The sequence below is a fragment of the Henckelia pumila genome, chromosome 4 (assembly GCF_033568475.1).
Source record: "Henckelia pumila isolate YLH828 chromosome 4, ASM3356847v2, whole genome shotgun sequence".
Lineage (NCBI taxonomy): Eukaryota > Viridiplantae > Streptophyta > Magnoliopsida > Lamiales > Gesneriaceae > Henckelia > Henckelia pumila.
In genome coordinates, this window is record NC_133123.1 from 33,173,482 (window position 1) to 33,245,570 (window position 72,089).

Here is a 72,089-nt window from a genome sequence, read left to right on the forward strand (position 1 = left end):
AATATCAAAAATATAATTTTGACATAATGCTTGCCATCTTAATAACCTAACTTTCTCAGGTTTAGATTCAATCTTATTTCTTAGGAAAGCTTTTACCTGGGTGTTATCAACCTTGAGTGTGAATTTTTTAGCAAGTAAAAATAATGACCATTTTTCGAAAGCCCTTTTAACTGCATAAAATTCCTTCTCGTTGATATGCCATCTGATGGCCTCTGATTCTGAAAAAAGACCGTTACAGTATCTGCATGGTATTTCTCCATCTGGGGTGATCTTGGTTAGGATTGCTGCCCACCATTCGTTACTGGCATCCGTGAATAACACCAGATCATCTTCATCTACGAGTATAGCCATTTTTGGGAGATTCTTACATATCTCCTTTAATTGGTTTACCCCTTTAGTATGGTCATCGGTCCATATAAACTTAGCATCTTTTTTTAACATAGGATTGAACACCTTTCTGTACATTGCTAGGTTGTTAATGAACATCCCTGCAAAATTAACTACTACAAGAAAACTCTGGAGTTGTTTTACGTCTTTGAGTTTATCTGGAAAATTCTTTACCTTTTCCACAATATGAGGTTGTAGAATTATTCCGGATTCATCAATCTCAATACCAAGGAATTCAATTTTCCTTGTTGCTATGACTGCTTTCTTTTCAGATAAGACCAATCCCTCTTGTTTGCAAATTTTAGAGAAAATCTCTAAATGTTTAACGTGTTCGTCTATGTTTTTTGATGCTAAAAGAATACCATCAATATAAACAAACATAAATTTGAAATAATCCTTAAAAAGGTTATCCATCTTTCTTTGAAATATCTGGGGTGCATTAGCCAATCCCATAGGCATAATGTAACGCCCCAAAATTATCTTAATGGACTTTATTTGGGATAATCAGAGATTTTAGAAGTCGAAGGCCGATTCGATTTTGATCAGGGACTAGAATGCAATTTTTGGAATTTTCAGGGACTAAAATGCAAATTTGGACTTAGATAGATATTTATAAGCTTGTTGACTATTCTTTCTCCTTCCTCTTCACCCTCTCAACCGTGTTCTTCCATTGAAGGCGAGAGAAAAGCTTCCAAGCTTTTGTGATTTCCATTTTTGATCGATCCGTCCGATAGAATTGATTTCTGACTGGATATCTACGATCACAGCGACGAGTGCTCCGTTTGGAAGTAAGTCTTTCTTATTTCTGAGAAGTTTGAATTTTTGGACGTTGTTAGAATTGATTTATATTCGGAGAGGATGATTTTGAGATAGCTGTGATAGTATATCTAAGACGGTTCGAAGAAATAACGACGATCGGATTTGATATGAATTTTCTAGTTATTTTCAAAAATTATGGTTTTTGTGATGTGTTGGAATTGATGTTTGAGGATTGAAATGAGTTTATTGGATTGATATCTTGCTGTCTGCGTTTCCGGTTTGATCAGTTTTTAGCCGTTATGCCGTCAGTTTGAATTTTGGAATCATTTTGATGTTTTGATCGTATCGAGTTTGAGTGAGCTTTTGATGTCGATATTGATCCTTTTTGACTTCTTCGGATAGATTGAAGTGAAGTCAGCAGAGTTGCGAGGTAGCAGCTTTGGACAGTTTGGAAGATTGAAGTCGGTACAGTATCGAGTTTCTTATTTATCGATTGAAGAAGTTGTTTGAGCTTTGAATGAGTTTGTTAGGATATTGATGATTATCCTTGTTATTGATTTTCAGATTGAAGTACCTTCGAAGCGAATAAGGTAAAAGACGACTTAGACTTGAATGGAACGATTAACTCGAATTAGACTTTATTCGAATGTTCCGAAGAAATCACATACTTTCATGATTGAATGATTATTTGAAATCATAATTGAATGTTTATTTGAAAGCATGATTGAATGATTATATGAATTGATGATTGAAATGATATTAGAATGCATGAGATGACATATGCATTCATATTGAGCCTCGATTCACTTCAATTTGATTAGACGATCTAGATATTGTAGTTGAGTGACTTGGTTGGAGATTTTATACCTTGTCAAATGACTCTCTATAATGCTCTGGAGTCTAGAAGATTAAAATATGCCTCGTCCACCTCGAGAGGGTAGTTCGGTGTGATTGTTGGATATTTTAACCTCGGGATCCCAAACCGAAGAAAGAAAGAAAGAAGAATTCCATTTGATTATCTGAGTCTGATAATCCAGAAGTTTTAAAGACATGCATATCATTTTAATTCAGTACTTGAACGAATTACTTGAATTGATCTTGATGTGATAGATAATTGGAAGTTCATACATGTCTTGATGTGATTTATATCTGAAGTTGATATATAAGATGGATTTGTTGTGTATCATGAATGATATGTTTGATTGATATGCATGATAGTCTCTTTTACTGGGAATATCAATTCTCACCGGATTATACGGCTGTTGTCTTTGTTTGTATGTGTACTTGGAAACAGGTGGGGCAGGACCGAGTCAGAGGCAGCATGACTAGGTGAACGAGAATGAAGATTAGAAGTGAGACTTCGAAATAGAATTGGAAATGCATGCCAATCTAGTTTATGTTTTGAAATCATGTTAGAATTCGAATGGGTTGTATTTGATTTTGAGTATTGAATATTAGAACTGATTTCGATTGATGATTATTGATTATCGAAGATAGTTTATTGATTGCATGTTACTAGATTCGGAATCGAGCAGGATAGAATTATGAAGTATGATTTGATTATGGATTAATGCATGAAGTTGAGCTATGCATGTTGAATGATTTATGGATTGGAGTTTGAAGCATTGCCCTGTTTCTGTTAATTTTTCTGTTGCCCAGGGTGCGCTCGATCCTATGAAATGTTGGGATCGAGCGCAGCCCCTGTAAAATTGGAGACAGTGACTTTGTTCAATTGGTACGCTCGTTCCTGGCTTTTTGCTGGATCGAGCGCGACACTTATTTTGATCTCGGCAGAGAGTTCAGGGATATGGTGCGCTCAATCCTGGATTTTTATAGGATCGAGCGCAGTACTGTTCACAAGAAAAATAATTTTTTTTTAAAAAAAATTCATTTGATGTCTTATCTTTTGGACTTTGTATAGTTCTCGATAGGATTAGCTCTTGATTAGATGATTAGAATCGGGGTCTTACATTAAGTGGTATCAGAGAGATAAGATCTTGGACTGAATTTAGAAGTGAGCGGGGTAGATTGAGTCCGCTTGAACTTAATTTCTCACATGTGATTGATTAATTCTATGATTGAAGAATATGCGAGCATGCTTTATGATTGAGAATTATTTGAATTACTTGGATATGTGATTTAAATTTTAAAGCATGAATTAATTGAGATACGAACTGTTTTGGGTTACTGGTTGCATTGAATACTCTTGAGATCGAATGAGTATGTCGAGCTGAGGTTGTTGGACACCAGATAGATGTAATTGAGATGTTGTGTCCTAATCCTCTTGAATCAGATTTTATATTCGGAAAGTTTTGAACAAGATTCTATTAGCAGCAAACCCGATTGTACAGAATTGTTCTGTGACTGAACTAATGGATGTCACTCCGACACTGATGGAATCATTACAGATGAGATTTTAGTCATTTAGCCCTTCAACTCTGAGGAGTTCTGAGAATGAGTTTGGGAGTGAAAGCTGATTAGAAGAGATCGATCAGTTGTTTGATTCCCTAGACTTCACCGACGAACGACGGATTCAGTTAGTTGGTTACCAACTGCAGGTATTGCGAAAAGTTTGTGGATATCGAAGAAGAAAGCCTTAGAGAAACAAGGTTTGATCGTTTCGTAGAATTTGTTTAAATCCGAATTTCTGCGACAGGCTGTGGTATTTGCTCTTATAGAAGATTCACAGACTCTAACTGCTCCTGACGATGATGAAGCAGGTAACTGTTCGATTTTGGTCTTTCGACTCTTATACTTTTAGATATTGATGCAACTTTTATTCTTGTGGAGAATTTAGATTGATGCTTCCTCTACTTTTGAGTATCTGAATTAGTTGCGGTGAATTTTGTTCGAATTTCTGAACTTTGTTTCGATGAGAGTTGATTGTACTGAACAGTACTATACTTCGGTTATCAGATTTTGATTATATTATCGATGTAGTGTATTAACCGAGTACAGGGCAACCGAGGTTGATTTCAGATTGTTGCCAGATTCGGATCCGAGATGATAAACGAGTGGATTTTTCCTCCGGTAAGAATTCCTGAGTTAAGAATTCCTTTCTTCTTAATTGTCGATTACCGTTTGTTACAGAAAGGTACGGAGGAATGTTTGAGGTATGCAGATGATGTCTTCAATCAGCCGTGTTGATTGATTCAACAGAGTTGTTGAGTTTACTGATGTTGTTCTAGTTGAGATTCCAGATTTGCCTCCGAGTCGAGAGGATGAGTTCAACATTAATTTTTAGATCAGACATCATCGACTGATAATCTGAAGGGAAGAGGTTTCTGAGATTTAATTCGGAATGAGGTACGACCGATTTGAATTTTTAATCGTACAGATTGAATTGGAATTGCTTCTGCAATGTTTATGAGTCCTTTGAACCGAATCTTTCAGAGATTTATAGATGAGTTCTTGAGTATTCTTATCGATGAATCTCTTATCCTTCGAAGAGCCGTATTGATCTTTCAGATTCTTTAAGAATTGTTCGCAGATTTTCATGTCGATCAATTATGCTATTCTTTTGACGTCTGAATCTTGTGAGACCGAGTTGTATTTTCCTCGATATTTTATCTAGGAAGATGGAATTTTATTGAATACCTCAAGACTAGAGCTGTTATGAATTGATCTGGATTGATGTCCTTATCTGAATTTGAAGATTTTTGGATTTAGCGAATTCTATCGCGAATCCTTTGAAGAATTCTTATTGTTGAGAAGACGATTACTCAGCAGATTATGTTCTTCTGTTTAGTTTGTATCTTTTAGACCAGTTCTTATTGAATTCAAGGAGAGATTGAACAGCACCTCAGTATTATTGTTTTCTTTGGTATTGATGACCTTTCGGTGCTTTGCACTCCTTCTTATTGAGAGTCGAGACTTAGTCTTGTTCAGAAGAACTACGTTTTATCTTGAGTATCAAAGAAGTTGAAGACGCTCGAGATACAATGTTAGTTTCCGATATGAGCCTCACAGAGATCTTATTGCTCGGAAGATTTAGCATCATTTTATTTGCTTGGAAGATTTCAATAATCTGTTCTGATCTAGGAAGATAGAAGTTTTGATTGTCGCAGTCTGAACTGATTTTGTTTTGGGAGAGAGAGTTTTAGAGAATGATTTATCTGACTGCGAATTTTTATTGTTATTTGGAGAACTGATGGTAAACGCTAAGATCTTAAGTTGTATGATCTGATCTTATTTTATCTACTTCAGTTGTTCTCTTTGACAGATGATTGTTGCACTTCTGATAGAGTCTGGAACAGATGGAATGTTTATCTTGACTCCTTCATTCGACTTCGAATCAGAGTTGATTGAGAAGATTGAGAACGTTTTGGAATCTGATTCGACCTTTCAGAATCCGATGAAGATAGAGTGATCTGAATATAATCCGAGTTTCAGTTTTTTTTTTATTGATGCCTTATTAGCGAATAACTTTTGTTGTGCCAGATGTTTTGGTTTGAGACAGAGTATCAAGAGATTTGCACTTTGAAGTTTATTCAGAGTTCTTCCAGATGATCGGAAGATGTTTGATAAATTGAGGAATCAGATCGAATAGAGGATGATGAAGAATGAAGTTCGAAGTATGGCTTCTGATATTATGAACTGTCAACAGTCAGAGAGAGAACGATCCAATTTTATGTTGTACAGTCTATTCTGATTCAGTATGGAATTGGGATCACAATTCGATGATTTTCGTAGCAAGGCTACTTTGTGAGTCCGAGATGAGATGTTATCTGAGTATTGTTGAACGAGTAATGGAATCCCCCGTTAAGAATTCTCGATTCTAAGAATTCTTGATTTATTCTGTAGAATGACTGTTATTACAGAATAGTATGAACGAACTCTCGAAGCTTTACAGTTGTTGTATTGAATTGTAACCTGAACTGGTTAATGTTCCCGTGGTTATTGAATGATTAAAGTTGTTTGGAATGAACTTCTAGATTGGTCCCGATTGTCAGAACGAGTTCGACACTGATTGGGGATCCGAATTTTATCTTCAGGAAGATCGTGAAGTGATCTTTCTCAGAATAGTTTCCAGATTGAGGTATGGCCAGTTTGAACTTTTGACAGGCCGTTTGATTTAACGAATACTCATGTATTGTTGAAGAATTTTCTGTTGACCGAATCTTCCAGAAGTATCAGTTGAAATTAGGAATTCTTATTGATGAATTTCTTGCTTTCTGGTGATGAGAACTGTACTGATCGTACAGAGCTTTCAAGAATCTTTTCAGAATGGTACACCGATCATTTGTAGACTAATCTCGACGTTTGAAATTCTGATTGAACCGAATGAATTTCTTTGATATGTTTATCTGATGATGGAATTTCTGATTATTCGTTCTTCTGTATTCTGAGTTTTAGTACTGACAATCTTGCAGTACTTGGTTTTCTTCTTATTGAGATTTCTGTTTTGAATCTTTTTAGCAAAAGGAGTGAATGCAGCAATTGATGTTTTGAACCGAAGAATTTGTTCTTATTTTATCTACTGTCTGATTTTGGTTGACCGATAGACAGGATCCGTTACAGTTTTCTGTACAAAATGATTTTGATGAAGAAGAGAGAATTGATATCTTGTCAGAGGTTGTCAGATGTCTTGAATTGCCGAAGTCTATCGGTCTAGACAGAGATCCATGATGTAATTGTTCTTTCGGCATAGACTTAGAAGATACTTTTTATTGTTGATTCAACTATTTTCGATTTGATACCCTCAGAACGACGTACAGCCAGATCAGTTGAATCAAACTTTAGAGGAATTGCCATGAGTTGTAGTGCCATGAGTTGTAGTACTCGACTTAGCACTAGTTGGCAGAATTCTTGATTCTTGTGGAAACTTCGTACAACGATAGCGATCAGATGATTATTGAAAGCACTTTCTAGAAGTTGTACGAGGAGAGATGAAGATCTCCTTCCTTTTGTTATGTAAATTTTGTATCACATGTATTAGAATGAAAGAAGATTTGAATTGTGACTGAAATTAGAAGGATTTTCTGACGAGGATGAGATGACTTTTGATAGACGGACGGAGTGTTGATGAATTATTCGACTAGAGTTTCTGACTTCTCTGATTGATTGAGATGTCGAGCTGTTGAGACGAATGATTCAGAGTTTGATTGGAAGAAGATTCTGGACTTAGTTCCGAGTTGTAAATTCTTATTGCAGTCCTTTGATTCAAGCCTCGACCTTGTCATGTTTGATTTCGAGGACGAAATCGATTCTTAGAGGGAGAGAATTGTAACGCCCCAAAATTATCTTAATGGACTTTATTTGGGATAATCAGAGATTTTAGAAGTCGAGGGCCGATTCGATTTTGATCAGGGACTAAAATGCAATTTTTGGAATTTTCAGGGACTAAAACGCAAATTTGGACTTAGATAGATATTTATAAGCTTGTTGACTATTCTTTCTCCTTCCTCTTCACCCTCTCAACCGTGTTCTTCCATTGAAGGCGAGAGAAAATCTTCCAAGCTTTTGTGATTTCCATTTTTGATCGATCCGTTCGATAGAATTGATTTCTGACTGGATATCTACGATCACAGCGACGAGTGCTCCATTTGTAAGTAAATCTTTCTTATTTCTGAGAAGTTTTAATTTTTGAATGTTGTTAGAATTGATTTTTATTCGGAGAGGATGATTTTGAGATAGCTGTGATAGTATATCTAAGACGGTTCGAAGAAATAACGACGATCGGATTTGATATGAATTTTCTAGTTATTTTCGAAAATTATGGTTTTTGTGATGTGTTGGAATTGATGTTCGAGGATTGAAATGAGTTTATTGGATTGATATCTTGCTGTCTGCGTTTCCGGTTTGATCAGTTTTTAGCCGTTATGCCGTCAGTTTGAATTTTGGAATCATTTCGATGTTTTGATCGTATCGAGTTTGAGTGAGCTTTTGATGTCGATATTGATCCTTTTTGACTTCTTCGGATAGATTGAAGTGAAGTCAGCAGAGTTGCGAGGTAGCAGCTTTGGACAGTTTGGAAGATTGAAGTCGGTACAGTATCGAGTTTCTTATTTATCGATTGAAGAAGTTGTTTGAGCTTTGAATGAGTTTGTTAGGATATTGATGATTATACTTGTTATTGATTTTCAGATTAAAGTACCTTCGAAGCGAATAAGGTAAAAGACGACTTAGACTTGAATGGAACGATTAACTCGAATTAGACTTTATTCGAGTGTTCCGAAGAAATCACATACTTGCATGATTGAATGCTTATTTGAAATCATAATTGGATGTTTAATATTAGAATGCATGAGATGACATATGCATTCATATTGAGCCTCGATTCATTTTAATTTGATTAGATGATCTAGAGATTGTAGTTGAGTGACTTGGTTGGAGATTTTATACCTTGTCAAACGACTCTCTATAATGCTCTGGAGTCTAGAGGATTAAAATATGTCTCGTCTACCTCGAGAGGGGAGTTCGGTGTGATTGTTGGATATTTTAACCTCGGGATCCCAAATCGAAGAAAGAAAGAAAGAAGAATTCCATTTGATTATCTGAGTCTGATAATCCAGAAGTTTTAAAGACATGCATATCATTTTAATTCAGTACTTGAATGAGTTACTTGAATTGATCTTGATGTGATAGATAATTGGAAGTTCATACATGTCTTGACGTGATTTATATCTGAAGTTGATATATAAGATGGATTTGTTGTGTATCATGAATGATATGTTTGATTGATATGCATGATAGTCTCTTTTACTGGGAATATCAATTCTCACCAGATTATCCGGCTGTTGTCTTTGTTTGTATGTGTACTTGGCAACAGGTGGGGCAGGACCGAGTCAGAGGCAGCATGACTAGGTGAACGAGAATGAAGATTAGAAGTGAGACTTCGAAATAGAATTGGAAATGCATGCCAATCTAGTTTATGTTTTGAAATCATGTTAGAATTTGAATGGGTTGTATTTGATTTTGAGTATTGAATATTAGAACCGATTTCGATTGATGATTATTGATTATCGAAGATAGTTTATTGATTGCATGTTACTAGATTCAGAATCGAGCAGGATAGAATTATGAAGTATGATTTGATTATGGATTAATGCATGAAGTTGAGCTATGCATGTTGAATGATTTATGGATTGGAGTTTGAAGCATTGCCCTGTTTCTGTTAATTTTTCTGTTGCCCAGGGTGCGCTCGATCCTATGAAATGCTGGGATCGAGCGCAGCCCCTGTAAAATTGGAGACAGTGACTTTGTTCAATTGGTACGCTCGTTCCTGGCTTTTTGCCGGATCGAGCGCGGCACTTATTTTGATCTCGGCAGAGAGTTCAGGAATATGGTGCGCTCGATCCTGGATTTTTATAGGATCGAGCGCAGTACTGTTCACAAGAAAAATAATTTTTTTTAAAAAAATTCATTTGATGTCATATCTTTTGGACTTTGTATAGTTCTCGATAGGATTAGCTTTTGATTAGATGATTAGAATCGGGGTCTTACACATAACTTCCCAAATATAGTGTCCTTGTGGAGTAGAGAATGCTATGAATTTCTTACTACCTTTTTCCATTCTTATCTGGTAGAATCCAGATTTACAATCAAATTTTGAGAACACTCTAGCATTTCATACACAGCTAATTAGATGTTTTCTACTGGGTATGAAGTACCCATCAAACTCCAGGATTTTATTAATACCTTGGTAATTAATAACTAACCTGGGTTTTCCTATTTTTATTTCATCATGATTTCTGACCAGAAATCCTGGGCTGCTATATGGTGAAACTCCTTCTTTGATTAGACCAAGGTCCAAATGTTCCTTGATAATCATTCTCATATCCCTTTGATCTGTTAAGTTCATCGGGATAGGCTTATATCTAACGAATTCATACTCTTTGCCTTCCTTTAGAGTAAGACTGGCTTTGAGTTGATTTCTATCCCACCATGCCAAAGGATGTTCGCTATAACTTTCTTTGAGCCTCTTTTTGACATCTTCAAGGGATACCTTATTTTCTAACTCTATATCTCTATGATGTAGAGTTACCTTGAGAAGCTCCATATCCTCTGTTTGGAGTTCTTGTTCTGTTGTTATTTTCAACATGGTTTCTCCAAACCTTCTTGGATCTTTCATTTTTGGGTGAAAAAGTTGTCATTTATCACCACGCTGGCTGCAAAATATTATCGGCAATTGTCGATAAAAAGCAACCTTGAGTCTTTGAACGATAATTTTATGATCACAAATTGTAGTGAACATAAGCCTTCTTGACTCATTATCTTGTGTGTACTTCTTAAACATTTGTAAGAAGTTATTTCCCAACAGGATATCAGCTCCTGTATCATGAAAATAGATTGGTGGTGTCTTTACCTTGTACCAAGGTGTCTGACCTGCTCCTCCCATAAGGATCTTTGCTTGTTTTATTCCTTTAAAAAAAATTAAAATTCTTCTAGAGAAATCTCGTTCGGCAATTTTTGGTAATTCTTCTTCATATTCTTCAGGGAAGACTCCTCTTTTTGCTGTACAAATTCCTGCTCCCGAATCAATATAAGCTGCAAAGTATTCAGCCTTATATTGTTCATACAACATCCTTATCGGAATGTATATGGAGAATGGACTTGTTGTCATTTTTTAAAGGGATTACTAAATGGCCCTGCCATTTTTAATAGCATGTGTTGTAACTCAGTAATTCGATTAAGACCTATTCGCCTTTAGTCTTCCTAAGGCTTCAGAAGGTAGAGTATGGTTACTCCTTTCTACCTCTTCAATGCGTTCTAGTAAATCATGTTCATGACTTACTAATTTCAACAATTGCTTCTTCCTCTGTTTGTAAACAGAGTTTTCAAATCTGATTAAGGGATTGTCCCTTATCCAATTTTCTTTATTTTCCATTTCGGAGAATTCTTATTGAATCCTCCAAGTCTTTTATTTTGCCATGAACTCTATTCCTTTTTCAAGGTGTTTCCATGGTTTATGGTCCTCCAGAAACTCTAGGCCAAGAATGAGCTGATCCACTTCTTTTCCCGGAATTCCACAGATTTGAACTTCCAATTCTCCAATATTTATCAATCCTTGGTAAGTTCTTTTTTCCTGTTGTTCCAAATAGTAAATCAAGTTACAAGGGAACTGGTTCCGATGACTTGTAATTTTGAATACTATTTTTACTTCTTTCCATCCTTCTGGAGGTCTAAGTTTTCCTATTATAGAAAACTCTTTTTCTTCTGGTGGAATTTCTTGAATAGGAGATTTGTCCCATCTCCTACTTGTCATTTGGTTTCCTTGGAAAGATGACATTCGAGGTTCTATTTTAAGGTCTCTGTATAGAACCGGTCTGTCTTGAATTTAAATGTCTGTTTCCTGAATTAAAGGAAACTCGATTCTTTCTGGGTATATCGCATGAGCAACTTTCCCAAAGATCTCTGGAATTTCAATGAACTCATTTCTAATAAATAATTCAGAATGGTGAGTATTAGAAAGAGCATATGAAATTTGATATGTAATAGAATATGGCCTATTACCTTCCTTCATTAGTATTTTTTTCCTTGAAGTTTTGATGCAACGTCAAGGCTCGACTAAAGTCCCTGTCAGCTAAATTGTAGGCTATTCTTGGATAAATAACTCCTACAATTTTTTCTGCACAAAGATTTCCTGAGATAGTACTCAGGACAACATCTTGAATATTCCTCATTCTTTTATCGCATACTACGATATCTATAGGTGAATCTATTCCTTCTTTAAAAGTTGCCTTAATCATTATTTGGATTGCTGCAATATGAATCCAAGACATCGTCCTTGCTACCTCACTTTTCAACTTTTGCAATTCCTCTCTTATTTCTTCAAAAGGAATTAACTGCATCTCTATTTGATTACTTGTTAACTCCATGGGAATTGCCATTTTCCTTCTGGATACTTTGTAAATCAAATTATGTTTTCTTTGTCTAAGCCCTAGGTTGCCTAAGACTCTTTCTACTTGTCCCGCCGAAAATCCCTGGTACTTTTGTAACGTTGGATTTTCTCTCATAATCCTTTGGATCATATTATGAGATATCGTGGTTTGGCTAAAGAATTCAGCCAAACTTTCATGTGTTTCCTGCCGAAACACTTCTTCTTTATTCTGATTCTGATTCTGATTCATCCTCAGAGTCTTCTTGACTAAACAATATCTCTTCTTCGTATATGCTTTCATCTGAGGGGATATCCTCAAATTGATATACTTGGACTAGATCTTGAAAGAAGACCGCATCATCCATATCTGGTGTTGCTTCAAAGAGTTTAACTCCTTTTTTCTCGTTTTCTAGACAATTTGTAGATATATGTCCTCTTGCTTCATATGTCCAGCAGTTGCAATCCTTGAAACTCTCACTTGCTCTTGTATGAGTTCTTCTGAAAGTTCTTCTTGATGGTGTTTGTAACGCCCCGTTTTTATCTTAATTGAATTTATTTGAGTTAATCAGAGATTACAGAGTTCTCGAGCCGGTTTGATTTTGATCAGGGTCCTTTTTGCAAAAATTGGATTTTTCAGGGACTAAAACGCAATTATTGGTTTTTATAGATATTTATAAGGATTTTGGACCCACTCTCTTCTCCATCATCTTCCTCTTCACGCCTCCCTCCTCCATTGTTGAAGAAATCGATTCTTCAAGCTTCCAGATTTCATCCCGAGCTCGATCCGGCCGTTGGAATTTATTTCTGAAGGCAGATTATCGATCACTGCAGTGAGAGCTCTGTTATATTGTAAGTTCTTCTACGATCGGATACATTCTAGTTTTTGGATGTTGTTAGAATCGTTCGAGATTCGAGTATGTTGTTCTAGACAGAGTTCTGATCGTTTGTTATCTGTCAGTTTTGAAATAGAGCGACGTTCGGATTTGTTATGATTTTTGAAAGCCATTTTCGAAAATCTTGGTTTTGAGATTTGTTGGGTTTGTCTTGTTGTTGTTGTATTAGCATTGAATTGAGTTGTTATCAGTATTGAACTGCTGTCTGCGTTGCCGGTTTGTTCAGTTATAGCCGTTATGCCGTCGGTTTGAGTTTTTGGAGATTTTGAACCGTTTTTGAGTTTGAACTTGGCTTGTAAGTTGATCGTGGTTATTGATCAATCATCTCTTGTATCTGAACAGATTCGTTTGGAGTTGTCAAGCCCAGAGTTAGCAGCTGTTTGATCGTTTCAGAGAATTGGACGAAGAACGGTATAAAGAGTTTTCCTTGAACCGTGTTTTGTTGTTGTTAGATTGTGTAGTTGTTTATACAATCTCTTTTGTAGCTTATCCAGAGTTGGAACTACTGCATTGAAAGGTAAAAGCAGTCATCGTAGTGGGATAGCATACTCGGGACTGTGGTTCTCGAGTTTTCCCTTTTGAAATCTCATACTTGCATCTACACTTGTACTAGCATGAGGAACTTGTGTATTGTTTGATTGTATTGGTTTTTGTTAAAAGGATTATGTTTTATGTTTCTGTTATGCATTCATCTTGAGCCAATCTTGTTTCATCGGGCAGAACCGCCCTTTTTGTTTAGACATTTGGGAACTATGATTGAGTGGCCCAGGTCGTAGTCGTTTCGTCTGGTTCTAGCATACTCATTATAGTTGCTCAAAGTCTAAAGGAGTGAGATACAAGGCACCACCTCGATTGGGAGAGTCGGTGAGTTGTTACATGATCTTATCCTCGGGATCCCAAAGGCACAACAGCAATCCCTCGTTATCAGATTTGATATCCCTGTTTAAAGACATGCATTTCATTACGATGTTATTGATTTCGTTATTGTATTGAAAGCATGTTTGTTACTTTTATTACTTGTTATGTTGCTTTTACTGGGAATGTCGTTCTCACCGGTTATCCGGCTGTTGCTTTGTTTTGTATGTGTACTTGGCAACAGGTGGGGCAGGAACAAGTCAGAAGAGGCATGGTTAGCTTCGAGGGCAAGTAGTAGAAGTGAGACTCGGTTTAGAAGTCGAATTAGCATGTTTATCTAGTTTAAGATTGAAGCATGTTAGAACTCGAACTTGATATGTTTTGTTATTCGAATTAGTTTGTATTCGGATTGTAATCTAAAATCGAAGTATGTTTTTGTTGTATCGTTTTAGACTTCTGGTTGTTTTTAGGCCTTCTGAAAGCATGACTTGTTATGGAATGTTTCCCTACACCCTGTTATTGCATATGTATTTGAAGGCATGTCGGACCAAGCGCGGAATCCTTTCTTTATTTTCTGCAGCCTGAGCATTTTCTCCCCAGGCCTTCCGCGCGCGGGCGAGGCCTCCGTTGGGCCTCTGAATTGTTTGCCCGCGCGCGCGCGAGCTTGGTACCTCGCGCGGGCGCGAGCCTTTGGTTGGTCTCGGTTGTTGAAGCCCGCGCACGCGCGAGCTTGGTTCCTCGCGCGGGCGCGCGGCGTTTAAAAAAAAAAAAAAAACTTTGAATTGTTTTACTCTTGGATTCTTGTTCGCTTACTTGTTGTTTAATCCGAGATTAGTGGTTTAGAATCGAGGTCTCACATTAAGTGGTATCAAAGCGTTAAGATTCTTGGTCGAACTAGAGTGAGCGGGGTAGATCGAGTCTGTGTGCAATGACTCCTCGCATGTGTTTGAATTATTTAATTGTGTACTTAATTCCATGCGAGCATGCTTTATTGTTTGAGCATTATTTGAATTACATGGTTGTGTGATTTAAATTAATAAAGCATGATCTACTTGAGATATAACTGTTTCTGTTCTCGACTGGTATTCGGTATTCCAAGCGGTTGTAAGGGCACTGATGGTAGCGATTGAGATATCTCGTGTGCTAACCTTTGATAATCAGATGGGTCCTCGTCGAGTGATAAACAGAAACACACCACCAGTTATCCCTGCGACTGAGCAAGCTAGCACTGAGGTTGATCAGTTGGATGCTTCAGCGACTCCTATGAAAATCTTGCTGAAGAGGTTTCAGTCGTTCAATCCGCCATTGTTGATGGGTTCAGAAAATCCAGTTGACTGTGAGAGTTGGTTGGATGATATGGATCAGTTGTTTGATTCCATTGACTACACAGATGACCGCCGAATCAGGTTAGTAATTCATCAGCTGCGTGGTGGTGCTAAGAGCTGTTGGATCATGACAAAGAAAGCAATTGAGAGTAGAGGTACAGAGGTTACTTGGACTCTTTTTAAATCTGAGTTTTATAAGCGGTTTTTCCCTATCTCGTATCGTAAGGATAAGGGAGCAGAGTTTGCAAATCTGAGGCAAGGGAATCTGAACATTGAAGAGTACGTGGCTAAGTTCGATAGTCTGTTGCGTTTTGCACCGCTAATTTCCGAAGATGAAGAAGCTAAGGCAGATCAGTTCATCAACGGGTTGAACCCCGATGTCTTCACGTTGGTTAACACCAACAGGCCTAGCAACTTTGCGGATGCCATGAATTACGCAAAGGGAGCAGAAGCAGGCTTGTGGAGGCAAAGAGGTAATCAGGGGGCACCTCAGCAGCAGAGGCAGTATCAGAACCAACCATCTCAGTACCAGAATCAGCCACCTCAACATCAGAACCAGCAGCAGAGGTATGAAGGTGGAAACAGTGGGGGAAACAGAAAGGATCAGTACAAGGCAAGAGGTAAACAGTTCAAGAGACAGGGGAACAGTTCGTCCAGTTCCAGTGGTTCGAAGCAATTCGGTTCAGGACCGAGTTCTGGGTCATCATCCTTGTACTGCAGCAAGTGTGGAGGAAGACACTCACCGGATCAGTGTGTGGGAGTCTTCGGCAATTGTAACACATGTCAGTAACCGGGACACTTCTCTAAAGTGTGCCATCAACGTAATAGAGATAGAGCTCAGAGTGGGAGTTCGTCTAGACCTGCAGCTCAGACGGAGAGGCAGTCGTCTGCAGTACACTCTTTCCAACCCCAGCAACAGCAGAACAGACAAGAAGGTAGCTCTAGTGCAAATCAGCCTCCGAGACAGCAAGCACGAGTCTTTGCATTGACAGAGGATCAGGCTCAGGCAGCACCTGACGATGTCATAGCAGGTAACTGTTCGATTTTCGGTCATTCTGCTCATGTCTTGATAGATACAGGTGCTTCCCATTCCTTTATCTCTGAGAAATATGTGTTATTGCATGCTTTGCCAACTGAACTGTTGCCTACTGTAGTAGCTGTTACTTCACCTTTGGGTGGAGGAATTGTTTCTGTCCGACTAGTCAGGAACTGTGAACTTTGTTTTGAGGGAAATTTGTTAGAATTCGACTGTATTGTACTTGGGCTGTCAGATTTTGATTGTATTGTCGGGATAGATGCTTTAACCAAGTACAGGGCGACAGTTGATTGTTTTCTGAAGGTTGTCAGGTTCAGACCTGAAATGGCAGACGAGTGGAAATTCTTTGGTAAGGGTTCTCGATCTAGAATTCTTTTGATTTCAGTGTTATCTATGACTCGTTTGTTACAGAGAGGTGCAGAAGGATTTTTGGTTTATGCGATTGATGTACTGAAATCTAGCCCAGCTTTGGTTGACTTACCAGTGGTTAGAGATTTTGCTGATGTGTTTCCGGAAGATGTTCCTGGATTGCCACCCATTCGAGAAGTCGAATTCAGCATTGACTTAGTGCCAGGTACTCAACCTATTTCAAAAGCTCCTTATCGTATGGCACTTGTTGAATTGAGAGAGTTGAAGGAGCAGCTTGAGGATTTGATTGCCAAGGGATACATCAGACCTAGTGTATCGCCTTGGGGTGCTCCTGTTCTATTCGTTCGGAAGAAGGATGGTTCTATGCGGCTCTGTATCGACTACCGCCAATTGAATCAGGCTACAGTTAAGAACAGATATCCTTTACCCCGAATAGATGACTTGTTTGATCAACTGCAGGGTTCTTCTGTCTACTCTAAGATTGATCTGAGGTCAGGCTACCATCAGCTGAGAGTGCGAGAGGAAGATGTTCCTAAGACCGCATTCAGAACGAGGTATGGTCACTTTGAGTTTATAGTCATGCCGTTCGGTTTGACTAACGCTCCAGCTGTTTTTATGGGTTTGATTAACCGTATCTTTCAGCGTTATTTAGATGAGTTCGTCATTATTTTCATCGATGATATTCTTATCTACTCGAAGAACCGTACTGACCATGCAGAGCACTTGAGAATCGTCTTGCAGATTTTGCGAGTTGAGCAGTTGTTTGCCAAGCTATCGAAATGCGAATTCTGGTTAGATCGAGTTGTCTTTCTCGGTCATATTATTTCTGAAGATGGGATTTCTGTCGATCCCAGCAAAATCGAAGCGGTTATGAATTGGCCTAGACCGATATCAGTACCTGAGATCCGAAGCTTCATGGGTTTAGCTGGTTATTACCGTCGTTTCATCGAGGGTTTCTCGTCTATTTCCAAGCCTATTACCCAGCTGACTCAGAAGAATGCGCCTTTTGTCTGGACTCCAGATTGTGAGGCTAGCTTTGTTGATCTAAAGAGGAGACTGACCAGTGCTCCAATTCTTACTATTCCGAAGGGTACTGGAGGGTTCACAGTCTATTGTGATGCTTCTAACCGAGGCTTGGGTTGTGTTCTTATGCAGCATAAGCATGTGGTGGCGTATGCATCAAGGCAGCTGAAACCGCATGAGACTCGTTATCCGGTCCATGATCTTGAACTAGCTGCGATCGTCTTTGCTCTGAAGATCTGGCGTCACTATCTTTATGGTGAGTCTTTCGAGATCTTTTCTGACCATAAGAGTCTTAAGTACTTGTTTTCTCAAGCAGAGCTGAATATGAGACAGAGGAGATGGTTAGATCTGTTGAAGGATTTTGACTGTGAAATCAAGTACTATCCGGGGAAGTCTAATGCAGTTGCAGATGCCTTGAGCCGAAAGCTTTGTTCTTTATCTCTTTCTACTATGGGTGTTTCCCAGTTGATCGATGATTGTTGCACTTCTGGTTTAGAGTTTGAAACAGATAGGAAGACTATCAGAGTGTTTGCTATTCAAGCCGAGCCAGAGATGTTTGTTGCAATCAGAGAAGCACAGAAGTCTGAGCTGAGCATCCAGATTTCAGTAGAGAAAGTCAGATCGGGCCATCAGTCTGAATTCCAGGTTAGAGATGATGTTTTGTTCGTGAATAATCGTATTGTTGTGCCTGATATTTCGGAGTTGAGACAGCGTATTCTCCGAGAGGCTCATTGCAGTCGGTTTAGCGTTCATCCTGGGAGGTCGTAAGATGTACAACGATCTGAAGAGTCAGTTCTGGTGGAAGAGAATGAAGGACGATGTTGCGAGATTTGTATCTCGGTGTTTGAATTGTCAGCAAGTGAAAGCAGAGCGGAAGCGACCAGGTGGTCTTTTGCACAGCCTATCTGTTCCTGAATGGAAATGGGATCACATTTCTATGGATTTTGTCACGAAGCTACCACGATCCGTTCGAGGATGCGATGCTATTTGGGTAGTGATCGACCGATTGACGAAGTCTGCGTGTTTTATTCCGTACAGGATGACGTATCGTCATGATCAGATGGCTGAGTTGTATGTTAGCAATGTTGTGATATTGCATGGTGTGCCGAAGTCGATCGTTTCAGACAGAGATCCTAGATTCACTTCTCACTTCTGGCACAGTCTTCAGGGGGCACTTGGTACTCGATTGCATCTGAGTACAGCTTATCATCCTCAGACAGATGGACAGTCAGAGCGGACTATCCAGACGTTGGAGGATATGCTGCGAGCGGTAGTGCTAGACTTTGGCACTATTTGGCAGGATTCTTTGCCTCTTGTCGAGTTTTCTTACAACAACAGCTTCCAAGCGAGTATCGGTATGGCGCCTTTTGAGGCTTTGTATGGTAGAAAGTTCCGATCTCCGTTGTTTTGGGATGAATTGTCCGAGTCACCAGATTTGGGACCGGAGATGCTTAGAGATATGGCAGAGCAGGTTAAGATCATTCAGACCAGAATGAAGTCAGCTCAAGATAGACAGGCGAAGTATGCGAATGTCAGACGTCGACCTCTGAGTTTTGAGAAGGGAGACCGTGTATTCCTTAAGATTTCTCCGTTCAGAGGCACCGTCAGATTCGGTAAGAGAGGAAAGTTATCTCCGAGATTCATCGGTCCGTACGAAATTCTCGAGAAAATAGGCGATCTTGCCTACAGACTTGCACTTCCTCCGTCTTTATCTGGTATTCACGACGTTTTTCACGTCTCTATGCTGCGAAAGTATCAACCAGATATTTCTCATATCCTTCAGCCTGACAAAGCCGAGTTAGACGAGACCCTGAGCTATTTTGAGCGACTGATTCAGATCCTTGATCGGAAAGAAAAGCAACTCAGAACCAAGTTGATTCCATTGGTGAAAGTGCAGTGGAGCCGTCACGGCGTCGAGGAAGCGACTTGGGAGACAGAATCTGACATGAGACAGCGATTTCCGGAGTTATTCGGATGACGTGAGTTCTTCTTACTGTCTTTAGTTCTTTATTCTATCTTATGAGTTATGGTTCTTGTGGATTCGAGGACGAAATCTCTTCTTAGTGGGGGAGAATTGTAACGCCCCGTTTTTATCTTAATTGAATTTATTTGAGTTAATCAGAGATTACAGAGTTCTCGAGCCGGTTTGATTTTGATCAGGGTCCTTTTTGCAAAAATTGGATTTTTCAGGGACTAAAACGCAATTATTGGTTTTTATAGATATTTATAGGGATTTTGGACCCACTCTCTTCTCCATCATCTTCCTCTTCACGCCTCCCTCCTCCATTGTTGAAGAAATCGATTCTTCAAGCTTCCAGATTTCATCCCGAGCTCGATCCGGCCGTTGGAATTTATTTCTGAAGACAGATTATCGATCACTGCAGTGAGAGCTCTGTTATATTGTAAGTTCTTCTACGATCGGATACATTCTAGTTTTTGGATGTTGTTAGAATCGTTCGAGATTCGAGTATGTTGTTCTAGACAGAGTTCTGATCGTTTATTATCTGTCAGTTTTGAAATAGAGCGACGTTCGGATTTGTTATGATTTTTGGAAGCCATTTTCGAAAATCTTGGTTTTGAGATTTGTTGGGTTTGTCTTGTTGTTGTTGTATTAGCATTGAATTGAGTTGTTATCAGTATTTAACTGCTGTCTGCGTTGCCGGTTTGTTCAGTTATAGCCGTTATGCCGTCGGTTTGAGTTTTTGGAGATTTTGAACCGTTTTTGAGTTTGAACTTGGCTTGTAAGTTGATCGTGGTTATTGATCAATCATCTCTTGTATCTGAACAGATTCGTTTGGAGTTGTCAAGCCCAGAGTTAGCAGCTGTTTGATCGTTTCAGAGAATTGGACGAAGAACGGTATAAAGAGTTTTCCTTGAACCGTTGCCTTGTTGTTGTTAGATTGTGTAGTTGTTTATACAATCTCTTTTGTAGCTTATCCAGAGTTGGAACTACTGCATTGAAAGGTAAAAGCAGTCATCGTAGCGGGATAGCATACTCGGGACTGTGGTTCTCGAGTTTTCCCTTTTGAAATCTCATACTTGCATCTACACTTGTAGTAGCATGAGGAACTTGTGTATTGTTTGATTGTATTGGTTTTTGTTAAAAGGATTATATTTTATGTTTCTGTTATGCATTCATCTTGAGCCAATCTTGTTTCATCGGGCAGAACCGCCCTTTTTGTTTAGACGTTTGGGAACTATGATTGAGTGGCCCAGGTCGTAGTCGTTTCGTCTGGTGCTAGCATACTCATTATAGTTGCTCAAAGTCTAGAGGAGTGAGATACAAGGCACCACCTCGATTGGGAGAGTCGGTGAGTTGTTACATGATCTTATCCTCGGGATCCCAAAGGCACAACAGCAATCCCTCGTTATCAGATTTGATATCCCTGTTTAAAGACATGCATTTCATTACGATGTTATTGATTTCGTTATTGTATTGAAAGCATGTTTGTTACTTGTATTACTTGTTATGTTGCTTTTACTGGGAATGTCGTTCTCACCGGTTATCCGGCTGTTGCTTTGTTTTGTATGTGTACTTGGCAACAGGTGGGGCAGGAACAAGTCAGAAGAGGCATGGTTAGCTTCGAGGGCAAGTAGTAGAAGTGAGACTCGGTTTAGAAGTCGAATTAGCATGTTTATCTAGTTTAAGATTGAAGCATGTTAGAACTCGAACTTGATATGTTTTGTTATTCGAATTAGTTTGTATTCGGATTGTAATCTAAAATCGAAGTATGTTGTTGTTGTATCGTTTTAGACTTCTGGTTGTTTTTAGGCCTTCTGAAAGCATGACTTGTTATGGAATGTTTCCCTACACCCTGTTATTGCATATGTATTTGAAGGCATGTCGGACCAAGCGCGGAATCCTTTCTTTATTTTCTGCAGCCTGAGCATTTTCTGCCCAGGCCTTCCGCGCGCAGGCGAGGCGTTCCTCGCGCGCGCGCGAGGCCTCCGTTGGGCCTCTGAATTGTTTGCCCGCGCGCACGCGAGCTTGGTACCTCGCGCGGGCGCGAGCCTTTGGTTGGTCTCGGTTGTTGAAGCCCGCGCACGCGCGAGCTTGGTTCCTCGCGCGGGCGCGCGGCGTTTAAAAAAAAAAAAAAAAAAAAACTTTGAATTGTTTTACTCTTGGATTCTTGTTCGCTTACTTGTTGTTTAATCCGAGATTAGTGGTTTAGAATCGAGGTCTCACAGTGTTCTTCCCCTGCTTTGTGATGAGCTTGTTACTGGGGATGTTCTTGTAGGTCCACTTCTTCTTCCTGATCTATAAGATCTGGCCTTTTGTTTGGACCAAAATGTTCTTGGTTTCCAAGAACTTCTCATTCTTTTATTATAGGGATTATTTCTGAATTTCTTCCTTTTAAATCCCTGTGATCTGTTTCCAATGATCGTTGGAAGATCATTTTCTCTACAACATAAAGGTGTACGTTTATCTATACCCCTTATTTTCTTGTAGTTCTTCTGTAATGCTGCCATATGACACCATTCTGCCAATTTTCCTTTCAAAAAGTACGCGCGTCTTGCCAATGTATCAAGATGACCTGGAATGTATTCTTTAATCAGCATTTCTCTCCAGGGACTTGGCATTTTTGCGAAAAATAGCTGAATAGCTACATTTTCCTCGACTCCTGAATTTCATCTGTATTTGGAATAACATAATGTATTCATCAACTAAACAGATATCATGTAACTCGAGGTTATATAGAGCTTGAGTATATCTTCTCTTTTTCTCTGTATCTTGATTATTGAAATAGTCTACCCCTATGAATTGTGCTTTAAATAGGGTGGTCATTTTTTCTCCAATCTCGCTGAGGGATTCTCCTGCTAAGATTGATTCCTTCGTATCTGGCATAGTCATCTCCCATGCAATCTTGACAGATCCCATTAGACTCATTTCTAGAAGTTTAATGAATCCTTCTTTATTGAGATCTAATGTCCCTGCTGCAATTCTCATAGCTGACGTCCAATAATCTATAAGATCTTCTCTGTTTTTGAAGTCCAAAACATCAAGGTTTAACATAACCCCGTAAGGATGTATTGGATCTAAAACAGTTTTTCCGTAAGGAGTTTGATGGAGTGAGATTTTACTCCTTCTTGATCTGGTTCCTGCTGGATGTGAATTTTCTCCAACCTGTAACTCACTATGTGGTTCTTCTGTTTTAACCACATATCTTGGGGGATTCCCTATGGGTTGTTCACCCTCAGGGGAATTCATTTTTAGATCTACTACTTTGAGATTCGCAAAAGAATCCGCAAGATCTTGTAGATCCTCGAGATTTAATCTTTCTAAAGTAGTCATCAGATAGTGTTTTTCTCTGATACTGCTTTTATAAGATTAATCATCCTTTCATCATCAGTTAAAGGTTTTTGAACCATTTTGGTTTTACCTTTCTGATGTAACAAAGGTTCAGTACCAAACGAGAGTGGTAACATTCTTCCTGTATTTCCTTTTCTAGAACCAGAAGTGTGTTCTAGATTTTAAAGATCCTTTAGAGTTCCAAAAATTTCTTCTTGTTTCTTAAAGATTTCTTCAATTTGCCGAGGTATTTCATACAGCTGATTGATGTAATATTGTACCGTCTTTTGAATTTCTCTAAGATCTCCAGAGAGTTTAGAGGAATCTAGGATAATCTCTAAAAATTTAGAGTTAGAGATCATCTTTCTTACTCCCTTCAAAATTAAGAGCATTAATCACAACCTGTTGTAAGTAATCTATTATGAGTAGATTAACTTGTTTATAGGATTTTTTATATGAATAAAATTCTCTTGATTCAAACCTTCGTTTGAAGTCATCTTTTGTAGAAAATCTTCTCCTCAACAAAGAAAAGTATGAATTAACGAATAATATAAAGTCTGAATAATTAATCTAAAGCTCTGATACCAATTTTGCGGATGATTCAAGTACCATAATTGAGCACAAAAATAGCATAAATGAAGTACATAAATGCATAAATTGGGTACAAGAATTAAACATTGGATTTGACCAAGTTTGGTGGTCCTATGAAGTTTTAAGAAAGAATTTTTATTGTAGGGATTTATAAAAAAGTTAGGTTTGGGTTTAGGGATTTATTCACAATTCACTCTTTTTTTAAATAGTGGAAAATAAAACCACGGAATTACATTTTTGGTCCTTTAATTTAGACATTTTTCATTTTTGATCTTGTTAAAAATAAATTTATAATTTTAGTCCTGTAACTTGCATTTTTTTTTTCGTTTTTGGTCCTATTAACATTGAATTCGCATTTTTAATCTTGTAACTTACAAGTGTTTTTTATTTTAAATTTTGTTAATATTGAATTTATATTTTTAGTCATGTAACTTTTATTTTATTTCATTTTTAGTCTTGTTAACGCTGTTTTTTTATTTTTTTTGTCCTGTAACTTCTATATATTTTTATTTTTATTCATATTATCAATGAAGTTATATTTTTAATTCCATGAATTGCATCGCATGTTCAAAAATTTATATTATTTTGTGATGTAATGTTTTGTTTGTCTTCACGCTTGTTTTGTGGACTGGCCCATCTACCAATAACAAGCAACAACTAAGAATATTGTCGTTGGATTTCAAAATCAATATGTTAATCTGTGTTTTGTCTTGGTTTCTGTCACATATGGTTAACAAAATAACCTGGGAGTTATTTATATAGATAATGACAATCCTTGCTTCTTGGGCTAATTTTTGAAGGTGATTTAGGTCTAAGTTTCATTTAGTCATTTCCTAACATGGTATCAGAGTTTGGGTTCCATCGTTATCTGTTGGACGACCATAGTTGGCCCTCACTCGTATCATAGTTGACCACCCGTTAATATTTTCACGCTCCAGTTGTTTCATTTCTAGGCGTGAGAGGAGCGTGTTGGTATCTTAGTTTGTGTCTCATATCGGATGACTAAATAACATGGGAGTCGATCCTTTATATATACAAATGCAATCTTCATCTCTTGAACTAACTTTTGAGAATGAGTTAGGTCTAAGTCTCATTTAGTCATTTTCTAACAGATTTTTCAAGTAAAAGTGGCTTTTGAGAGGGTTTTTCTCTAATTTAAATTTTCATTCAACTTTTACAAATGCTCATAAAATGTTAAAAATGCTAATTTAACATTAAAAGTGCTAAGTTTTAAATTTTAAAGGTTCATTTTATATCAAAATAAAGCATACTTCTAAATAAATTATTTTGACCAATAAAATAATGTTAGTAGTTACATGCGGTCTAAGTGATTATTTCGGATTTTAGGCTCTACATTAATAAAGTTAAGGTTATTTGTGTTTTATCTATAGGGATATAAATGAGTCGAGCTGAGCTGAGCCGTATCAGGTTCGGGCTCGGCTCGTTTGACAGAAATAAGGTTTCGAATTCGGCTCAAGATCGATCCGAGCTTTTATCATAAGGCTCGGGCTCGGCTCGTTTAGTATATATAAAAGCTCAGGCTCGGCTTGTTTATAATATTAAACGAGCCTGACTCGAGTTCGGCTTGTTTTCAGGTTCGTAAAGTAGGCTAGTTAGAAAACTCGATAGTGAGATCCTTTTCGGGCTCGTTTTGCAAGACTCGTTGGTGAGCTCGTTAAGGAAGCTTAGGCTCATTAAGTGAGTTTGTTTAATAGGTTTGTTAGCGATCTTGCTTTCAGGCTCGTTAAGTAGGCTCGTTTTCTGGCTCATCATACATATGACATTGCTCGAGTTTGATTTTTTTCGATTATAATTTCTTGATCAAATTGACTATAACTTTATTTATGAGCTTATCATGATCTAAAACTTCAACCTCTAACACAACCCAATTAGAAAAATCCACCAATTTCATTCATCAAAGATTTAGATCTTTATGAATTTACTACATCATTACTAACTGCTCAAGTCATGATATATTTTGAAATCCTTGAATTTATTATAGATCAAATTCTAGATGTAAATTTCAACCACAATCCTTCGACTGTTTTTAATATGTACAAGTTCAATGTGCACTATCCTCTGCTGTATAGCTGTACACAATTGTATTCATCATTCCAAAAATTTCATCACACGATCAAATAATTAATAAACTCAAAATTCAAGCTTCGTTATTCCTTATATCTTTAAAATAAAATCTGAAGCCCCCAACTAAAATTTCTAAACCCAAGTTTCGAGCACTTACCCTTGAAGAAAATTAACACTGTCAATGTTTATTTAAAAAAATATATAAAAATTTATTGTGTGGCTTAATTATTATCATATATATATTTATATTAAAAAATGTATATTTATATTAATTTTTTTAAAGAAACCACTACACTATTAGTTTTTATAATGAGATATAAGCATTATTTGTGATACGATCTGTCCGTATATGAAATATTTTATTTAATAATATTATATAACTTTATTAAAATGTTATGCATATATACATAATATTGAGTTAACAAGTTTTAACTCAACAAATTTAATTTAGATAATTTCATAACTTTTTTTAATTAAATTTTTTTAATATCATTCATCTATCACATATAATTCTAATTCTCGTAAAACATTTTAAATAAAAATGTTATTTTAGTTCTTTGAAAATGTATTGATTGAATTGTCATTCAGTAGTACTATTTCACATATAAATATTTTATTTATTGTGTTTTTTTAAAAAAAATAATACAATAATTTTAAAATTAAAATAAAAAATACAAATTATGGCTACATCCTATGTATTGTAAATTCATATTTCTTTCAACAAAGTATTATGTTTTAATCATGTCATTTGCATTAATATTAATATTTTTTTATTTGTCCACTCAAACTCAAACTAGATAAAGTCACATAAATTAAATGAACATATTCGTGAGCCTCCTAAACAAGCCAAGCCCGAGCTAGAGCTCACGGACCTCCTAAACGATCCGAGCTCGAACCCGTACTAGCGAGCCTCCTAAACGAGTCGAGCCCGAGCTCGGGCTTCCGGCCTATTAACAAACATGTTCTCGCCAGCTCACGATCCAAACATTCTTAAGCTCAAGCTCGGCTCGTGAAAATTGTCGAGTTCAAAATCAAGCTCAGGTTCGGTTCGATAAACTTATCGAACGAGCTTTCTACCAAGTCGAATTCCGAATAGCTCTCGAACCGTTCGGTTCGTTTACATCTCTATTTATCTTTTACAATATTTGCGGATCCAAAATATCCATCAAATTGCGGGTCCAAAAAATCCATATTTTTAACACATATTATCCCTTATATTTAGACAAATGTTTAGCAGTTAATACTTAATATCATTAGGCCAGTCCTTTAGAAAAATATATTATTTGGCCAAATTAAAGTGAGTTGGGTTGAGATTTTTATAACCTGTTAATTTGCAGACGAGCCCGAATAGCTTCGTTTAATAGTGGGTTGTGGCGGTATGGTTCGATTTGACCCATTTTGATACCTGATAAGTGTATTTTATACACTTAATTTATATATGATTTTAATTGTTAAATGTTTGTTTCGAGCAGATTTATGCGGAGTTTTGTTGTTTTTGTGGTTGTTGGAAATTAGTGAAGTATTGTGGAAAAGAAAATAAAATGAAGAAAAAAAGAAAGAAGAAAGAAAACGAACAGGAAAAGAAGAGAAGTAAATGGGCTTCTTAATGGGCCAAATGTTAGCGCATACTTTTAGCGCTAAAGAAGAAGGGTGAAGAGCTATCGCGCTAAGTTTATTGAAGGCGAGAGAATTTTGACAGAATGTTATGCGCGCCCGCCTAGATATTTGGAGCGGCCGCCCGTCGAGATTTCAGCGTGGACTTTTAATTATCGGAAAGGAAATTTTGGGCTTTTTGCTGGGCTTTTATTGTAACGATATAAAAGGGGATTTCTTATCAGACAAGAAAGCTAGCCGCCACAACACACGTATAGAGATCAGAGAATCAAAGATTTGATCGTGAATTTTCTGAAGGATTTTGGGCGTACTTGAAGAACGAAGACGGAGATCGATAGATCGGACACAGCATCGCATCGATGGATTTGTTTTCTTTATTTTATTTATTAAATTCTGATTTGATGTTGAATTTTCTAAACATGATTTGTTTTATTCAAAATTTTATTATGAACTAATTTTTTAGAGTCTAGAGGTCGGATGGAACCTGGTGTAGACGCTTTCATGAATTTTTGATTTTATTGAATTGAGTTTCTTCTAGATTAATTGTTTTTCTAGAATTGATTATCTTATCAATTATCTGATCAATAATTAATTTTTAATATTTATTTGAAATCTGACACTCGGAAAAGGAGATTTTGAATAGGACCATTAGAAAATACACTGTTAATTATTTATATAACTCAGGAGAGTGTATAATGTAAAAAGAACATTGTTTTGAATTGATCACTGCAAGTAGATTCTTAATAGGGATATTGGAATTGAATTGTAGTTGATATAGTTTATTCGGCACTCGGGAGAGGGAATAATACACTTAAGTGTTCTTGGCTATTAATTGATTGAAATCCATGAAGATTAATTAATTAGGAATGATTGTTGTTGAAACCAGGTGAAATCTAAACATCTAGACCATTTTTTTCTCTGATTGATTTTTATCTGAAAGTTGTGTGCATGCTATCAAAAACTCGTTTGATTATTTATTTTTCTGCAAAATTCTCAAATATTAATTTTCTAAATAAAATTAGGACTATTTTAATTACAAGTACTAGATATTTTCATTTTACTCTCTGTGGGATCGATACTTGATTTTATCACTATATTAAAACTTGACACTCGTACGCTTGCGAGCAATTTTCAACAACAATACCTCTTGTTAGGATCGAAAATACGTGTAGAGGGGGGTGAATACACTTTTTAAAAAATATTTTAGAGCTACAATAGCTCGTTTTTGAAATGTTCAAAAATAAACCGAGCACCGATGAATTATATCGAGTTTGGTTTTCAAACCAAGTGGAATACACTCGAAATAATCCTTCGTAGAAACCGAATAAACATTTTGAAAATTGTTTTAAAAGATACAAGATGAAATAATAAAAACAGTTTGGTTAAAGCATTTTATCAAACACTTTGTATGTAATATTTTGTTCTATGAAGAACACATAAAATGCTTCAACGTTGATTCCTAAAAACAGTGGCAAAATTAAATTAAATGCAATAAATAGATACGGATTTGTTTGTGGAATTTCGAAGGCCAAATCCTTCTACATCTCCCCTTCTTTCGCCTCGGAAGGATCCACTAGAAGACTTTGATTTATACAACTCATTTGTACAAACTCAATACGATTTAGGGCTTACCCATTTCCTAAACAAGAACTCCTAAAACTCTCGATTGTAGGCCTCAACCTCACAATCCGCATAATGTTTAACGTCTCTTATGCCAAGACTACAAACACAATCTTTAATGTCTTTGTGCTAAGACTTTCACTCAACTAATATTTCAAAGAACATCTCTCGTATGTGTGTGAGTGAACTGTCTTCAAATGATATTCAACAATATTTGGATGTGGAAGAGTATTCTATAAAGTGGGTTTGGTGTAGAGGATTTAACGTTGAAAGCTCATCTCTTCTTCATGTTCCTCAAACCTTAGGTTTGCTCTCATTCTAGCTTGTTTTTCTTCTAAATCTGCCCATGCTTTTAATTCCCTATTCTCTGCTCTTGTTTTGCCTTGAAAGTGTTGTATTTATATCTTCAAGAATGATATGAACGTTAGATTCAAGAATATGACCGTTTGGGATGTTTCTAGACACTTTCTGAAGTTGCAACAGTCATATTTGAGTAACTCGCACTTTCTGAGTTTGAGCTAAATTTACTGTTTATCGGGCTGGTTTGACCAATTTGATATGGTCAAACTCATCTGGTTTGGTCAAGCTTTGATCTGGTCTGGTCCGACTTTGATCTGGTTTGGTTAGATTGATCTGATCTGGTTCATAGTTGATCTAGTCTCTTAGTTGATCTGCATCATTCCAATTGATCTGGTTTGTTCATGATTCGATCTGATCTTTTCACTTGCTTATAGCTCTTGATTAATTGATTTCTGGGCAAGGTTATGAACATGAAAGTTGTAGCCCTTTGTCTTGGGTTTTCATGAAATCATGAATCGCTTGATTTTGAGTTTGTATGTGAAAGATATACTCGAAATACTCAGCTGCTCCAGAAATTCTGCTGTTCTGCAGAATTTCTATGCAGAACTCGAAACTTCATCTCGATTTATATGCTTGTTAAATTCCGATTCAGGTTTTGACTTGTGAAGATGATTTGTATATAATTCTCTTAGCTTCGTAACGCATACTTAATCATCCCGTTTGGATAAGAGAGATGTAAGTTATAGCCAAAATTCTAGAGCTGATCTGTTTGATCTGATTACCGGAGCTTTGATCTGATTTCGCCTAGATAACGTCCGAATTAACTAATCTGGCCCGAAATATGACTTGTAGATATTTGAGTAAGCTTTCCAACCGTTTTAGCCTCAAGTCATTTGGATCACCGAGCTATGAGATATGATTGATTTAATGAAATGCGCCAGCTTGAATAACTTGATTTCCAGCTCAATTAACGTTCCAACTTTGATCTACTATCTACAACACTTGATGAAATATGTTATAAACACAATAAAAAGTTTTCTTATCATCAAAATCAAGATTGCTTGTGCTTCACAACTCAACACCTCTATTTACAAGTTCTTATATTATATTATATAGACACACACACACACACACACACACACACACACACACACACATATATATATATATATATATATATATATATAGTTTTAAATAACTTCAGAGCATTTACAATCGCTTCAAAAAATTATTATTAGATTTTAACTTTAAAAAATTAGTTTCAAATGTTTCTTAAAGATGGATTTTTTCTTAAAGCTTTCGATTAACTTAAGTGAAATCTAAATGTTGCTGAGATTCCGATTCTACTTATACAAAAGTGATTATGGTAACAAGTTAATATTATAATTATTTATTTTTCAAACACTAAGCAATTCTTATTTTTTGATTTCAATTTTGTTTTTAAACACTATCAACTTTTGATTTTTTTTCTCATTTTTTCTTTATCTATGAATTAATCACTTATCCCACAACATAATCTTTTGCAAATGCTATAGTTAAACATATTCCTAATTCATCTAAACAAGTCAAGAAATTTAAATTATTGAACTTTATTAGAAAATAATATAAGATTATAGAACTCCAAAAAGTAACATCAACCTCGATTTAGAAGAGAGTAAGGTTCTGTGTGAACGTGTACTTTAGAAACATTTTTAGTGTTTTAATTATAAGTGGAAAAAAAACTTAAAATATGTGTTTTGATAAAAAAAATTTAAAATGTTTCGAAAAATATTTTTTTTAAAATGTTATTCAAATATAGTTTTTGAAGAATACTTGAAAGATTTTTTCAAATGTAACTATGGAAGGTAAATATAAACTCCAATAAATTTGAAATATTAAAAATATTTTTTATAGAATAGATGTACAAACACATATTTATTCTTAAAAAAACTTTTAAAATATTTTATAAATTTTTTTAACAAACACTTTTATAAAAACATTTTATAAGTATATGTCTAAACGAAACCTAGTCACCCCCATAGTTTTGTAAAATAACTTTCTATAAAATTTATCAATCAAAAACAAATTATAATTAATCGACTATAAAATTTTTAAAATATTTAAAACTCCGAGTTTTTTTTTTCCGCCACAAATCTGTCAACAAAAGTGACAAGTTACATACCATGCTTGGAGTTGTAAATTGGTTGGTATATAAGTAAAATAAATGTGAATGATACTGTGAGATTGAACACCGACAATGAATTTCCTTTTAATTTCTACGCTTAGGTTGCCCATATTTTAAACGAGGAAGTTATTGTTTCACTTTGATGAAAAATATCTTGATATATTAATTTGAGAAATTTTGTAAGGTGTAAGTTTAATTTGGTTCGTAAAAATGCCGACATTGTGTTATGGGAGAAAAAAATTTACGAGTGAAAAAAATTTCATAAGAAATTACGAGTGTGATAATAATAGTTTATCATAGTAACATATAAAACAGTAAATTACTAACGTCTTTTACACGCTGTACATAAATTTTTTTTATATTAATTAATTTTCATGTTATTTTTGAACTTACATGATGAATTAGTTAGATATTCAAAAGTTTAAGAGTGATAATTATTTAATCTAAATCTTAAAAAAAATATCTAATTTAAAAGTTAAAAAATACAAACAAAGATAGCGAGTGCCATTTTGGTAACTAATATTATTTCTAGTGGCTAAAAAAAGATGAGATTATATAAAATGACTAATTTATATAATAATTTTGATTTTTTTAGAAATTAAGTTAAGATATAATCGTAATTTCATCTCAACTTTCACCAATCAATTAAAAGTTAGTTAATTAGAGGGTATCTACTATAATAATATAGTAATATTATTAGTTATAATAATATTATAATAATAATACAAATATTATTTATTTATCAGAAGTAATAATAATAAACAAAATAATAAATTATTATAATTTTTATTAGTAGTAGTACTAAATAACGATATTTTTATATTAATTAATAGAGCATAAATACTTATTATTTTATTATTAATAATATTAACAACAGCAATAATAATAAAATTTTGAGTAGTTATTGTCTTGATTTCATTTTTTTTTTCATTTTTCTGATATCAATAATTAGAATGAAATACAATAAAACTATCAATCTGTTATAATTTTTATTTAATTCTAATTTTAATTTTGTTCCTACTTAACTACATGTCTACATTCTAATGTATCAATCCTGTATTTAGATCTAAGGAGAGACAACTTCACGCAGCTAAAAAAATAAAATAAAATTCAATCGCTTAAATTTTACCGCAATTTTATTTCCGAAAAAAAGTATTTATTAAAATACAATAAATTTTTTCATGTAAAATTTAGCCTCCCAAAAAGAATGATATTCATCGATTTGTATCAATAAATTTTCTTTATGTAGAATAAACTGAGAAAGTTCTACATATTTTGAGGTTTACAGATTAACAAGATCCCGATAAATTTTCTTTATGTGCCATAGTTATATTATATACTTATATATAGTTGTATCTTAAAAAAGTTAAATGTAAAAATAAAAAATAAAAAAAATAAACCGAAGTTCCCATAATCATTTTTTTCCTCAAATAAATTCACTTGGCACCTGCAGTCTTTAATTGGCCTAATTTTATCCACTTGGCATCTTTCCAAATTCCAACCGTGGCCGGTTTGCAGGGGAGGCCTTTGACGAGGCTCAAAATTTTAAATATTATTATTGCTGTTTTGGCTTTTTATTTAAAATTTCCGTTGGCTCTTTTCGTAATTATTTCATTGAAAATTTGAAATGATAGACGATTTTTTATTTTTTTACCTCATTTTTTGCGTTAAAAAAAAACAACTAATCTCTTTTCATTAGGTTTTTTTAATTTGATCAAATATATGTTTTTTAATGTGATTTTTAAATTAATTAAATAAAAATAGGATGTTTGTTTGTAAATTTTCTTCTTCTATTGATTTTTTAATTATATAAAAACGGAATATATATGAGCGGTGTCAGAAACTAATTTGTGGCGAAATTATATTCCAACAACTTAGTATTTTATCTAACAAATACTCGTTTGAGTAAATATGTTAGAAACGTTGTAGACAATTAAATTTGTCAACCTTCAAATATGACAAGTACGAAGTAATTAAATATCAATAAAACAATTAGCTATTTTTTGGGAGATTAAATTCTAAAAAAATAAATAGTTAATTAATTGATATTTTAATATATTTTGTGATCAAATCAAGATTTTAAATCAAGATTGCATCTTGCACAAATTGGAAGAGAATACTAATATTTTTAGTATTTGAAATCAAATCTTGAATCAAATGAAAGAAAATATTAATATTTTTAGTATTTAAAATCAAATCTTGTTATTAATGGAAGATAATCACCAAATGAATCGTGAGGATCCAATCAAATGGCGACACCTCGTCAAATCGAAATGGTAGAAATCTGCATCCTTCAACTATAAATAGGGGGCAGATGATCAAGAAGAAAGACACAACACAGAAGACTGAAGCAAAGGAGTAGAAGAATTCAAGATTTTTCTCTCAAGTCATATTCAAGAAGTTCAAAGAAATCAAGAGAAGTTCAAGGTGTTCTTATTCAAGTCCATCAAATTCAAGAAGATCAAGGAGTGATTCAAGTGATTAATTGTGTTCTTCTTCAAATATATTTAAATTCATTCAAATTCGAGAAGATCGTGTTCTTCATCAAATTCAAGAAGTTCGCGTTCTTCATCAAATAAATCAAATTCAAAAAGATCGTGTTTTTCATTAAACTCAAGAAGTTCGTGTTCTTCATCAAATAAATCAAATTCAAGAAGATCGTTTTCTTAATCAAATTCAATAATATCGTGTTCTTCATAAAATTCAAAAAGATCGTGTTTTTCATCAAATTCAAGATAACAAATTAATTTTAAGGCGCGATTCGAGGAGTTCTTCGCGTTCTTCCCAAATTTTGAAGTTTAATTCGATATCAATGTGTTAACTCATCAAATTAACTTTATCAAGACATCAAATCAAATCTCAAGACATCAAATCGTTTTCCAAGAAGATCAAATAGTTAAGAAATTCAAATCCATCAAGAAATTGTCATTGAATAGAAAAATCAAGTGATTATTTAGAGATCACATCCACCAATCTTTCTGTAATTTTTCAAATTTATTTTGTATCAATTTTCTATTTTTTGATTTTAAGAAACAAATAATTTTGCGCTACAAATTTTTTCGACTTATTCACAGACGTAATTATAATTTTTATCACTAAATCAAGATTTCTTGTGTTTATGGACTTAACATAACTAGTACTCTGGTGCGCGTATTCAAAATAAAGCAAGAGATGTAGAGTTTTCATAGACAAAAAATATAGTGACCGATCCCAAAATCACTAACTAAACAAAGCTTAAGCATGTAAAATAACTTAACATAATAATTAATTAAAAAAGCAAAAACTTAATCATTCAAATATGACTACCGGCATGAATACAACCGGCCCAAAAGCAAATATCGATAATTTTATACAACCCAATCGAAAATAATAAAATCCAAAAAGGAAAACCTGGTACAATTTTTAATCCACCATGCTGCTGTTTAACAATCGCTACCTCTCGGTCCGTCCAACCTAAGTCCAACCCCGTAAAATGGGGTCATGTCCAGAACCAAAACCGAAGACGTGAGCTAACAATGTTCAGTACAAAAGTATGAGTATACACATGCTATGTAGACCTGGCCACGGGCCGGTTCAGTACAAAAGTATGAGTATACACATGCTATGTAGACCTGGCCACGGGCCGGTTCCGGTCCGGTTTTGGGTCGGAATCGCCGGGTCCAGGTTGGTATTTTACCAACCCTTAACCGGCCCGCCCTTGGCCGGTTCCGATCCGGGTTGGTGAACCGGCGGTTCGGGTCCGGGTTCGGTTAACCGCCGGTTCCAGGTCCGGGTCAACCCTTGCTTTAAAAAAAAAATTAAATTTAAATTTTCTTACAATTAAACTTTTAAAAACTTTATCAAATATTTCATTATCTCAATAAAAAATATATATATTTATTAAATAAAAATATATACATTTAAACTTTTAACATCTTCTAATATTATATTTATTCAATAAAAAAATATATGACATTTCAACTTTCAATATTTTATATTAAAAACTATGTCTATCTCAATAAAAAAAATATATTATATTTATTAAATAAAAAATATAATACATTTCTTATATTAAAAATTATATATATTTCAATAAAAAAATTTATTACATTTATTCAATAAAAATATATTATATTTCAACTTTGAACATCTTATATTAACAATATACCTATCTCAATAAAAAATCTATTACATTTCAATTTAAACATCTTGTATACAAATTTTATTACATTTAATTATTTTCAATCACAATCTAATATTAAATGATCTATTGGCCTAGTGGCAAGAGTGATGCCTCAATACCAATTGGTCTTGGGTTCAAATCCAACATTTGTAGGTTTTAAATATATTATTTAAAATTTTAACAAAATAATAAATATATTATTTAAAAATAGGCCGACCCGGGTCAACCCGCTGGGTCGGCGGGTTTCAAAAGGAAAAGCCGTGACCGGACCGGCCACTCCCTTGGCCAGGTCTAATGCTATGAATGGTAAATTCAAGTGAACAGGTACTAAAAACATATGACAACAAAAACTCTTGTTCAACAAATGACTCCATGTTATATAACACACTGGGTCATCGCATCAAGAGGTACACCCATACCATAAGAAATAAGTGGATTATCCAGACCCAATTTCATGTTATCTGAAAGGGCCCGTGTCCTGATTTAATATTTAATGATCAAACAACCAGGATTAATTAATGTAAACAGCGAAAACGAGTTAAAAATTTGCGTTTGGGCCTACAAAAATTTCGGCATGACCTATTCGTAAATAGGACATCCCAAAAACCTGTACAACACAACCAGCAATATATACTTGAAAATAGAGTCACAACTCCAATTTACAAACCTATAGCCGCACTGGCCAGGACTAAACATATGCAGAGCCGGCAAGGCTCGATCACACAAATAACAATTCAAAACAAGGTCCAAAACTATTTATACAGATACACAGGGCATCACCCCGGCAAATATAAAACTCGCTAAACTGATATATATACATATATCTGGGAACTCGACTCCACGCTCGCCTCACTGGGTACCACTAGATGACGCTCCACCAGATGCGTCAATTCCCCCTGGATAATCTGCTATGGAATCACAAACAACCACAGCATAAAAAGAAAACAGGGGTCGGACCCCAGTACGACGAACTATAAAAATTACGACAAATATAACTGACATGAATAAAATCAAGTACAATGCAATGAAATGCAATGTAATGCGTGACAGGTATCAATGAAATAAGGGATACCAAAAGGAGTCCAAATAATCGTATCACAATAAACTCAGTGGCCACCTGTGCCAGGAACGCAGCAGACCTCGAATCATTACTGCTAATCCATACGCGTAGCATCGGAGGGTGACAGGAGCGACCCGTCCAGCCTCATGCTGTCATCAGGAGTGTCGTACGTAGCATCGAGAGCACGGTTGCTACCCGCTCGGTCTCGTGCTAACTCAAGAGTGCACTAAATAATGTCACTCGCTCCATCGATGACTCAATACATCTCAAGAGATCAATATCAATAGCAATCAAAGGAGTCAAGGCTCAACGTGCTATGAAAAATTAGTAAAATGAGTGAATGCAATCATATAATCCACATAAGCACATAAAACACGTTAGCACTCATAACAAAATACTTAATATCATTACATGCCATTATAGGCGTCGTAATATAAACAGCTCATACGTACCTCAACCAATTCTTAATTTACCATAGAAATTATCCCAAATATTTCTCGGATATTCCAATCCCAAATTTTCAGAATCTGTAATTCCAAAAAAATTGCTCATAAATCCTAAAATTCATATTTAATATTAAAACATCCTATTAATGACCAAATATCGAATATACGACTCTAAAAGTTGAATTACCTAAATATAAATAATCTGAAATTGTCCATAATTAGTTACTAAATCCTAAATTACTATAAGACAATTCTAACACAGTGAAACATTTAAATAGTAATTGCAATAATCCTAAAAGTCAAAAATCCCCAACTACAATAATCTGAAATTTCGACATAATGCTAGAATAATTTTTGAAAAATAGCCAATACCTCCAATCGAATCCGATATAATACCTACAATCAATAATAAATCAAATATTAATTATCGGAAGTCGATTGAATCAAAATTCCCAAAATTCGAAACACTAATCTCGAAATCTACCTCAAATATTCGAATTAGAGGTCTAATCAACCGAAACAACAACCCTCTAAACTCCGGCGGCGATCGGCGACGGCGAACGGCGGTGAATGACGGCGGCTGGTGCGACGGGTTTTCGGAAATCTCAATAAAAATATGAAATATAGGTACCGAAAGATAGCTCTCGTCGAGAGGATTCCAGAACTATATTTACTTTTGAAATCCGGCCAAAAACGAATGAGATACGACCCTTACAAGCAACGGAAAGATTTTGAAAGAAAAAGAAAACGATACAGACGGGGATGACGATGAACGCGTGAGGAGAGAGAAACAGTCTGAATATATATATCCATATCTATTTAATTAGATATGTATTGCTTTAATGTGTGTCTTATTTTATTCATTCGGGGTTCAAACTTGACCCGGTTCGAGTTATTTCAACTCCTGTGTGCTCTATTAATAACATATTCATTTTAATATCGTCTATAAACCGATATTTATAAATACATATTTTTAACACACAAATTAATTAATATATTCATATCGGGTCCTTACATTTCTCCCCCTCTAAAAAGAAGATTTCGTCCTCGAAATCAAACACACATCAAACTTATATACATAGTGGTCAAGCATCTACCACTGATAGTATATAGGAAAATCAGAGTACATGGCATAAGTCACCACATTGTCAAACAAATGAGGTCATTCTTGACGCATTCGAGACTCCAATTCCCATGTAGCTTTTTCTCTCCCATGTCTACTCCATTCCACCATAACCAAAGGAATCGTTTTGTTCCTAAGTTGCTTTTCCTTACGATCAAGAATCTGCACTGGATACTCAACATAGCTAAGGGAACTATCCAACTCCACATCATCAGCCCTCAAGATATGAGAAGGATCTGGTTCATACTTCCGCAGCATAGATACGTGAAATACATCATGTATCGCAGACAAACTCTGCGGCAAGTTCAAACGATACGCCAAAATACCAATCTTCTCAACAATCTCGTATGGACCGATATAACGAGGAGCTAATTTCCCTTTACGCCCAAATCTCATAGTACCACGAAATGGTGATACTTTCAAGAAAACAAAATCGCCAACCTGAAATTCTAAAGGTCTACGTCTGTTATTAGCATAGCTGGCTTGACGATCCTGGGCTGCTTTCATTCTTTTCCTGATCAGGTCAACTTTTTCTTTCATCTCTTGAATAAACTCTGGTCCTGACAACTGTCGTTCTCCTACTTCTTTCCAACAGATCGGAGAACTACATTTTCTGCCATACAAGGCTTCAAATGGTGCCATCTCGATAGATACTTGACAACTATTATTGTAAGAGAATTCCACCAGAGCTAAAGATTCTTGCCAACCACCACTAAAATCCATCACAACAGCTCGTAATAAATCTTCAAGTGTCTGAATAGTCCTTTCAGATTGACCATCTGTCTGTGGATGATAGGCAGTACTCATGGCCAATTTAGAACCCAAAGCTGATTGCAAACTAGACCAAAACTTAGAAGTAAATCTGGGATCACGGTCTGATACTATAGTAACTGGCACACCATGAAATCGCACTATCTGATCAATGTACATTTTCGCCATTTTCGTATATGTCCAAGTACAATCATATGGAATAAAATGGGCAGATTTAGACAATCTATCCACAATAACCCAAATGGCATCACAACCACGATTAGATCGAGGTAGGTGTGTCACGAAATCCATAGTAATGTGTTCCCAATTCCACTGTGGTACTTCAAGACTAAGTAACATACCACCTGGTCTCATTCTTTCAGCCTTAACTTGTTGACACGTCAAACACTTAGCCACAAAATCAGAAATATCATTCTTCATACCTTTCCACCAGTAATGGGCTTTCAAGATATGATACATCTTTCTAATTCCAGGATGTACACTATGTCGACTACAATGAGCTTCTCGTAGTATATCGTCTTTCAAATCTATCAAATTCGGAACCACAAGTCTACCATTATAACGCAAACATCCATCAGAAGCAACAAGAAATTTTCCTGACTGACCAGCTGGAGTTAATTCTTTCAAATGATGAATATATGGATCAGTCTTTTGTGTTGCTTTGATTTTTGAAATTATTCGTGGTTCAACTTGAATAGATGAAACTATGAAATGATTACCTTTAGCTCGATAAGTCCATCCTGAAGTTCTCAAATGCTCATGAACTTTAGAAATAGTTAAAGATGCCAACATCTTAGTATGAACTTTTCTGCTCAAAGCATCTGCAACTTGATTCACGTTTCCTGGCTGGTATTGAATATCACAGTCAAAATCCTTAAGTAATTCCAACCATCGACGTTGTCTCATATTCAAATCAGACTGTGTGAATAAATATTTCAGACTCTTATGATCAGAATAAATCACAAACTGTTCACCGTACAGATAATGATGCCATATTTTCAATGCATGCACAATGGCAGCCAATTCTAAATCATGAACTGGATAACGAGTCTTATGTGGTTTCAATTGACGCGATGCATACGCCATCACGCGTCCATTTTGCATCAAAACACAACCCAGTCCATTCAAAGAAGCATCTGTACAGACAACAAATCCACCTGAGCCTGAAGGTAATGCTAGTACTGGAGCCGTAGTCAATTTCTCTTTCAAAATCTGAAAACTAGCTTCACATTCCTCAGTCCACACAAAACGTCGATCTTTTTGCGTCAATATAGTCATAGGCCTAGCTATTTCAGAAAATCCCTTGATGAAACGCCTATAATATCCAGCCAAACCCAAAAAGCTACGAATCTCATAGACATTGGTTGGTCTGGACCAATTAAGAACATCTTCAATTTTACTAGGATCGACAGATACCCCTTGTGCTGATATCACATGTCCTAGAAATAATACTCTGTCCAGCCAAAATTCACACTTCGAAAACTTAGCATATAATTGTGATGTTCTGAGTGTCTGAAGAACTAATGTTAAATGTTCTCTCCTTCCTTGACTTAGAATAAATCAAAATGTCATCAATGAAAACGATAACAAATCGATCTATAAACTCCCGAAACACACGATTCATTAAATCCATAAAAACCGCTGGAGCATTAGTCAACCCGAAAGGCACAACTAAGAATTCATAATGTCCGTAACGCGTTCGAAATGCTGTCTTGGAAACATCTTCCTCTCGAACTCGAAGTTGATGATATCCGGAACGAAGATCAATTTTAGAATATACAAATGTACCCTGCAACTGATCAAACAAGTCATCAATTCGTGGCAAAGGATACTTATTCTTCACAGTAGCCTGATTCAATTGCCGATAATCGATGCACATTCTCATCGTTCCGTCTTTCTTCTTCACAAACAAGACTGGAGCACCCCAAGGTGATACACTTGGTCTAATATAACCTTTTTTCAGCAAATCTTGCAATTGCGTCTTGAGTTCTTTCAATTCTGCTGGAGCTAATCGATATGGAGCTCGGAAAATAGGACTTGTCTCTGGCATTAATTCAATGCTAAGATCTATTTCCCTTTGAGGCGGAAAACCCGGAATCTCATCAGAAAATACATCAGGAAAATCCTTAACGACAGGAATATCTGAAACTTTCAATTTCTCTTCCTTCGTCGCATCTAGAGCATAAATCATAAATCCTTCATTTTCTATCGACAATAATCTAAACATTTCCATTGCCGATACTAATGGAATGCGAGATTGTGAATCACTACCATAAAAATTCCACTTATTGCCATAATACGGTCTAAATCTCACAATGCCATGGAAACAATCAACCGTAGCTCTATAATTCATCAGTGTATCCATACCCAAGATACAGTCAAAATCAGACATAGCTAGTTTGATTAGATTGGTTATCATGATCTTATCCTCAAATCTAATCACACAATTCAAAACTATCTCATTAGACATCAAGAAAACACCAGCAGGAGTAGCAACAGACACAATATCCAATAACGGGGTAAAAGCAATCTCATGCTCATCAGCAAATGTAACAGATAAAAATGAATGAGATGCTCCTGTGTCTATCAAGATACGTGCAGGATACTCAAAAATATAACAAATACCTGCAATAACTCCCCCAGGTGCATCTTGTGCCTGATCCTGAGTCATAGCATGGACTTGAGCCTGCTGTGGACCTGGAAAACGCTGCTGACTCTGAGGAGATGGATACTTAGGCTGCTGAGTGGACTATACTGGAACATAAGGCTGTGTAGGAGCAAACTGTGGTACAGGAGCATATGGTCTGAATGATGGTCGTCCAGGAAACTGGCCAAACTGTTGTGACTGAAATTGCTGTCTTCCAGCATTTGGACATACTCGAGACGAATGTCCAGCCTGCCCACAAGTATAACAAGTTCCTGGAAATCCTGTACAATGTGCACTCAAATGCTTACCACCACATCTGTCACAGTACACCCTACTAGACGATCCAACTGAACTTTCTGCACGACTACCACTGGAACTCGATGAACTAGACTGTTGTTTCTTTTTAAATGGTTTCCCCTTAGCTTTAAACCAAGGCCTTTTCGCTTGCTGATAAGATTGAATAGGCTGATATAAAGGTAAACCCATTGGTGTCTGTGAACTACTTCCAGCTCCTTGAGGACTAGCTGCTGGGATTGATTGTGGTTCACCCCTGAGTAGACTTGCTTCAATCTTCTTTGCCTTTTCTACGGCTTTCATATAAGTTGATGGAGTTCCTGTAGTTACCAATGTGTGGATAGTTCGTGTAAGCCCCTTCAGAAAATGTGAAAGCTTTGACCGATCATTCTTTGCAACGTGTGGGACATAAGGCAGAAGAGCAGAAAACTGAGAAGTATATTCAGCAACAGATTTATTGTCTTGCACCAACAGATTAAATTCATCTTCTTTAGCAGAATAGTATGATGGTGGTGCATATTCTTGTGCAAACTGCTTACAAAATACTTCCCATGTGATCTTTTCACCAGAATCAGAAAGTGTTTCTGCTGTCGTTTCCCACCAAAGTTGCGCACGGTCTTTAAGTTGAAAAGGAACTAACTTCAGTCGAATTTCATCAGGATATTCTAGTCCATTAAACATATTGTTGAGACTTTTCAACCAACTAGCAGCTTTCTCACTTCCTTCATTGCCAAAGAACTTTTGCGGACGCAACTCCTGAAATTGAGAAATTATTAATCGTATTCCTCCCATTTTCTCAGTCAATTGGGCTACTGGATCAGCCTCAGCCTGAATCGCTTTTCCTTTGTCAGGATTTACCCGTGGTTGTTGTTCCACCTCTAATTCCACATCTTTCGGAGGCTGAACAGCTGGTCGACCACGTCTTCCCCTGACAATATCATCAAGATTTCTAACATTTTCCGCTGCAGACTCTTCTACAACTTCCTTCCCTTTTCTACCTCTTCCTCCTGGTGCCATTCAACAAGACACAAGGATTTAAATACAGGCAAAAATATCTTAACAAACAGAAAATTATGATAGGAACTCAGAGTTCTAATAGAATTCATAAACTAATTCTAAAGCCAAGAACTACTGGTTCTAACAAATACGTTCAAAAATAAACACCACAAGTAAGTCACGTAAGAACAAGTAGTCACACACATACGCAACCATTTTGTTAGTGTCTAAACTCGAGTGTCCTAGACTCTAGTTCGAGCATATCCCAGTATACGCTCTGATACCAAATGAAAGGGCTCGTGTCCTGATTTAATATTTAATGATCAAACAACCAGGATTAATTAATATAAACAGCGAAAACGAGTTAAAAATTTGCGTTTGGGCCTAAAGAAATTTCGGCATGACCTATTCGTAAATAGGACATCCCAAAAACCTGTACAACACAACCAGCAATATATACTCAAAAATAGAGTCACAACTCCAATTTACAAACCTATAGCCGCACTGGCCAGGACTAAACACATGCAGAGCCGGCAAGGCTCGATCACACAAATAACAATTCAAAACAAGGTCCAAAACTATTTATACAGATACACAGGGCATCACCCCGGCAAATATAAAACTCGCTAAACCGATATATATACATATATCTGGGAACTCGACTCCACGCTCGCCTCACTGGGTACCACTAGATGACGCTCCACCAGATGCGTCAAATCCCCCTGGATAACCTGCTATGGAATCATAAACAACCACAGCATAAAAAGAAAACATGGGTCGGACCCCAGTATGACGAACTATAAAAATTACGACAAATATAACTGACATGAATAAAATCAAGTACAATGCAATGTAATGCGTGACAGGTATCAATGAAATAAGGGATACCAAAAGGAGTCCAAATAATCGTATCACAATAAACTCAGTGGCCACCCGTGTCAGGAACGCAGCAGACCTCGAATCATCACTGCTAATCCATACACGTAGCATCGGAGGGTGACAGGAGCGACCCGTCCAGCCTCATGCTGTCATCATGAGTGTCGTACGTAGCATCGAGAGCACGGTTGCTACCCGCTCGGTCTCGTGCTAACTCAGGAGTGCACTAAATAATGTCACTCGCTCCATCGATGACTCAATACATCTCAAGAGATCAATATCAATAGCAATCAAATGAGTCAAGGCTCAACGTGCTATGAAAAATTAGTAAAATGAGTGAATGCAATCATATAATCCACATAAGCACATAAAACACGTTAGCACTCATTACAAAATATTTAATATCATTACATGCCATTATAGGCGTCGTAATATAAACAGCTCATACGTACCTCAACCAATTCTTAATTTACCATAGAAATTATCCCAAATATTTCTCGGATATTCCAATCCCAAATTTTCAGAATCTGTAATTCCAGAAAAATTGCTCATAAATCCTAAAATTCATATTTAATATTAAAAAATCCTATTAATGACCAAATATCGAATATACGACTCTAAAAGTCGAATTACCTAAATATAAATAATCTGAAATTGTCCATAATTAGTTACTAAATCCTAAATTACTATAAGACAATTCTAACACAGTGAAACATTTAAATAGTAATTGCAATAATCCTAAAAGTCAAAAATCCCCAACTACAATAATCTGAAATTTCGAAATAATGCTAGAATAATTTTTGAAAAATAGCCAATACCTCCAATCGAGTCCGATATAATACCTACAACCAATAATAAATCAAATATTAATTATCGGAAGTCGATTGAATCAAAATTCCCAAAATTCGAAACACTAATCTCGAAATCTACCTCAAATATTCGAATTAGAGGTCTAATCAACCGAAACAACAACCCTCTAAACTCCTGCGGCGATCGGCGACGGCGAACGGCGGTGAACGACGACGGCTGGTGCGACGGGTTTCCGGAAATCTCAATAAAAATATGAAATATAGGTACCAAAAGATAGCTCTCGTCGAGAGGATTCCAGAACTATATTTACTTTTGAAATCCGGCCAAAAACGAATGAGATACGACCCTTACAAGCGACGGAAAGATTTTGAAAGAAAAAGAAAACGATACAGACGGGGATAACGATGAACGCGTGAGGAGAGAGAAACAGTCTGAATATATATATTCATATCTATTTAATTAGATATGTATTGCTTTAATGTGTGTCTTATTTTATTCATTCGGGGTTCAAACTTGACCCGGTTCGAGTTATTTCAACTCATGTGTGCTCTATTAATAACATATTCATTTTAATATCGTCTATAAACCGATATTTATAAATACATATTTTTAACACACAAATTAATTAATATATTCATATCGGGTCCTTACATTATCCATCCACAAAAAAAAACCTCTAGACTGAGCAACCCCATACATAATATCAAAGTATAGACTCAACGTTATAAATGCATGCAGCATAATAGTCATGATATAATAAATTCACATAAGTCATGTCATATAAACCATTCAAATATAGAACATTCATACTCAACCAGGATATCTTGGATAGTACGTCTGTATCTCAGAATAAGCAACCTAGTGAGACTGTCTCTTCCTAGTCCAAGTCTATAACCAGACGATCACCGTATCAGTAAACGTCTACTATAAGTATTAACTAGACTAATAGCTACTCATTGAAGCTAATCAGAGTCTAGCGATATAACTGCGTACGTAGTCATCCATTGACATCGATTGCCTCAAAACTTAGGCACAACTCTGCTACGATCTTGGCAGCACCTCGCTATCGAATGACCTTCGAAACGACATTTGAATCGCCCAAAACCGACTAGAACAACCCAAAGTCGAGAGAGAAGATTTTGGAATTGGCAAGAAAGAATGAACTCTCGGCCCCTATTTATAGACCACGATCGAAACTTCTGATCCCTAATTCGGTGCTTCCGAACGCACTTCGAAACTACCTTTCGAACTCCCTCTACCGTACGTGTGTCACTGATTGAACAATACATTGTTGCTGACATAGTTCGGTTCTACCGAAATTTGGTTCGAAACTTCCGAACTCTCTCAGGTCCAATCACCCAATCAAAACTCATACCCTGTTAGACTGTCACAAGATCGGAGCTTCCGATCTCCAGTTTGGAGCTTCCAAACTACTCAGTACTACTGATCACGAACTCTGGTTTCCGAACCAGTTCGGTGCTTGCGAACTACTCTTCGTAGCTTCCGAACTATCCCAACTAGGGGTGAGTTTTCGGTATACCGTATCAAAAATATTGGTATGATAAAAATTCATACCGATACCGATTTCGAAATTCCGAAATTTTGGTATGAAAAAAAATCATACTAATATCGTATAGATATCGAAAAAAAATTCGATATATAAAAATATATATATATATATATATATCGAAAAAATTTCGGTACGGTATCTCAAAAAATCGGTATTTTGGTTCGGTATCTCAGCCCTAGTCCCAACACTTGAAAGCCCTCGGAACCATTTTAGATGATTTTGAATCCGATTTTTAACTCTTTAAGCCCAAATGAGAATCTCTTAATCATGTTTAGATAATAAATTTTCTTAATTAGGAATCGAGTACTACAAAAATCACCAAATGACATGAATATTAATTTCACAAAAGAAGATGACGTCTTCGTAAATTAAAAAAAACAAACATGTTAGTGATATTTTAAAAAGTAAAAAAACATTAAATTGATTAAAAAAAGTACCAGCATACCAAGGCAAAAATCCCTCACACTTAGCAGGCAAGCACTCTCTTTGCGAGTCAGATTCAATACATAAATACTATATATTTGCATATCTATATATATATTTATTTTATTTTAAATATTTGATTTAAAAAACTGAATGAAATTTTAGAAGATTTATTTCCATTACTGCAAAATTTTGTGTGATAAATAGTTACCAAAGGGCAGCATATGTACAAAAAGTTTATAAAAGTGGTCGGTATTATCATAAATTTTTTAAAAAAAACATTAAAAGACACAAAAATAAATGACATTTTTGGTAAATAATAAAACATGCCAGAAAAAGGGGACTCATATTTTATACCGACGTAACAAAACCCTCTTCACTTTGAATATATAACTAGAGCTTCTACGCACATGATTCATGCATAAATATTAAAATATTTTGTTTTATGTAATTTTGTATAATAAAAATAGATTAGATTATTTAAATTAAAAACTTAAAAAATTTGATGATTATTTTTTATTCTATGGTGATATAACTATTTTAAAATTTTAAAATATCGATAAAGATAAAAACATAATCTAGGAAATGAGAGTCTCAAAGACTCAGACAAGATACATATTTATTAAAATAAAATTTTATTATTATTTTATTAAATAAAATAGAATATTTTTATAATTTAGTATGGATAGTATACATAATATTAGAGGTGTTAAAATGAGCAAGCGAGATGGGCCGACCCACAATCCATTCGCAACCTATCATTAGGCGAGGTGGGCCGGTCATCTTTTAGGCGGGTTAGGAAAACACCAATCCTACCCACCTATTTTAAGTGGCGGACGGGCCAATCCAACGGACCTACGTGTAAATTGACGGGTTTTGGCGGGCCAACTAGCAACCCATCACAACCCACTATTAGGCGGGACAGAGTGGGCCGGCTCATATTTTAGACGGGTTGGGAATACACCAATTCAATCCACCTATTTTAGTTACCACAACCCCATGTTTTTAAAATCGGACCGGACTGGTTCCCGGTTTTGTTAAAAATATTATTTTAGTAATATTAGATTTTTTAAAATTAATTTATTTATTTTTTAAAAAAATATATAACTATAATTAATATTTTTAATATATTCTTATAGTTATTTGTTTTTCAAACAATTATAAATATATATTTTTGTCTATTTATATACATCTATTAGGTTTTTAAAATTTAGAATATATTATTAATTATATTATATAATATAAACAGTTTTCTGGTCCGACTGTTTGGTTAAAACAGTTCGATTGGTTGAACTATCTTTTCAAAGTAGACCAGTTCGATCATCGGTTCGATTATAAAAGCATTACCACAACCCACCATTAGGCGGAATAAGGTGGACCAGCTCACCTTTAGGCTGGATAAAAAATTTTCAAACCAACCCGTCTATTTTGTATGACGGGACGGATCAACCCGACGTGCCTAATCTATTTTACATATCTGCATAATAGAGATTAAGATAATACATATATTATAGATAATAGATAGAGATATAAATAATAGATATTTGTATAGTAATATTTTTTTTTTTGAGAGTGTAATATAAGAGCCTGTTTGGATTTCATAGACATTTTTTAAAAAAAGTTGTTATTTTAAGCTATAATTTTTTACTTTTGAAAAAGCTCTAAATTTGATTTTAAAAAATGTCTTTTTAAGTATTTAAATGACCATCCAAATACCTTATAAATTAAAAAAAACAATCTTTTTTTAAAAAAAAGTGATTTTCTGATTTAGCTTTTGATACTAAACGGGGCCTAAAACAATAATACAAGAACCCGATAAAATTAGATTCAATTTTGCCAACAAAATTACATCCATATTTAGCCATAAATAAACCAATCAAAATACAGAAACTGTACAAATTCACGCAATCAATCAATTTAAATTAAATTGGGGGAGCAGCACGAAAATGGATAAGACCTCCACCAAATCGTAATCAATATTAATAACATTCCTAATAGAGTATAATTTTGTTTAGATAGAATTTTCTTCTTAAAACTTCCCCCAGCCAAGTCAGCACATGCGTCAAGTTTGACCAGTCCATCCTACGTGGAATCATGCATGAACAGAAATAAACACGTGCAAAATTTCCCAACCCTAATTAGTATTTTAATCTCTAAAAAGAAAACAGAAACTATTCCTATATTTAAAACAATTCCTATATTTTTTCGTGGATTATATATACCCCTACGCGGCGACTAGACTTTCATCATCCAGCTTACAACGTAGAAAATCCAGTCTAGTATACAAAGAAATCTTTCACTAAAGAAAATTTGCAACTCTTAATCACAAAAATTAAAGCAGATTTCCTATTTGTTACAAACAATTATTTATTGTCTACATCAAAATTTGGTGGGTTTTGAATGGCCGCTGATCTCCCCGTAATCTTGCCTCGTGTTCTTATTGTTTCTCGACGCTGCGTTCGCAAGAACAAGTTCGTGGATTTCGTGGGTACGTATGAAACATTTTACCGTAATTATGTTTCTTTTTTGGTTCTGTTATTATGTCATAGTTTTTTTATTCAATTCTTCAACTTCGAGATTACATGCTAAAGGGTTTTCGTTTTTTCCTGTTGAAATTTTGATAAATAGATGTATATGATTGAGAGAGGATTGATCTGCCAATTTACGGAGACATTCAGGAGTTATAGGGTGTTTTGGATTGATTTTTCGAATAAATTTCAGGTGAATATCATCTTGATCTGATTGTAAATAATGGTGCGGTGCCGGTTATCGTTCCACGGGTACCCGAGATTCACAAGTTGCTAGAGAGTTTCGAACCGATTCACGGAGTTCTTCTTTGCGAAGGGGAAGACATTGATCCATCCCATTATGAATCCGAAAAGTCGAATTTATCCGCAGAGGAATTAGAAGAAATTCGCGGGTTGCATGTTAGTGACACAGCCATAGACAAAGAGAAGGACACCATTGAACTAAAACTGGCAACACTTTGCCTAGAAAGAAGCATCCCTTATTTAGGAATATGCAGAGGTTCCCAAATCCTAAATGTGGCTTGTGGGGGTACCCTTTACCAAGATATTGGAAAAGAATTAACAAAAGATGTACCCGAAAAGCAGAGGATAGTGCACATGGGTTATAATAATTATGATGGGCATCGACATCCGGTTACGATTGTAGAGGATACCCCTTTGGATCAATGGTTTAGTGATTCTTTTGAGGATGGGGAAAGGGAGGTTTTGGTTAATAGTTATCATCATCAAGGAGTCAAGAAATTGGCTCCAAGATTCGAGCCAATGGCATTTGCACCGGACGGTTTGATCGAAGGGTTTTACGATCCGGATGCGTATAATCCTGAAGAGGGAAAGTTCATAATGGGGCTCCAGTTTCATCCAGAGAGGATGAGGCGGCTGGATTCTGATGAGTTTGATTACCCTGGATGCCCTATGGCCTATAAGGTGACTACTTGAAGCAAACTCAGCATGTTTATGGTTTTGTTTTATATATAAGATATGAGTGTCTTCAATGTAATGTAATTATGCTCTTTGAATTGGTGCAGGAATTTGTAAGAGCAGTTGTTGCCTATCAGAAAAGACTGATCAGTGCGCCGCCTACAAGCGTGCCAAAGTCGTTGAAGCATAATGGAGAAATGGAGATGAAGAGAAGGATTATAGTTAAGAGCTTTTCGGTTGCAAGAAACATGAGCAAATGTGGCCATGGCATGAATTCCATAAAAGAACCAGAACTTAAGGCCGGTACAGAGTTTCTAGAGGTACCAAATTATCGACGTCTGTACATTTTACACGAATCGTCTTTTAACTATATGGAGCGTGATGTGCAATTTTCTCTACAGTTTCTGCGATGTAGTTTTGACAAGAGTAACCTTTTTTTTTAATGTGAAATTCTTGATTTGCAGGAGAACAAGGCTCTGAGTCCGCAACAAGAGGCGAGATTACAGCAGATGGGCGCAACGATAAGGAATGGAGCTTTCTACTTGGAGAGACTGAATTTGATGGAAGAAAAGGAGAATTTGGCAAGAAATTTGATGGGGAAAATGTCTATGGAGCAGCTATTTGATCTCTTGACTTTCTATCGTATGATGGGGAAGATTTGTTCGGAGGCTTTGGAGATCAAACAGCACGGCCTATTCAGTCATCTAACTTGATCCATCTGTATGAAGTCTTTAGTGTATGGTGTGTGTGAATTCTTTTTTTTTTTTAGATTTGTAATCCACAAGAATTGTGGCAAGAAGTAACTAGTGCCAATGGTTATCAATTGTTGGTTTGGGAAAGTTTTATGCTGATTGTGTATTGCCTCAACATAGACATATTTCAAGATCAAATGATGACCAAAGAATTCTCATCCATGATATGAGGGAACTCCTATTAGTGTAAACATGTTGGTCACTCCTGTTAAGGTGATTGAGACTATATGCTCCACCGGGTATGCATTACACCTGGTGGAGCTAAGCCCTTGGATCATGGAAAGACCCACATGAAAACATGCATTTGGGCCTCCTTGATCCAAGGGTTATGCTGCACCTGGAGTTATTTTCCAAGTGCAGCATAGTCTCAACATTTATGTTACACCGCATGAGATGTTCGAGCGATCAACTCATCTGAAAACAAAAAAAAAAAGCTCAAGCATCTTCTACAAAAAATGAACCCGGATATTTTCTCTGGGATCAGCATAGTCACCCACCCCCATGGCAACCTTGAATGGGTGACAAACGGTCTACTCTAAAATTAATATCAGATCAAAGTTAACTTCTTCGATTCTATAAAATTGTTGAAGAGTTGGTAAAATGGGGATTGTTGGGGTCTAGAAATCATGTTGGTAGCTAAAGTCGAACTTCAAAAGCTATGCATTCGAGCTCAAGCACGCATGGAGGATTAACTTATGCACGAACCTCCCCTGTTCCGGTCATGGAATAAATCAAAAAATGAATTTTTATTCTATATTGAACTATTATTGGAACTGTCCATATCCGGTTCATCCTTCAGAATCCTATCACACCACGCGAGTCATCTTACACCGGTGCATAGTAGGCAAGACGCCAGGATCTCATTGGGGTTAGAGTAGATGTTGATGCACACTCCCATTTTCTGTGTAAAAATAAATGTGTCGCAAGATGGCACTATCAATTATTTATAATCCCCACTTTTCATCAAGTTCATACTGCTTTTGAACTGTAATTCCTGTTTAGTCTTGATAGTTGCCTTTCTACCTAACATTTTTTTTTTTGGAAGCCTCTACCTAACAACTTTGAATAATCTCCGATAATTTACGCAATTTATATGAATGCGAACCGAGGTCTTTTACATGTATATTCTTGCAAAGGACTCCAATTTAACGCGAACACCGATTGATCTCATTGAGTTTCAACTAATTGCAGAAATTATACATGGGATCGTAATATTTGATGTGGGGACCTATTTTTACCTTGTGAGTCTACAACAAAAAACGAAAACCGCGTTTTTTGTCGTTCATATTTACTTATTTGCGATTTTGGTACACTCTGACGTTAAATATCAATTCCAATCTCCTATCTTTACTTTTTTTTTTTTTTTTGTAATTTTAGGCCTATGTTGATTTGGTAGAATGTCACACTGATGTGACACAAACATGATGCTGACTTTTGCATTATCACGTCACTCCTATCTTTACTTTTTTTTTTTTTGTAATTTTAGGCCTATGTTGATTTGGTAGGATGTGACACTGATGTGACACAAACATGATGCTGACTTTTGCATTGTCACGTCAGTACTTCAAATGAAAAAAAAAATGATCGAAATTGTCAAAAATTATAAATATAAGACTAAAACTCAAATTTGGAGACATATATAGCGAATTCAAACCGTAAAGATATAAGCATACATGATCAAAATACAATTTTCCCGGAAAAGAAAAATATTAGTTTCTATCGTGTGTTTTAATTTTGACCGAAACGAAGAAAAGAATCCTACTCTGTAACCTTCTATGTAATTTCAGTCACGTCCAAAGACACAATGCTTTCTTCCATTTGAATGAGTCGGCCACCCATTTTTCTCCCAACAGAAGCTTCTATTTGGTTGAAAAACTAGGCCAAAATGGCAGCATTTGTCAATTCCCAGTCTCCGCAACACAGCGTTAAACACGAGTTCATTATTACATTCCCACCCAAAAAACCTTATTTTCAATCTTTGTCTGATGTAAAACTCTCGCCATGATCCTTTCCCTTCGACCAAAAAAACCAACGGAAATGATGAACACGAAGCTCGACCAAGAATCTTTCAGCTGGATCCTTGTAATCCTCCTTCTTTCGCAAATCCAGGGCTGTATCTGTCAATCCGATGCGTCGTACGAAACGTGCAGGCAACCGTTTCGATGCGCCAATCTTGGAAATATAAAATATCCCTTTTATGGGAAGGATCGGCCGGTGTCTTGCGGATATCCAGGCTTCGAACTCGACTGCCAGACAGACTTTCCCCTGATCACCATGAATTCAGTACTATCCTACAGGGTATTGAGTATCGATGGCAATACGAATAGTCTCATAGTAGCCAGAGATGATTTATTGAAGAGCACTTGCCCACAAACCTTGCTCAACACCACCTTAGATCTCAATCTTTTCAATTTCTATTCCATTGCCAATGATCAGAACATCACTCTCAACTACGAATGTGGCATGATTGTGTCTCAGCCTCAGCAAATCGTTTATCATAACATATCCTGCGACGCACCGTGGTCCGGCTGGAATATGGTCTGGACACCTGCAAATGCTAATTTTTTAAGAAGCTTTATAGGATGTTCTAGCAATATTTTCGTCCCAGTGAACCAAACAGCGGCCAGCCTTTTAGCTTCACCCGTGCCGATTGTGTCTTTACAAGATGCCCTGGCAGGCGGGTTTTCAATACAGTGGTCGGCGAATAATAGCAACTGCCAGAATTGTGAGGGATCGGATGGGGTGTGTGGGTCTAATCAAGATTCATCCTCTTTTGCTTGCCACTGCAGTGATGGAACTCATCCCTTAACTTGCAATGACACTGGAACTGGAACTGGAACAGGTACGGGACTCTGTTTCTTTATCATTGCCTCAATATATTTGAAGATCATGTTCTACATGGACAACACTTTAGAAATTATATCAATAAGAGCGTACAAAAATTTTCCTTGTTGGTAATGATAATTCCTCAGTTCTTGATTTTGTGTTCTTTTACTTATTTCATCACCAATTTTCTTCTGGTTTACATGTTCCCATGTATCTATAACCAAAAAATTTGGAATGACAGATTCAGGAAAAAGTTCGAATAACACAGGAAAGGTACTTGGTAAGATTACTATTCAATAAAACAAAATTCCCGTTTCTTTCACGACAATGGACTTGCCTTGAAAACATTGTGCTGCTTTCCAGGTCCAGCTCTAGGTGGTGCTGCTCTTGCTGGTATAATTGTTGGATGGTTTATTTACCATTATAAACAGAAGAGGAAAAACCGCGTAGCCGCCAAATCTGCCCAAAATACCAGCAAAGAAACCAGCACTCCCCATTCAAGCAAAGGCCTCTCCACTCCAAGTTCAACTAGTTTCGCCAGAAGCATCCCTTCATACCCAACATCAAAAACCGAACTCGGTGGGGGAAGCACGTACTTTGGCGCGTATCTCTTCAGCTATGCTGAGCTTGAAGAAGCCACTGCTAATTTTGATCCCTCTAGAGAACTTGGAGACGGAGGTTTTGGCACCGTGTATTATGGTACAAGCACTGAGCCCTTTTGTGTAGTGGAAATTTATCCCATCTTTATCAGACATAAGAGCTCATTTTTTTGTTAAACAGGGAAGCTACCGGATGGTCGTGCTGTTGCAGTTAAACGTTTATACGAGAACAATGTGAAGCGTGTCGATCAGTTCATGAATGAAGTCGAGATTTTAACAAAGTTACGACACCAAAACCTTGTGACGCTATATGGATGCACATCCAAGAGAAGTCGAGACCTGTTGCTAGTTTATGAATATATACCAAATGGAACAGTGGCTGATCATCTGCACGGAAATCGTTCCAAATCAGGGCTACTTTCTTGGCAGATTCGGTTGAAAATTGCTATTGAAACTGCAGATGCACTTGCTTATCTCCACAGATCAGACATTATTCATCGAGACGTGAAAACCAATAATGTCCTTTTAGACAATGATTTCAATGTAAAAGTTGCTGATTTCGGTCTGTCAAAATTGTTCCCTGCCGATGTAACTCATGTGTCTACTGCCCCACAAGGGACGCCTGGCTATGTCGACCCTGAGTACTACCAGTGCTACCAACTCACAGAAAAGAGCGATGTCTATAGCTTTGGAGTGATGCTTATCGAACTTATATCTTCTTTACAAGCTGTGGATACCAATAGACACCGCCAGGAAATCAACTTAGCCAACATGGCTGTCAACAAGATTCAAAATCGTACCCTAAACGAGTTGGTGGACACGAGCCTTGGCTTCGAAACAAATAGCAAGGTGAGGAGGATGGTCACACTGGTCGCAGAACTGGCTTTTCGGTGCTTGCAACAAGAGAGGGACATGAGGCCCTCGATGGGAGACGTGCTTGAAGCTTTGAGAAGGATTCAGAATGAGGATTTGAATGTCGATAGGGTCGAAATTGTAGACATATTGGTGGATGATGATACGGTGCTTCTCAAGGGTGGCGTCGACCACCCTGTCTCACCGGACTCGATTTTCCTTAACAAATGGAACAGTAGCTCGACGCCTGATTCTAGCGTGTGAGCCATTGTTTCATCTGTTTGGTGTTTATATTATCAACACATGTTGTGATCTATACTTGGTTAGGAACTATATTGTCACATGCTCGAACATTTAAATGCTTCTGCTGCTACATTACTTTGTTTTGACAATAAATTTCATGGGAATGTAAATATTCGGAGCCGTAACTTCATGTTATAATCAGTTTTTGTTTCTCTTGTAAAAGAGCTTTCTACATGAACTAAACCACCATTGGAGGAAAATTTATGCTGCAGCTTTTCATAGATTGCTTGCAAATCTTGGTAATAGATGTGGATGAATACATGAATTTCTGATGGTTATATTCAGCTACTAATCAGCCAAATTTGGCTTCTTGAAATCAAAGTGCTTATCTAGATGGGAAATATCATACACGTATTAGGTTAGTCTATGCTGCACGCATGCACTTCACACCTGGGGTTAGTCTACCCAGACCTAAAACTATTAGATCATGTGAGAAACTCACATTTCAATCGAAAATCACATCATGCGCCGTGAATCCAAAGGTTAAAATTTGGCCATATCATATAGGGAGAACTCCACGGATGCAGTATAGACTTTTCTGTACATGTTTATTTATACAACTGAAATAAGATACAGATCAAAATGTTGAAAAATTAAAAAGCGACCAATTGATAACTCCATTGGTTAAACTTTTTGTTCAAATGTTTGAGGGGACCTGCCCCCATGGGCAATAGGCTAACTGCACAGTATTTCTATTTCGCCTAGCTGAAAATTTCAAATTAACACATGCCCTAACAGGTCAGGATAGTTAGCATCAAAATTTTGAATTTTTAAAAGAATTGTATAAGAAATCTGATAATTTCTCAGTGGAAAAGGAGTGAATTTAATTATAATACAATATAACTTACCCTACCAATTGTATTAAAGAAAAATAGGTAAAATCATAGACTTTAAATTTGAAATATGTTCAAGACAAAGTTTGGTTTCTAAAAATTTAATTGTTGTTTTTAACTCGTACGTCGTGTAAAACAATAAATAATATTAAGTACCATAAATATTTGACGGAACTTTTGTTCACCTTCACATAATCGATTAATTCACCATTTAACATATTCGAAATTTAAATTTGATTAGCAAAGACGTGAATTATGGCGAAGAAGCAGATGAAGTAGACGTTAAACTATTATTGTCTTTTCTTTTCCAAGACTTCATTCTTATGTATTTTGATCACAAATTTCAATAATTTGGATTGGAAAATTAGCAATCATAAGCTCACATTTCTTGAAATTTGAAACTTAGTCGAGGCATGGTCTGCCCAAAATCGAGTGCTTACGAGTTCACGCCAGCCATCAATTATTTGTTTTTAATTATACAAAAATTACATTAGAACAACAAAAAGAACCCTTTGTCTGCATCCTAGAATTGAGTACCAAAAGGTGAGTTCATACAATTATTACCACTGCTTTTTTATGACAACCCAACAATGGCTATGATTATATGCATGACTCGATTTTATTTTTAATTATATTAAGTAATTTTTACGCTACAACATGTTTAATTGGGTTCGATCGTTTTTCTCAATATGTGAAACATTCAAATATATATATTCGAAGGCATATTTGTTTGTTGTATTGTCACATTTCAATAGACTGATTTGATCGATGTTTGATATAATGATACTTGTCCATTTGTGTGAGGTGAGTTCTAGATTAATATTTGTAGAAAATATAGCATTAGTAATATCAAATACGTATGCAAAACTTTGGCAGAGATTTTGATTTTTAAAATATGTAATTCAATCTCTTTTACTTTTCCTTTTTTTTTTTATTGTTTCATCAAAAGGTGTTAGATCCTCTATCACTGCTATAGTATATAGTCTTGCTATAATCTACTATTCTATGACAAACTTAAATGAATCAAATCCTAGGCCGACCAAAGAAAATGATTTGGGAATGGGGGAACAAAAACAAATTTATATATTATTTAATTTTACGTAATTCTCCCTGTTATTAGACCATTGCAACTCTGTCAGCTACTCGTTTTTCTTGAAAAGTAAATAATATATTTTAAATTATATATAATCACCCTAATCCAAACTCATTACATATTATCCAATCTACTTAAAATTTGTTAATATTTAATATTGGGTCCAATTTATATGGCATCTTTGTGTGTCTTCTTTCCACCACAAAATAATAAAACAATTTTCATGTCTTGAATCTCTCACTTTGTCTTGATTTACAAAATTAACATTATCCCTACTTTATTTGTGCTAACATAACAAGAAGGCAAACTTATTTAATTCATCAATCAAGTCAAGGTAATTAAATTATATATTGGGGACTGGCCCGTTTCGAAAACTAGATGCAAAACCAAAAAGTGGGACCCAAAAAATACCCCAGTCCCAATTATTTCCACGTGTCAGAATATCAGAGGATTCAGCACCCAGACTCGCAAAAGTGCGAAACAGAGAATAAAACAAACTGGTTCCCGTATTTATAGCCAATTCCTAGCCCCGTCTCCATATCGTATTCCCTCTGCAGTATTGTTCTTTCACTTTCTTCCGCCCCCCCACTTGCTGTCTTTCTTCCTTTATCTGATCCCTTTTCTTCAAGTTTCTCTCCTTTTTTGATGGATTATTCCATGGCTGAGTCCTCTTCACAACATACCCAGATCTTGCTTTTCCCGTCCCTCCAACTTTGTCCCGTGAAGATTTCAAATTAATGCCCTGTTTTGTGTTCTGTTTCTTCAATCGTGGGGTTGTTTTGATTCTACCCGGATAGGAAGAATTTGGTGAGAACGGGATGTCGACTCTGCAGAAGTTCAAGCTGTTAGCGACACAGTGTGCGGTCGCGGGGAGCCCGACGAGAAGCCCGGCTGCGAGCCCGGTAATCCACATCCGCCGGAGGAAGACTCTCCGAATGCTGCTCGGCCGGAGGCGGGTGCAGCGGGGTGAGATGAGCTCCCCGGATCGGAGGGGGAGCAGCGACGAAGGGAGCTCGTCGGAGAAGGGGGCGGAGCTGTCTGTCCGTCACAAGTTGAAGGATTTGTTCGTTTCGTCGCCGCCGCCGTTCGGGGGTAGGGTTTCGGAGAATGTGAGAGATGGGCTCACGCGATCCGGCGGCGGAGGAAGCTCCGGAGACGGCGCTAGGGGGAATGGGAGTCGTGTGCTGCGGCCATTTACGGCCACGTTTCGGCAGCGGCTGCTGAGAAGAGCTTGGCGACCTATGCTGGTGGCAATACCTGAGTAATTAATTCTATGGAAAATTGTTCGAAATTGTTAATGTTAATCTAATCTCCTAGTATTTCACAAATTTTCAGACATATAATTTCAAGATGTTTATTTTTATGATAGATTCGAAATTTAATTTGGAAAATTTTAAAAGTACTGTTGGAGGATATATTCCCTATCCACTAAACCATTAAATTATATTGATTTTTCTCGTGACCTGAGCGTATAAAATTAGGACAATTTTATCTCCATAAGGTTTATTCATAGAAAGTTTATCCAGTCCAAAAATAGAAATGAAAGGAAGTGAATTTTTCGATAGTGGAAAATAGATTTCCACGCAGGGTTTATTCATATATTGAGAATTCGAAGATCTCTTTATTTATATCACACTGATATTAGTTCTCCAAAACAAAGCATCGCATTTGAGTTTTTGTTTTTCAATGATTCATTATTATTATTGTTAATATGTTACGAATAATCTACATATTTAATGAATAGCTCAATAACTAGATTACATTAACAAACTAGATTGCATTATCACACATGATGTATTCATAATAAGAAATTAATATGAACTTGGTGGCAATTAGATATAGTCGAATCCGATTTTGAAATTTTAATATTTTTAGCTTGAACTCATCTTGAAATTTTTATATTTTTAATGAAAAAGTTGGAAAAAATAATATTAAACTAAAAATCATAATTAAAAACTATCAAAATTTAAAATCATGATTTTATTTTGATTTTTGAAACTAAATATAATGTAAATTATTAAAATATGTTATAATGAAAAAAAAAAAAAAAAAAGGAATGAAGATTGATATATAATAACACTCATTACGTACAAAACGATCAGTGTGCATAATATTAATAAAATATTAAAAATTGTGAACCATGAAACAAAATAAATAGGTTCGAGTCGAGTTCGAAAAACAAAATCGAACATGATTGAATTCGACTTCAATTTGGTAATTTAGAGTACACTTATTTTTCTAGCCGCTTTAAAAAAAACTCATGTGCCGACTCTACTATACAGCCCTATTCATTGTCAATTAATTCGATAAGGCAAATACAAGGCATATTTAAACAAATAATATGCATATGAAATCCTATTATAAGAAGATATATATAATTTATTTAATTTTACTAATATTTCGTTAATATAATATGGAATATAAAACTAAATATTTTAAAGTTACGATGATTCGATATTTGATATACTCTCACTTTTATAGTTCCAATTGATATTTAAAAACAAAAAAGAAAAAGAAAATTATGGGATAACTACGAAATAGTCAAGATAGGTAGTTGAGTTTTAAAGACATCGAAACATTGCAGAAGCATTCCTACGTCATTAGCGGAACAAACAAACATGGAATTTTAAGGCTTCTTTGACCTAAAATTCAAGAAATTAAACCATCATGGAAGTATAAACTTTAATTTTTTTTAATTTTTTTAAAGAGTATATACTTTAATTTTTCTGTATTTCTCTTGTGAATTATATATTAGTCTGATGTCTTAGTTATATATATAGGTTCTTTTTCATTTATCTCAAATATATTGATATGTATCCTAATTTATTGTTATTTATTCTATTATTTTTTCTGATATAGCCATGTTTAATATGTGATCTTATAATTAATTAATTAAATGTTAGAATGAGAACAAACTATTTATATAAGTACTTATTAAATAAGAATAGAATTGAAAAGTTGTTTGTATAATGGATATCTCCAATGAATTTCTAAATATGTGTACTGAAAAGATAAACATATCTATATTATTGTTTCGGAGTTAGTATATTAGCTTAAGTGCATATACATTGTGTATACAATATATATGATTTATAAAATATTATATGTATATACACAATGTATATTTTTTTCGAATAACTTATTTATTTGATTTTCATACAAATAAATAATTTTAAATACTTGATTTAGTCAAGATTTGTGGTATCCAAAAATGATGGAGTTAATACTTAATTGAAAAAAAAATGGAAAATTAGTGAAATTTTTTAATTATAATAATAAGTACCGAGACAATATTTGAGGAAACAATTGGTGTGATACGTTGTACAAAAAATGGTTACTCGAAGACACTACTATTTTTATAATATATAATGGAGATAGCAAACATTTTATTTTACTGATCTTACAATTTTTATAGCTTTAGGTGCACATCTATGAAAAAAAAATTCCTACATCCGCTACTTCGAGAAATTAGTTCGTTTTATTTAGTTATTTTTAGCTAAATGGTTTATAAAATAGGGTCAAAATTCCACAAAATACACTTTAGTGCACTCGAAAGATGAATTTAAAATTCATGGATTTGCGATTATAGTTTTATTTTTTATAATAAAATAATAGAACAACTCTTAAATAGACACCTTATTTATTTACACATTAATAAGAAAATATTTAAATGACATCATTTGTTGATAAACTTAAAATCCATTATAAATAACATAAAATAATATATGAATATGTAATATATAGATTTGAAGCTGACCATCCATTAATTAAAGTACAAAAGCGCATTTGCCAAAAGATATAGGCCCATAAATAGATACATGTAATTACTTGCAATTTAAGAGAGCCCAATGGGCTTCATCAAGTCATAACATGGATTGAACATAGAAAATAATAGTATTCTTGATCGTCAAGGGTCCTGCGTTAAAATTTTTTCATAAAATTGTCTCGAGCCTTTATTACACACACGACAATTATTCCGAGGTTTTGTTACAATCTATGAGACCATTATATCAATAAACTTTGATGTCGTGGTTCATCTTATTATTAAATTTATTTTATTTAACATTCGTTATTGAAGAAAGGCAATTATATGATCAATAAACAAATATATTTGTTATCAAATTTTATCCAACTTCAAATGGTCATACGATCTCTTATTTAAAAACTAAATTTTTTTTGGAAAAAAAACTAAATTCATATAAAAATTATATATATAAATTTTTTGCAGTAAAGGCATCAAACCAAGCAATAATGTTAACTATTTAAAATATCAAAATACACTTTTGATCAAACTTGGTATTTGTTGAACACCTTGGGCACTTCAAAGGGTGTGCAAATATGATGATAATCACTAATTTAAAGTTAGTATGAATCAAGTTCGATGGTACAGATTTCAGATGGTTTCCTTATATATAATTTTTTTTTACACATGTAGGATACTAACAGTGCAGTTTTGTACCAATTATGTATGTTTAAACATGCATTCTTGGCTTATAAAATTTGTTCATCTCTAGCATCATGCATGCGGCTACCGTAGCTGATATCGTACAAAAAATTCAACTACACGGTATGAGGATCAACAAAATTTCTATATATTTTAGTTTAAAACATCCAAAAAATTTATAAAATATAGAAATATTTTTTTCAGGGATATCAATAAAGTTTTAGCAAAGAAATGTGATTTATATATGCTCGACGTAGGATTGTATTAATTTTTATTAAAGAAAATTTTATATTGGGTCTCTCTCAATTAATCCTTAATTTATATTAAAGAAAATTTTATATTGGGTCTCTATAAGAAAGAATTAATGGTATCTATAATAATCATATGTCGTTTATAATATTTTATTAAACTGAGTAATTTTACATATTGAATTTTAAATTAAATATCGATATCTCGTGGCAATATTTATCAATTATTCTTATATTTTCTAAAGAAATAAAATTTATTCAGAGCATCCATTTTTAATTTAATAATCTTCGAAATATTTTAACAATTCCATAAAAAATAAAAAATCTTTGGTGAATATTGATTGTTGCCAAACTATTTGATTATTAGATTGTTAGTGGGAGTGTCAAAATATTGGTCATGAATTGCGATTATACACCTTAGTCAAATATAATGCTATTGAGAGGAGCTATAAATTTGAATACTACAACCCATCCTATGCACATTTTTATATAGTTTTAAATTTAAATTAAATTACAAATCATGAATGCAAGCAAGTTTATGCTCTTATCGTTTATTCTTTTTGCACTGTTCACCCTTCATGAATGTAAGTGCATTACTTACAGCTAGCTAAAATATCCCAACAATATGCCTAAACTTTTCATGGAAAATTTGTCACTCAAATGTTGGGACTGAGAGAATTTTATTCACAATTTTTTTTCTTCAAGCAGTTCGTTTTTTTTTTCTAAATTTTTTTAATAACGTGAGAACTTGCGATCGCTAACTTTTAATACGCATTAAATAGGTGTAGTCAAAATCAAACTCAGCCACCAACGTCCCAACCCTAGTCGACCGAAAAAATATCGGGCTAAGGTTGGGAGTTTTCGAGTTCGATCAAGTTTGATTGAGTTGATCCAAAAACTGACTCGAAAAAAGTGACTGAGTTCACTCGCGATAACTTAAAAATATTATTGTTATTATTATTATTATTATTATTATTATTATAGAATTAATTAAGAAAGATTAAAAACTGATAATATTTTTATATATTACATGTTTGGAAAAAATAAAGTTATTGTATTATAATATATTTTAATTATTAAATATTTTTTTCAAAAAATTGCATTTTTTTGCGGTAAGTATATTTTAAATTTTATACAATTACACATTCAAATTTAAATTATATATAACCAAGATTTTGTTATTACATGTTTAAATTGAGATATCACTACTATTATAGTGTGTTTTGAATTTTTATTTAATTATTTGTTAAAAAATAAAAAAAATCGAACGGGTTCATTTTCGAGTTCGTGTTGAGAAATTTTTTTGTAATAACTTGCTTCAACCCGACCCGACCCGAATTGACATCCCATAAAAGGCAAACCGCGGTCGACATTCATGTGCGATTATAAGTTCACCCGAGAAGATGTTGTTAGGGAAAAACAAAATCTTGATCAGTTGTCAAGTGCTCACTTACTCGTTCAACTCGAACACCTCATCGAAACATCTTTCTAGCTAGCTCCTTTATAAATTACTGGAATCTTGATTTATTAATCGCGTTATCATAATACTATAATTATAATACTATTTCTTATTCCATAATTTTCCTCTCAACAGGCAATGAAAATGGCAGGAAAATTTTAGAAAAGTTTGCACCGATGGATGCAGAAGAAATCGTTGTTGCAGAAAAGCGTGGTGGGAGCTACAGCGAAAATGAAGGGACGACCTTGTGCAAGTGGAATTATCGTGGTGAAGATCCAGACAAGTGGTGTTGCATTTTGATTGATGTTTGTTTTGATTCGTTGGATGAGTGTAACATCAGGTGCCCATTAAAATTATAGGACAGTACTTTTACAATATTCATTTAATGAGAATATAATTAATTAATTAATCGCTCGAGCCTTGAATATGCTTCATCATGTATATATGCAATTGCTGAGCCTAGTACAAATGTCATGATTTCACAATTGATTTTTTTTTCTAAATAAGGAAATAGATTCAAGTAATTGATAGCATGTAAATAAAAAACTAATTAGTCCACAAAAATATCAAATATCAAACAGTGAAACTAAAGTAGTGAAATAAACACTATCATGCACTTTATATCTATAGATAAATATATAATATTTGATGCAAGTTATCTCTCGTCATCTTGCGTTTTTAGAGTACAAAAAGCTCGCTGATATGATATGATAGTTGTAATTTTTCCGATTATAATTGGTACTGACAAAATTATATGTTTTTTTAAAAGGAAAATTCGTTTTATTTTGGAAAAAGTAAAAATTATGTTTCTTTTTAATTTTAAATATATGTTTCGCAAACTATTAATAAATTTTAATCATTCTGTATGATATTAATAATATTTGTAGTTATTTTAAATTTATTTAAAATAAAATTTTAAGAGAGATTGTTAAATTAATTTTAATAAAGAACCTCCTTAACATTTTTTGTTCAATGAACGTCCAAAAAATTTTAATTATTTTTATAATGATTTTGGAAATATTTTATTAACTAGTATAGGATGAGGGCATTTTGGCAATTATAATACAATTCATAAAAGTAATCCATTATTTTAAAATAATATCAAACAATAGTAATTTATCACACACCGTAAAATTTATCATTATTTTTCATTTTCTTATCACTCTTTTTACACATCCTTAATTTATCATATCATATTAACCAAGCGATACCTAAGAGACTGGTTTAGTAGTTGATTAAAACACTTTAATAATAAGTCAAAGAAGTCAAGTTGGTTTTAAAAATATCGGTATGAAAAAAATTAATATTCGTACCAATACGAAAATTTTAATATAAAAAAATCTATATTGCAAGTGGAATTATATATCCTGGTGAAGAAAGAGACAAGTGGTGTTGCATTTTGAGTGATGTTCGTTTTGATTCATTGGAAGACAAGTATAAGAATCAACAAAATTTCTATATATTTTAGTTTAAAACATCCAAAAAATTTATAGATATAATTGGAAACTTGAAATAATTTTTTCAGGGATATCATTAAAGTTTTAGCAAAAAAATGTGATTTATTTACATTCTTGACGTAGGATCGTAATTTTTATTAATGAAAATTATATATTGGGTCTATATATATATATATATTCTTGATCTCACGCACCTTTAATGTGTAAGATTTTCGCGAATGATTACTAAAATACATTAGTGAATTTTAGTGATTTCTAAAAAAAACACTGTGTTTTAATGAACGCTCAAAAAAATACAGCACACTAGGATACGTGAGATCAAAACCTACTTCAATATAATTATCTAGCTCACTAGATAAAATTCAATCCTATTTCGCACTTCCATAAGAAAGAATTAATGGTATCTATTAATAACCAAATGTCGTTTATAATATTTTATTATACTGATTAATTTTACATGTTGAATTTTAAATTAAATATCGATATCATGTGACAATATTTATAAATTATTCTTATATTTTCTAAATAAATAAAATTTATTTAGAGCACCCATTTTTAATTTAACAATCTTGGTAATATTTCAACAATTCCATAAAAAATAGAAAATCTTTGGTCAAAATTAATAATCTTGACCATTAGATAGATTGTTTGTGAGAGTGTCAAAATATTGGTCATGAATTGCAATTATACACCTTAGTCAAAGTATAAAGCTATTGAGAGGAGCTATAAATTTGAATACTACAACCATCCTATGTACATTTTTATATAGTTTTAAATTAAATTACAGATGACGAATGCAAACAAGATTATGCTCTTATCATTTGTTCTGTTTGCACTGTTCACCCTTCATGAATGTAAGTGCGTTACTTACAGCTAGCTAGCTAGATCCCAACAATTTGCCTAAATTTTTTTCATGGAAAATTTGTCACTCAAAAGTTGGAACTGAAAGAATTTTATTCAAAAAAAATTTCTTCGAGTTGTTAATTATCAGTCTTTCTAGCTCTTTATTCTTTCCTCTTTTTTTTTTTTTTAAAAAAATATTATGACATGAGAACTCATGAGTGCTGTCTTTCGATACACACTAGATATATGTATCAAAATCAAACCTATCCGCCAATTCGACCCGAAAGATATCGGACTAAGGTTGATGGCTTTCGAGTTCGATCAATTTTGATCGGGTTGACCCAAAATTTGACTCGAAAAAAGTGATAGGTTCATGTCAACCCAGGTTAACTCATGATAACTTAAATATTTTATATTTATTTTATTTTTTTTCAACAATTTGTATTTTTTGCTGTAAGCATATTTTAAAATTCGTACACCTAGACATTCAAATTTATATTATATATAATCAAGATTTTGTTATTAGGTGTTTAAATTTAATTACTACTATTATTATCGTGTGTTTTGAATTTTTATTTAATTATTTGTTAAAAAATAAAAATCCCGAGCAGGCCCAAAATAACATCACCTAAAAGATAAACTGTGGTGGACAGTCATACGCGATAAGTTTACTCGAGAAGTTGTTGTTTGGAAAAATCAAAATCTTGATTAATTATCAAGTACTGTTCACTTACTCCATCAACTCGAACATCTTATCGAAATATATTTCTAGCTCCTTTAATCGAATGGAATCTTGATTAATTAATCGCGTTATCATAAATACTATAATTATATTATTTCTTATTCGATTTTCCTCACAACAGGCAATGAAAATGGCAGGAAAATTTTAGAAAAGTTTGCACCGATGGATGCAGAAATAAATGCAAGGAGCACGTTTTTCTGCCATTGGGCGCCTGATGAAGACAACAATGATCAGTGGTGTTGCATTTTGATTGATATCTGTTTTGATTCATTTGAAGAGTGTGACAACAGGTGTCCAGTGACGTTATAGGACACTTTTACATTCATTTAATAAGAAAATAATTAATATTTAATCCTTGAATATGCTTCATTCTGTATGCAATTGCTGAGCCTAGTACAAATGTCATTTCACAATTGATTTTTTTTTTCTAAATTATAAGGAAATAGATTCAAGTAATTGATAGCATGTAAATCCAAAAATAATTACTCCACAAAAATATCAAATATCAAACAGTGAAACTAAAGTGGTGAAACGAACACTATCAGATACTTTATATTTACTAGGAAGCACACAAAGTTGTGCGTGTGATAATTAAATATTTTATGAATTTTTATTTATGAAAAAATATATTATTTAGTAATTGAGAATTAGTTATTGGAAAAATAATAATAATTTAATATGCTAATATAATTATAAAAAAGATGGAAGAGAAAAATAAGTTGAAAAAAATATGGATAAAAAATAAAATTGAAAGTTATTTTTGATGAGTCATGATACACCAAAAAACAGTTACTCAAAGGCTCTCAACCTTTATAGATACTATAGATATATAAATATTGATGGGTTGGTCTAAATATATATCTTTTGACTCGAGTTCTAAAATAATTAAAGTTAAAAATAAATATATTATCATGATATATCAATTTGCTATATCAATACAATAGATCCCTATAATCGTATCTCATGAGTCAATTGGTGTTTATGTAAATTAATATATTTATGTAATAATTTAACAGGAATATATTTTTCTTTCCATGAAATTTTGTGAACTCGAGAAATAAATCAAGCCACAAAAGTTCTGAAAAAAAACAAATAAAATTAATCACATTTAGCACATACTTCACATATCCAAATTAGTAAACATTAATGGATTCCTAAAAAGATCTTTTAAAAAACTACATAATTTATCAATGATATATATAAAGGAATGTTGGTGTACAGTTTACAAATTAACTGATCATTTTAAAATTTTCATTCATTAATCTTAAAGAAAATTTGATGCAAGAATCATGTCCGAGTCATATCATGAGTTTCTTTCTAATAAAGCCAACTTGAGATAATTAAGCCTAGAGAACACTTGGAGCCTTAATTGAGGCGTAGAAGTAGATATAACAAATGTTGAAGATAAACATGCTTAAAGCGTTAAGTTTATCTAATCCCTGTGATCATTTGGATGTCTTCTGGTTTCATTTCTTGGAGTTTTTGAGGTAACCGTATGGGATGCATGGGATCCATTGCAAGGGGCGGTCAAAAGAAAAACGAGACCCTGTGCAAAGTTTAAACTATGGGTCTTTTGGTATTAACTTGAAAATTTATATATATATATATATATATATATATATATATATAAATTCGAATAACATAATTAAAATAAGTGCAAATTGCTCAAAAATCCCCAATGCAAACATATTTTGTTCTGCCCTCCCTAGCCACTTTTTTGTACCACAATTTTTGTTTATTTGTACCACATTTTGTATGGTTTTGTACCACATCTTGTATGGTTTTGTACCACATTTTATGACTAGGGATCCCAAAGCAAAACATGTTTGCATTTGGGGATTTTTGAGCAAATTGCCCTTAAAATAAACCAAAATACATAAATCAATAAAGTACACAAATGAAAGAAGGTTTAAATAATTCTTCAAAATATTTTAATCATCAAAAAATATCGGGAATTTGGAGATAAATCCCCAATCAAAAACTCAAGTTAATGATCAGTCCACATGTCATGAAATTGTATTCTGCAATCCCCGATACCGCAAAATCTTTGTTTCCACTCCCTATTCCACATTTTATCATATTTTTTCTTTAAATTTTATTTTATTTATCTTCTTAATTTTATTTTCTCTTTATCCACGTCACTTTTCTTCCCCTTTCCCAATTTAACGTAAATCCCTAGCCACCCATCTCCACTCATTTGCATCTCTTCTCTCCCTCTCCGATTCTTATATTCCATCGAGATAGTTAAATCTTTCCCTCCTCTCTTCTCCTCAACGTCGAGAACCCATGCAAAATCCATGGTCCATAGGAACCCATCAACTGTGGGTGAAGACGAGCTGAAAATCAAGCGAGAAAGTGAATCTTTTCTTATTTATTTTTCAATTTGGTCAAATTTTCATTCGATCTGTGTCGGAATGTTTTAATCTTCTCAAATTCTTGGAAATTAATTTTTAAAACCAATCGTATGTCCGGTTCTGAAAATTTATTTGTAAGTTTGACAATTCAAACCAGATTTAGTGAATGATTTGTTTGAAGAAAAAGATGCATATTTGGGTGATTATGATACTCACAAAATGAGTGCAATCTTTTTTGTGTCAACACTTTAATTCAAGATGAGTAATTTCCCCTCCATTTTCTTCTTACTGTTCATGTCATGAGAGATATATAATGTATTAGTGGTATAACCTTTGGAGTATTACTGTCATTCTTTGCTCCAATGCCCACGTGATTGATCTTATCTAAGACTTGCATTCTCGTGGCAAAATTTTTCCGGTACCTTTCCGTGTACATTTATATTTTTAGTATCATTCATTGAAATGACCAAAGTTTTACCAGCACAAGTATCACGAAAGTGATTACATCGTATTTAGTTTGGCCTTCTAATCTTGTTATGATTTCATTGGCAGCCTTTTTAGATCAAAATGGTTAATTTTATTATTTTCCCAAATTACCAAATGTTTTTCTTCTTTTCTTTACGCTTTTTCTTTCTCCCAAAATTCACGCTTCCTTATCTCATCTTTGAGGTCTCACGCCCCCGCATGCGTCAATTGGAAAAAACCTCGCAAGAAAATGACAACCAATGGAACCGATCCACTGGCCACTGCGATACGAAAAATGAATGTTTTGAAGCGAGCCGTGACGAGGAACAAGCAGAAGCAATGCATGAGATGAAGGCAGTGAGTGTCTCTCCAAGTTTTGATATTTTGGTTTGATTTCTCCAATTATTTCTCCGATTTTTGGTGATTGTTTTATTTTGTGTCAATTTTGTGTTGATTTATTGTAATTATTTATATTTGTGTTGATAATTCCTTCTAGTTTTATTAGTTTCATTGTTGATTTATGTTGGTGTAAAGGGATACTTACATTTTATTGATTTTAAAATCATATTGTTTGTTAGTGGTTATACTTCAAAATGAGTAACTTTCGATTTTGGAAAAAGTAATTTATTATTGCTTGATTTTGACATTTTCTCCCGATCTATTTTCTCTCATTTCTTCAATCTCAATTCGTGGAAAAATAAATCATAACCACCGAAGCCACCGACGTCGACAACCACCAGTGAATTCAATAATACCTTCCCGCAAAAACCCCCAAATGGAGAAGGCAATAGGAAGAAATCTAGCTTTAGGGTTTTTTTTTTAAAAAAAACAAATATTACATGTATCGTGCGAGAGAACGAGGTAGGCCTGCAGAATTTATTATTGAGGTATTAATGGGATCCCTTGGAACCATGCTTGTGCTGCGATTGAATCAAAGAGTTTGTCAATATATGACTTGTGACTCTTGCTACAAAGTTGAAAATTATCGGAGAGCTTATGCGGCAGTTGTCAATCCAATCCCTACATTTGACATCGATACAGATTTACCACATTTTAATGCCGATATAATTAGACCGCCGGATGTCCGTTCGCTGCCAGGAAGTAGAAGGACATTATTGTTACGATATCATGTGATAGTCATTATTGATTCTACAAAATTTTACAAGCAATCAATTTATAACCACATTTATCTGTTAATATATCACGAGTCAATACAACTCGTACTAAGTTTCTGACCAAGCACCAAAATATTATACCAAGTAAAACCAATTTTATAATACATTTGTCTACTAGTGTACTGCAAGTAAATTCAGCTGGTACCGAGTTTTTTTAATACACGCCACCGTGGTAAAAATGTATGAAAGATGTACCAAATTTAACATAATATTATACCACAATAAGACCGTAGTGTACTTCATTTGCCAGCTAATGTACTACTGATCAATATAACCGGTACTGTGTTTCTGCCCATGCACCAACACCACCATGGTAAACATGTATGGAATATGTACCAAATTCAACAAAACATCATCCCACAAATAGTCTTGATTATACTAACATTTCCATCTATTGTACAACTGCTCAATCAAACTGGTACTGCATTTCTGACCACGCACCAATATCAACATAGTAATGTATGGAAGATGTACCAAATTTAGCATTACCTCATACCGCAAATAGCATCTATTATACCTCATATTCCAATCCATTGTACTACCTATTAATATAACCGGTACTGCGTTTATGAACACGCACCAACACTACCATGGTAAACATGTATGGAAGATGTATCAAGTTTAACAAAACATCATACCGCAAATAGTGTTTATTATACTTTGTTTTCCATCTATTGTACTACGGATCAATAAAACCGGTAATGTTTTTATGACATGCACCAACACCACCATGGTAAACATGTATGAAAGTTGTACCAAATTTAACAACACATCATACCGCAAATAGTATTTATTATACCACATGTTTCATCTATTATACTACTGGAAAATATAACCGGTATCGCGTTTCTGATCACGCACCAACAACACCATGGTAAACATGTATGGAAGATGTACCAAATTTAATAGGATAACATACCGCAAATAGAATCTATTATACCACATATTCCATCCATTGTACTACTTATCAATATACCTGGTATTGCCTTTATGACTACGCACCAACGCCACCATTGATGTTACAAAATTAGTACAATGGATGCATACATAAGTTTGTTTTTTACTATAGATGTTACAAACATATACAATGAATACGTATACATGTGTTTGTTAATCACCATATATGCTACCAAATTAGACATTAGATTGCATAAACATGTGATAATCAGTATTTATTCTACAAAATTAGACATTTGATGTGTAAACACATGTTAATAACCATAGATGTTACAAAATTAGGACATCGGATGCATACATAAGGTTGTTTTAACCATAGATGTTACAAACATATATAATAGATACATATACATGTGTTTGTTAATCATCATATATGCTACCAAATTAGACATTATAATGCATAAATTTATTCTAAAAAATTAGACATTTAATGTGTAAAAATGTGTTAATCATCATTGAAGTTACAAAATTAGGACATTGGATGCATACATAACATACGTTTAAACATCAAATGTCTAATTTTGTAGCATCAATAATGATTATCACATGTTTATGCATTCTAATGTCTAATTTGGTAGCATGTATAGTGATTAACAAATACATGTATATGTATCCATTGTATATGTTTATAACATCTGTGGTTAAAACAACCTTATGTATGCGGATAATGACCTAATTTTGTTACATCAATGGTAATGTTGGTGTGTGGTCAGACGTAGTACTGGTTATATTGACCAGTAGTACAATAGATCGAAACTGAAGTATAATGGAGACTATTTGCCGTATGATGATTTGTTACATTTGGTACATCTTTCATACATGTTTACCATGGTGGTGTTGGTGCGCGGTCAGAAACGCAGTACCGGTTTTAGAGATCAGTAGTATAATATATGAAAAATGTGGTATAATAGAGGCTATTTGTGGTATTAA

At 34.6% G+C, this 72,089-nt stretch overlaps 3 protein-coding genes across 4 annotated transcripts; all 3 read left to right on the plus strand.

Moving 5' to 3' along the window:
* The first annotated feature begins 48,546 nt into the window (after nucleotides 1-48,546).
* Nucleotides 48,547-50,650, plus strand: LOC140865525 (putative glutamine amidotransferase GAT1_2.1). The gene is made up of 4 exons (XM_073270192.1): nucleotides 48,547-48,799; nucleotides 49,033-49,763; nucleotides 49,865-50,077; nucleotides 50,222-50,650. The coding sequence occupies exons 1-4, from the start codon at nucleotides 48,712-48,714 to the stop codon at nucleotides 50,468-50,470; spliced, it is 1,281 nt and encodes a 426-aa protein (XP_073126293.1). The 5' UTR covers nucleotides 48,547-48,711; the 3' UTR covers nucleotides 50,471-50,650.
* Nucleotides 50,651-52,291: 1,641 nt separating this feature from the next.
* On the plus strand, nucleotides 52,292-55,310 carry LOC140864170 (LEAF RUST 10 DISEASE-RESISTANCE LOCUS RECEPTOR-LIKE PROTEIN KINASE-like 1.3). Of its 2 annotated transcripts, none has more exons than XM_073268138.1 (4): nucleotides 52,292-53,351; nucleotides 53,583-53,615; nucleotides 53,699-54,034; nucleotides 54,116-55,310. In XM_073268138.1, exons 1-4 carry the CDS (start codon nucleotides 52,511-52,513, stop codon nucleotides 55,048-55,050), a joined length of 2,145 nt encoding a protein of 714 aa, XP_073124239.1. In that variant the 5' UTR covers nucleotides 52,292-52,510; the 3' UTR covers nucleotides 55,051-55,310. The 2 variants fall into 2 exon arrangements, with proteins under 2 accessions (XP_073124239.1, XP_073124238.1); XM_073268137.1 differs by having other exon boundaries at nucleotides 52,295-53,351; nucleotides 53,577-53,615.
* A 2,523-nt stretch (nucleotides 55,311-57,833) lies between these two features.
* LOC140860794 (uncharacterized) lies at nucleotides 57,834-58,280 on the plus strand. Its single transcript, XM_073263800.1, has one exon. The coding sequence runs from the start codon at nucleotides 57,834-57,836 to the stop codon at nucleotides 58,278-58,280; it is 447 nt and encodes a 148-aa protein (XP_073119901.1).
* The last annotated feature ends 13,809 nt before the right edge of the window (nucleotides 58,281-72,089 follow it).

Coding starts and splice junctions, on each gene's coding strand:
- LOC140865525 (XM_073270192.1), top strand. CDS start 48,712: ATGGCCGCTGATCTCCCCGTAATCTTGCCTCGTGTTCTTATTGTTTCT. Junction 49,764..49,864: donor GATGCCCTATGGCCTATAAG/GTGACTACTTGA, acceptor GAATTGGTGCAG/GAATTTGTAAGAGCAGTTGT. Junction 50,078..50,221: donor CCGGTACAGAGTTTCTAGAG/GTACCAAATTAT, acceptor CTTGATTTGCAG/GAGAACAAGGCTCTGAGTCC.
- LOC140864170 (XM_073268137.1), top strand. CDS start 52,511: ATGATCCTTTCCCTTCGACCAAAAAAACCAACGGAAATGATGAACACG. Junction 53,352..53,576: donor TGGAACTGGAACTGGAACAG/GTACGGGACTCT, acceptor TTGGAATGACAG/ATTCAGGAAAAAGTTCGAAT. Junction 53,616..53,698: donor TAACACAGGAAAGGTACTTG/GTAAGATTACTA, acceptor GCTGCTTTCCAG/GTCCAGCTCTAGGTGGTGCT.
- LOC140860794 (XM_073263800.1), top strand. CDS start 57,834: ATGTCGACTCTGCAGAAGTTCAAGCTGTTAGCGACACAGTGTGCGGTC.